This window comes from Corylus avellana, chromosome 10 (assembly GCF_965113065.1).
Source record: "Corylus avellana chromosome 10, dhCorAvel1.hap1.2, whole genome shotgun sequence".
NCBI classification, from domain to species: Eukaryota; Viridiplantae; Streptophyta; class Magnoliopsida; order Fagales; family Betulaceae; genus Corylus; species Corylus avellana.
This window is the reverse complement of record NC_142499.1, coordinates 13,196,400-13,268,488: the sequence shown is the minus strand read 5'-3', so window position 1 is coordinate 13,268,488 and position 72,089 is coordinate 13,196,400. Positions and strand designations below refer to the sequence as shown.

The following is a 72,089-nucleotide window of genomic DNA, read 5'->3' as shown; positions in this document are numbered from 1 at the left end:
CGGATTTCGCCAACAAAACAACTCAGATTTCTTCCTGCTATCCATATGGATACCCGACAGAAGCATAGTTTGGCGCGCAAATGCAGATCGGCTGGGTATAAAGAGGATAACAATTTTTAATTTTTAACAATTTAGTTTGGTACAAGCGTTCAGCGCTCATACAAGCAAATATTTATAAAGAGAAGTGTTATCTACACCACACAAGCAAGTGAAAGATGTGTATGTGGGATTATATATTTGATAATGAATGGGTATTGAAAATTGAAAAGCATTTTTATTACTGTCTAAAAATGTAAATCTATATATTTTGGAATTCAAATTTTGGATGCTAAAATTCACCATCACTGAAACCCAAGGAAACAAAAATCAGTAAATTGCCACTCACATATACAGTATAACATTTGACCAATCCAAAACAATATAAACATACCCTTCGGTTTTTTTTTCCAACATATTCTCAGCAACCAAACAGAGAATACCAAAAATATCAAACACCCGGAAAGCAAAACGACCAATCACCAAAACGAGAAACGAGAAATACCCGTCAAAATCAAACCCAAAATAACCACAAATGCTCACATAACCATGCGAAAATTAAAAACCCAAAAACAGAGAGGAAGGGGTGGCTTCCTGGCCACCTCTTCAATTTTTTTTTTTTTTTTAGAATTAATTTTTAAATTAAATTAATAAAAAATTAATATGTTAGTGAGGAAAAATGGTTCCTTTTGATTAGGACTAACGGGCGTTACACAAATTTGAGAAAATTTAATTGTGGGGATTTATTTGGCATTTTGATTAAGCCATAGAGTAAAAACTCTAAAAAAAAAAAAAAAAATAGAGATTTTACAGTTTTTGCGGGTTGACTCAGTGATTTATAATATATTTATCTTTTTTTCAAACGAGCTTTAAGGGTGTTAAACGCACTTTTGAGGTCCTCAAACGCAATCTCAGACGTACCCTTAGTACGAAACCAGTGATATTTAGTTGATACTTGTTTGCTAACTTTTTCTTTCTTTCTTTTTTTTTTTTTTTTTCTTCTTTTTGGATGAATGAAAATAAATTAACAAACAAGTTGAAAAACTATGATTTGCATCCATGTATAAAGCTTGTCCCCATAAGTGTTAAAGTGCTAATTTAAATGATTAAATTTATCTCTTCCTATTAGATTAAACATTTGGGGTATGTGATGATTTAACATGATATCAAAGCTAAAAGTTTTGAGTTCGAACCTTGACTTCCTCAATTACCTCTCATTTCATTTAAATATTTTATGTATTGGGTCTCACATATTAAAAGGGAGTGGTCTGTTTAACTCCAAATTCTAACGAAAGGGGATAAATTACATCAAATTAAAAGTTCAAGGGGTAAAATTGAGAGTTTTTAAATTTTAAGGTCTTATTAAAAGAGGATAACTTCTATAAGGAGTTGGTGCAAACCAGCTTCTTTGTGCCCACCAATTAGAAATGGACAGTTAGGATTATCACACCAACTCAAATGAGATGGAAAACACCCGATTAAATCCACAAAAGCCTTCATTTTTTCCCTCTCCCTCTCCTCCCCCTCTCTCTCTCTCTCTCCCTCTCCTCCCTCTCTCTCTTCGGCGGCAACAGAGATCTTGCCGGAGCCCAGCCCACAGCTCACCGTTGAAGACGCCGGAGTCCAGCTTACAGTTTGCCGGAGAAGACGCCGGAGCCAAACCCGACGCCGGAGACCAAACCTCTCCGGTCCATCTCTCTCTCTTTCTCTCTCTCTCTCCGGCGACAGTTGAGATGCTGGTTTCTCTCTCTGGTGCTCCATCTCTCTCACTCTGGCGAAGCTAAGATGCCGGTTCCTCTATCCGGTGCTCCTCTCTCTCTCCGATGCTCCAGTTCTCCTTCTAACCAGGGATGAAAAAAAATCTTATTTTCTTACATTAATTGCTTAAATGTCTGATTTTTACTAGGGGTGGCAAAATGGGTACCTGACACGACCCGATTACGACCCGCGGGTACCCGTTACACGATTAGCCTATACCCAGACACGACCCGTTTAGCTAAACGGGTAATCGGGTTTGACACGATTATGACACGAAAATAGCCGAGTAACCCGACACGACCCGTTTAAAATAATCGGGTCTAATCGGGTAGATACGACCCGACCCGACACGACCCGATTACCCTAAACTATAAAATTAAAAAAATAAAAATAAAAAAAATCAAAATTGTAATAATAATACTAATACAATAATACATCAATATAGTCAACGCAAAAAATTGAGTTCCAAGAGATTAAAGGCTTTAATAAAGGATAAGAAAAAAATATATATATCGGAAAGTGACTGTAATTGACAAATTATATTCCAAAAGAAATTACTAAACTCATAATTTCACCTAAAGTTAAAAGTTAAAACAAGTAAATTCATTTATTATAAGTTCATTATTAAAATAGTCCACTTATTATTTAGTCCCACATATAACAAAAGTGTTAAAAAATTAATTTAAACAATGAAAATCACAGTTTTCTTGTTGGCTTTCTCTTTTGTTAGTAATTATGTATTAACTTATTTCTTGAAGCAGGCTTCCTTGTTCCCAAAGGCTGAAAATGGTAAAGTAAGTCTTAATTTCTTAAAGTTTGTACTTAAAAAAAAAAAAAAAAAATTCCTAAAGTCTGTAAGTTAGTTAACGTGAGGAGTCCGCAAGGCAAAAAAAAAAAAAAAAGTCTTAAAGTCTGTAAGTTAAGAAATAAAAAGTCTGTAAGTCTGTAAACGTGAGGTGAGGAGTCCGCAAGACCGCAAGGCAGAAAAAAATAAAAAAATCTGGGTCTGGCGGGTCGCAAGGCAAAAAAAACAAAAATAAAAAAATAAAAGAGAAAAATAAAATAAAATAAAAAATCTGGGTCTGACGGGTCGACCCGCCAACCCGCCAGACCCGGATACTGTGCGGGTCTGACGGGTCGACCCGCCAGACCCGCACAATAATCGTGTCTAGCGGGTCGACCCGCCAGACACGAAATTTTCGGGTCTTAATCGGGTAGACCCGATTACGACCCGAACCCGATTAGCCCAAACTCAATACCTGTTTTTTCGTGTCGTGTTCGTGTCGGGTTCGCGGGTCGTGTCAAAATTGCTGGCCCTAGTTTTTACTTACATTATAAACCTACTGGCTAAAAAAAAAGTAACATTACCATAAACTATGCAATGGATTAGATAGAATGAGGTTGTTTCCATTTGTACACTTGATGAATGATCTTCTTGTTAACAAAAAGAAATATGCGGCAGCAATTTTCAGATGCTCCTCAACCCAAATATTCGGAAAATCTTCGGGTGTTCTTTTACTCAAATATTTCTGATAACCTAGCTCGTTTTAAAAGCACATGAATTGATGTGTTTGGTGAGTTGTGGGTCACAGCCCGTCTGTTAGCCTAGTGACATGATTGTATTGTGCTCACCTTCATCTTATTGAAATTTCTCTGTTAACCTAAGTGGATTATTACAAGAATTGGACAAATATCTCTGAATTCCCGTTCATGATAAAACTGAAGTGGGCACGGAAAAAGAAGCAACAGAATTGGACAGCAAAGAGGGAAAAGTGAGCACTGGGCAGCAGAGAATTTTTTTCATCTTCTTCCGGTCAAAGAGAGAGACAGAGAGGGTGCACTAGAGAGGTCTGGGTTGGGGTTGGGCTCTGGTGTCTTCTCCTGCACACTTCGAGCTGTGCTCCAGCGTCGTCTCCGGCAATCTATGGGCTGGGATGCACGCCGCCGCTAGAGAGTGGAGAGGGAGAGAAAGAGAGAGGGAGGGAGGGAGGGAGGGAGAGCACGTCGCCGCTGGAGAGAGAAAGAGAGAGACGAAGGTAGAGGGAAAAAAATGAGGGTTTTTGTGGATTTAATCGGGTGTTTTTCATCTCATTTGAGTTGGTGTGATAATCCTAGCTGTCCATTTCTAATTGGTGGGCACAAAGGAGTTGGTTGACACCACCTCCTTATAGAAGTTATCCTCCTTATTAAAATGGGTGGAAGTTCATGGGGTCTTTATGAAGTTAACCCTTATTTTAATTTCCAGAAATTAAATAATTTTACCATAATTAGGTCTTTAATTAGAGAGCTCTGACAAACATTTTTCAATAATTGGAGTCTTATTCTATCTTTGCAATTTCTTGTTTTTCTCTCTTTCTGCCTTTTGAATTATTTTCATCTTTGCAATTGATAATCTCTTTTAATTATATTTGGGGTCTTAATTAGAGAGCAATGACTAACCTCTTTTTTATACCATAACGAAGGCCACTTTCTCTCTATGAGTTCTATTAAATCACCACTTATCCCAAAATTTTAAGTTGATAGGAAGAACTAAATTTAATCACTTAATTAATACTTAACACTCATCCTCACATGTGGACTCAAACTCTTTTTTAATATGTGAAACCTAAGATGTGTAATTTTTTTTTTTTGGAAGTATTTTCCACTATTTTCATCTTTTATGAAAAATTAAGCAAGCCCAACTCTCTCAATTGTTTTGCTTTGTTTACATTCCATTAATTGCACCAAAAATAACTCTAAAACCTATAACTAACAACCGGTCCATACCAAACACACTTCAGTGGTCTTTGTTTATGATTTGCTGGTGGCTATAATACCAATAGAGATTTCAATCCACCTTGAAATCATATATATATATATATATATATATATAATCTACTAATGGACATATATATAATCAGATTATTTTAAAGATCATTAACGCACGATTTGCCCCAGTGGTGACTATTTCTTTCATCATTGACCGATTGCCCAAAAATATATAAAAGTAAAAACTCTCCCGCTAATTGATTACCTTGTTGGACCATGTTGTGCACGCACGAAGACTAACCAATTAATAGTCATCAACCCACAAATGTCCGTCCACTTTCAAAAGCAAATCAATTTGCAAGGAACATGATTAATTAATTCCTTGGAAATCTAATTCCATCATTTGACCGATTTGCACAAATTTGGAAGATGATTAGTTATGTGTGAAATGCATTACGCATTTAGATTTCCACGGAATCAAATTCCTTGTAAATTGATTTCCTTTTGAAAGTGGACATTAATTTCGCCATTGCCTTTGTTGTAATGTAAGACTAAGAGTGGTTGTTCCATTTCAACTCATTACTCATTTGGAAGATATTATTGAAAATATATCAAAAATGAAGCACGCTATATATTAGAACATAGTTCTTAGATTTCCACGCTATTATAACTCCTATATATATATATATATATATATATATATATATATATATATATATATATATACTTGAAGTGGACAAGTTTGTAACGTATAAGAACTAATGAGTTTACTTGAGATTTATTATAAATAGAAGACAATTTCTCCCATTGATCATTCATGGGAGTCCAAACTCAAAACCTTGTGTTCATAAAAATTGAATACACGCTACCATAGAGTTCATTTTTAATATTACATTATTTGAGTAGTCTTTATTATCATGCATTTGTCGTATCTCAATGGGAATAGGATCCTTTCGTGTCCATAATGGGTTGGAGAATATTCAGTTCATGGATGAGATCTCTTCTTAGAAATTCTACAGTCTCGAATAGAACACTTGTCCTACTACCAAAAAATAATAATAATAATAATAATAATAATAATAATAATAAAACAATATTTTAGATTAAAAAAATTAAAAATAAAAAATAAAATAATAAAAAAAAAATGGTGGCTGGCCACCGCATCTTAGCCATACGGGGTGGCCGAACCACCCCATTTTAACTGGGGGTGGCAAGAGAGCCACCCCAATGGCCAACCAGGGGTGGCTGGACCACCCCATGGCCCTTGGGGGTGGTCCGGCCACCCCCTAAACCCAAACTAAAAACAAAAAAAATAAAAAAATCGTTTGGCCCTTGGGCACCCCCATGCGCCATGGGGTGGCCGAAGCCACCCCCAGCCCCAATTGGGGTGGTTCGACCACCCCCAAATATCTTATAAAAATTATAATTTTTATAATTTTGTTTTAAAATTTTTTTAAAAAAATATATAATATTTTTTTTTTTATTAATGAGACAAATGTCTCATTTATGGCCTCGGGATCTCTTTATGAGATCCTGACTATTAACTGGATATTCTCCAGTCCAAAATGAGGATCCTGTTCCATCTCAATAAGGCCTAGTATTGAAGCCCAAGCAGGGCCACTGGTGCTCTTGTTCTCAGGCCGAGCCGAGCTTGATGGTAAAGCATGTAGCTCAAGCCTGACCCAACCATGATCATGCATTGGACTAGAATCAAACTAGTACTAAATTTTTAAGTTCGGTTTATTTAAGCTCACAATAACGTCCTTATCATTTCCCTATATCATTTAACTATTCTTTCAAATAAATGTTGAAAGAAATAGTAAGGGAAGAAAAAGAAAGGGATTAGGATCTCTTACAATTTTTTTAAAATTATAGATTCTCAAATTATATAATTTAGGTCATTTTTAGGAATTGAAACACTTAAAAATGCTACCTATTAAAAACGTGATCTATTATTTCTTTAAAATTTAAAGGGATCCTGATCATTTGACATAGTGGCAGCATTAATGGCGAAATTTTGTGCATGGGTGGGTCAAAATTTTGCTAAACCAAGTTTGCTGAAGGCGGAATCTACTTGGCTTGGATTGGCTTTGAAATGTAGCTGTGGTCTGCATTGTGGATTTTATTGGCAAGTTGGAGATTAATAGAGAGCATCCATATTTTTGTTCATTAACAAAATTGTTTTTTTTTTTTTTTTTCATGCTTGTATGGATGAAATAATACCGATTTTAGTATTTAATTATAACATTTGTTTAAGTGGGTATTTGGGTTTTAAATTGTTTTGACAATACTTTCGTACTTGGGTGCATATATCTTCAATAGATATATATTAAGAAATTTCATTAACAATGCGGTTAATGAAAAGTAGGTTAAAAAAGAACCAAAATTTATTCTACAAAATGGTTTTAGGATTGCTAAAACAAGGGTATTTTTTGTTGTAATTAACCGCCCGTCCACATAAGATAGAAATTAACCGCCGTTTAAATTTAATGATTTTTTCAATAACATCTGTTTTATTTTTCATAATTATTTTTTAATATTTTTTTGTTATTCTTTTCTAAAACACTTTCACAAAAAAATAAATAAATAAATTAAATTAAAATTAAATTATAATGAAAACATGCGCTAGAAATGAAATCACAAATAGGAGCCTTTGCCGCTTATACGTACCGGCCACTTTGATGTAACACTTATGAAAAACACAACAAGATGCAAGAAAACACAACACAACTGTATATGGAGTCTCACCAAGCTGTCAAAGATGTCTCATTCCCAAGGAATTTGGGATAAACTGAATAATTCTCAAAGATCCCAATAAGTTCAAATTACACCACTTCATAACATTCTACCGTGCATTTATTTGATCAGAGATAAGAGATAACAAAAACAGATGATAACAATGACACGCCAAACATCAACTATCTATGGGGTGCATGCCTAGGATATATAAGATAAACCTGAACCGAACCTACTGAACATGCACATGCCTTATAACGACCTACAAGATATATATTGTCATCAATTGGTATGCCCACAGGACTTCGGGAAAATGCGTCTCTAATTGCCCTCATTTCGTTGACGACATCATTTGTGGGCAAACGCTTATGAGGTGATGTTGAAGAGCACAACAATCCAATCTGCAACACCGAGATCAAGCAACCCACAACTCTACTTCTAGGATTGAAATGATGATCAACTTCTTCAATTATTGCGCTTTCTTCAATATCAACGTTATTTGTCTCATCATCATCTTCATTTTCTTCAAAGGGCATTGACAAGTCCACTATATCCATGACACGTTCCGGCAAAGCCATTGCAGTAAACTTTTGAATGCTCAAACCTTCTTTGAACATGTCATCGGTAGGTTTTTTCCCAGTGAACATCTCCAGCAATAGTACACCATAGCTATAAATATCTCCAAGTATAGAAATTTGGCCACCCATCCCATACTCTGCAATTTATTAATACATTAGTACATGATCACTAGATATTATAGATCTATACTTAAGAATTTATAGTTATATATTTATATATATATAAGACCCAAGAATTAGACATCCTTGAAAAAAAAAAAAAAAAAAAAAAAAAAAGACCTAAGAATTAGACTTGGACCTATCAAAAATAGGTTTGAACTTTCGTTCATAATTTAGCCAGAATCGAATTATTGGTTGAAAACAAACCTGGAGGAATGTACCCGATGGAACCCTTCAACGCAATTGAAAAGTCTAACATACTTTGATTTTTGGAGGGATTATTTGATGCGTCAATGACGAACTTTGCTAATCCAAAGTCACCAACATGGGCCACCATATCTTCATTGAGGAGGACATTGCTTGGCTTTAAGTCACAGTGAACAATCGGTGTTTGGCAATGGAGATGAAGATATTGTAATGCATAAGCAACATCCATGGCTATATTCAGTCTCTGAATAAAGCTCAATCTCTTGCATTGATGTTGCTCATCCTCTATAGGATGCAGCCACTGGTCTAAGCTTCCATTACACATGAACTCAAAAACTAGACTCTTAAAGTCGTTCCCTTGATGATCAATACTTGAGCAAGCAGTGATAACCTTAAGGAGATTACGATGTCGTAAACTTCTCAAAACATTGCATTCATTAACGAAACTCTTGGAACCTCCTCGTTGTTGAAGGTTTAACACTTTAACTGCAATAACTGCTCCATTGCTAGAAAGAACTCCTTTGTATACAAAACCAAAACTACCAGAACCGATCAAATTGTCCACAGAGAAACCATTAGTTGATGCTGAGAGTTCTGCATAAGATATACAAGCCAATCGCCTATTCATTAAGGAAGATGCAGCCAAAGGTCTCTTTCTCCATTTTTTAACATTACAACATGTGATGAAAAAACATAGCAGAACAAGTCCCAATATGATAGGAATTACTACTTTGAGTGCAAGGCGTTTCACGGATGCACGTGTACTACTTCTATAGCATGTTGGCAAATGTAATTCTGGGACACCACCACATAGTTTGTAATTTCCAAAGATTGAAATTGCGCTTACAGTCAAAAAAATCCCTTCACTTGGCACTTTCCCAAAGAGATCATTATCAGAAAGATTGAGATGCTTAAGTGACAAAAACTTGCTAAGAAATTCAGGAATCTGCCCTGACAAGTTATTGAGCGAAAGATCAATTTCTTCTAAACCTCGTAGTGTCTTCAAGGATGGAGGAATTGCTCCTTCAAATGAATTACCCTCCAAATGCAAACTCACCAAACTAGTACAGCTGCCAAGGGAAGTTGGAATTTCACCAGATAATTTATTATCTGAGAGATCTAACTTCCAAAGATTTTTTAAGTTACCTACTTCAAATGGTAGTGTACCTGTCAACGAATTATGAGACAAGACCAAATAAATTGAAAGGGATGAAAGACCAATAACTTGTTTTGGTATGGCACCATTGAGATTGTTAGTAGAAAGGTTTAGTTCAAGCAAATTTTGGCAGTTTCCTAGGCTTGGGGGTATACTTCCCTCAAATTTGTTCTCATCCATGAGGAGCTTTATCAATCTAGTTAAGTTACCTAAAGAGGATGGGATTGACCCAAAAAATTTGTTATTGTTCAAATATAGTACCTGTAACTGCTGGAGCTTCCCAAGTTCCTCGGGGAGAGGACCACCCAAATTGTTACCATGTAATTCCAGATCAGTCAAGTTAACAAGGTCGCCAATCCCAATGGGAATGCCTCCATGTATCTTATTTCCACCTAGAGCAAGCCACCACAGCTGGGAGGAAAGGTTGGCTATAGAGTTGGGCAGTAGACCACCAAATTGATTGAATTCGAGAGTCAAGGTCTCTAAACTTGTACAATTAGCCAAAAAATCCAGAAAATTCAGGTCACCAACTTTCCCATTTCCAAGTCTATTTTCTCCGAAACCCAGATAAACCAAGCCACGCAAACCTCCTAGATTTTGAGGCACCGTCCCAGTGAGACCATTTTCACTAAAGTCAAGCATGTGAAGTCTAGACGCATTTGACAATGACACGGGAATATGTCCTGTGAAACTATTAAGACCGCTAAAAATTGTTTTTAGGTTAGGAAGAGTAAGGCCAACATCTGATGGAAGGCTTCCATGCAATTGGTTTCCAGCAACAGAGAAATGGTATATGGAAGAAATATTATAAATGAGAGGAGAGATAGTACCAGATAGATTATTCACAGCAAGACTGAAAAATCCCAAGACTGATAGACGACCAAGCACACTAGGTATGCGCCCATTTAGATTGTTCTCGTAAAGGGAAAGAACAAACAAAGAAGAAAAGTTTCCTATCCACGCTGGGATACTTCCTGTAAGGTTGTTCACAGCAAGTTGCAGGAAAACCAACTTTGACAATGTACTGAACTGCTCTGGAATCTGCCCAACAAGCTTGTTGTGAACAACATCAAGCACTCTAAGTTGTGTACAATGACTTAGATTACTTGGAAGGTTCCCACCAAAGGAATTGAAACTCAAGTTGAGATGCTGCAGGCGCCCTAGTCTTCCCACTTCTTGAGGAATTTCACCATAGATGCTATTGTTTCTCAGGTTGATTCCAGTAAGGTGAGTAAGATTTCCAATAGAAGGTGTTAAGGTGCCACTCAATCTTTGAACTTGTAAGTTGAGAATCATGACTCTTTTACTGGAGGGGGTGCATGTAACACCGAACCAGTTGCAGAAGTGGGTGGAGTCATTCCACAAGCTCATGATTTGAAGTGGGTCTCCACTAATCTGATTCTTGAAGGCAAGCAACGCCAGTCGATCGGACTCATCTGCAAAAGTTGGAATTCTTGCAGATTTCAAAGTTGGGCTCATAAACAAGAGAAGAATTCCGTGAAAGAATATGAAGAAAATCAACTTGGAATGCAGACAAGAGTGCTTCATCTGGTTGGGAATATAATTTATCAAGACTAAGGTCCAAGTCGAGTTTGTTTGATATGAAAATATCAAAAATTTCCAATGAGAGTCAAAAGGAAACACATTTTAGTGGGTCAAGCGATTGGGATAATATAGATGGCGAGGCCTAGCATCTTTTAAGTAGAGTGTTGTGACGCATGCAATTCAAACTTCATTTTGATAGTTGTTGGCCCACCTATAGGTAATGAAATTCGTCCGACGACTCTTTAACATCTATTCAATTTCATTGCTTTGTTTGCTGCAATCTTTGTCGTCCCTAATTTGAACCTAGTTAAGGAAATATGAAGTAAAATTTTTTATGATGAACTTTATTCTAGTAGCATTTTTTCAACAACTTATTTAACACTTGTACCAAAAGCTTAAATTGATAGGTAGAGGTAAATTTATTCACTTAATCATTATTTTGACATTTAACTTCACGTGTGCGCTCAAACTCCTGGAGGTGAGTTAACGAAGTTAAGGTTCGATCTCATGACGTTTGGGATTGCGCTTGAAAAAAAGAGCTTTTAAGTAAACGCTTTTTCGCAAAAGCTTCATTTCTAAGCTTTTACTAAAAGTATGTTTTGATCATTTTTACGTTTTTTGACCTTCGAAAGCGCTTTCAATTTTTTTTGACCAAACCGATTTTTTTCTTTTTTTTTTTTTTTTCAAACGAGCTTTTAGGGTGTTAAATGCACTTTTGAGGTCCTCAAACGCAACCCCAAACATGCCCTTAGTTGGAAACCCGTGATATTTAGTTGATACTTGTTTGCTCACTTCTTCTTCTTCCCTTTTTTTTCTTTTTTTTTTTTTTTTTTTTTTCTTCTTCTTATTGGATGAATGAAAATAAATTAACAAACAAGCTGAAAAACTATGATTTACAAACGTCACAATTGCTGAAAAACTATGAGGAAATCAGAGGCTACTCCTACATCCATCTATAAAGCTTGTTTCAATAAGTGTTAAAGTGTTGATTTAAATGATTAAATTTAGGGTTAAATACTCTTTTGCCCCCTAGGGTTTCAACACTTTATTTTTTTCTTCTTCTGGTTTCATTTTTATCACTGGAGGTAACTGTGGTTTTGATAAAGACAAAGATGATACATCCGTTAAAATTATGTCCAAAACTTAACGAAACATCACGTTTGCACCAATCTAATGTTGCCAAGTGTCGTATAATTAATTTTTAAAAATAAAAAATAAAAAGATTATATATATTAAAAAAAAAAAATTAGGGGTGGCTTTGGCTAGTTTGGAGGTGGCCTGCCACCCCATCTTGCCGGTTTGGCCACCCCCTTAGGCTCCCACCCCCATCCGGCCGTTGATAGAGCTTATTTCCACATCTACATTTCCAGGAGAAGAGATAGCCATCATCTTCTCCATGAGATGATATTATTGCACTGAAAGCCTTCCTTTTTTTCGTGAGAAGGAATGACAAGAGTGGCAATGCAAGGCTTGCAATTTAAGCACCTGTTCTCGCAGCCAGGAGGCTTTTTATCCCAACACCATTTCCCTCACTGTACCCTAAGGATGATATGCCAAAGTAGGAAATAATTAATTAGTAAGAAACAAAAACTACAGTGTATATATTTGACCGAGCGAACAATGAAGAAATTATGAAAAGACTTTTCCATGGAGACTAGGAAAACACCCCGATGGGTCTACAGCGAAAGAGAAATCACCCAGATCGGAAAACGCCGTGCCCAAACCGGCCAGATGGGTGTGGCCCGGCCACCCCCATTCGGTCGTGGGGGTGGGGCTGACTCGCAACCCCCAAACCGGCCAGTTGGTGGTGGCCAGCCCCCAGTGGCAGATATAGAAATTTGTATTAGGAGGGGCGGGAGAAGGAGGAGTATAGGCTAGGAAAAAAAAACTAAAAAAAATTACCTTAAATTTTTTTAAAAAAAAAAACAAAAAAAAGATTTGGGGGGGCATGCGCCCCTTTGCATTCGCCATTGCAGCCACCCCCCAAACCGGCCAAGAGCCTCCCCCAATTTTTTGTTTTTTTTTTTTTCAAAAATATATTTTTTAATCTTTTTAATATATTTTTTTAAAATAAAATTATCTGACACGTGACGACATTTGATTGGTGCTGAAGTTGCATTCCGTTCAGTTTTGGATGGAATTTTAACTAATGCATCATCTTGGTCTTTATGAAAATCACAAGTACATCCTGCGATAAACATGAAACCATAAGAGGAAAAAAATAAAGTGTTGAAACCCTAGGGGGCAAAAGAGTATTTAACCCTTAAATTTATCTCTTCCTATTAGTTTAAGCTTTTGAGATAAGTGATGATTTAACATTATATTAGAGCCAAAGGTTTTGAGCTCCAACATTGACTCTATCATGTACCTCCAATTTCAATTAAATATTTAATGTGTTGGGCCTCACATATTAAAAGGGAGTGATTTGTTTAACGCCAAATTCTAACGAAATGGGATAAATTGCATCAAATTATAAATTCGATGGGTGAAATTGAGAGTTTTGAATTTTGGGGTCTTATCAAAACAGGTAAAAGTTCATGTGGTCTTTATGAAGTTAACCTTATTTTAATTTCCTGAAATTAAATAATTTTACATAATTAGGTCTTTAATTAGAGGGCTATGACAAACATTTTTCAATAATTGGGGTCCTATTCTATCTTTGCGATTCCTCGTTTTTCTCTCTTTCTGCCTATTGAATTATTTTCATCTTTGCAATTGATAATCTCTTTTAATTATATTTGTGGTCCTTTTTTTTTTTTTTTTTTTTTTGAAGAATTATATTTGGGGTCTTAATTAGAGAGCAATGACTAACTTTTTTTTATACCATAATTAAGGCCATTTTCTCTCTATGACTTTCCATCTTTCTCTTTTTCTGTTAAATCACCACTTATTCCAAAATTTTAAGTTGATAGGAACTAAATTTAATTACTTAATTAATACTTAACACTCACCCTCGTACCAAAAAAAAAAAAAAACAACTTACCCTCGTATGTGGACTCAAACTCTTTTTTATTATGTGAAACCTAACGTGTAAAATATATTTTTGGGAAAGTATTTTCCACTATTTTCATCTTGTATGAAAAATTGAGGTGGCCCAACTCTCTCAAGTAGCTAGAATTAATTGTTTTGCTTTGTTTTCTAGAATTAATTGTTTTGCTTTGTTTACATTCCAATTTCACCAAAAATAACTGTAAAACCTATAACTAACAACCGGTCCATACCAAACATACTTCAGTGGTCTTTGTTTATGATTTACTGGTGGCTATGATACTAATAGAGATTTCAACATTGACCGATTGCACAAAAATATATAAAAATAAAAATTCTCCCCGCTAATTGATTACTTCGTTTCGTTGGATCATGTTGTGCGCGGGCGAAGACTAGACTAAAGGTCCGTTTGGGATTGCCATTTCAATAAGTGAAATTTTAAAATTTGTGTTTTTAAAAATTAAGTTTTTGAAATCGCAATTTTTTTAAATTGTAAAAACGTTTGGTAAAAATTGTAAAAAATTTTAAAATTGAAAGTTCGCTACTTTTAAAAATTGTAAAAATTGCGTTTTTGAAATTCACCAACAAATGTCGGTCCACTTTCAAAAGCAAATCAATTTGCAAGGAATATGATTAATTCCATGGAAATTTTGTCTATCTATGTATTTTATGGACAATCATACACTGAAGTGGGATAGGACTCTATGTACTATATGAAGTAAAATGTTTTATTATGATCTTATATTCTAGTAGCGTTTTTCCAACAACCTATTTAATACTTGTTCTAAAAGCTTAAGCTGATAGAAAGAGGTAAATTTAATCACTTAATCATTACTTTAAGATTCAACTTCACGTGTGGGTTCAAACTCGTGGGAGGTGAATTGACGAAGTCAAGGTTCGATCGCAGGACGTTTGAGCTTGTGTTTGAGAAGTAGCGTTTTAAAGTAAAAAATGGTTTTTTTGCAAAAACTTCATTTTTACGCTTTTGCCAAAAGTACGTTTTGGTCATTTTTTGGCTTTCTGACCTTCAAAAGAGCTTTGAATTTTTTTACCAAACTGGTTTTTTTTTTTTTTTTCTTTTTTCAAGGCTAAATATATTATAAATCCGTGTGTTAACCCGCTAAAACTGTAAAATCCTTAAGTTTTTTTTTTTTAATTTTTAATTTTTTTTTTTAGAGTTTTTACTCGTTGGGTTAATTGAAATGTCAAATAAATCCCCACCATAAAATTTTCTCAAATTTGTGTAACACCGGTTAGTGCCACTCAAAACGCATCATTTTGCCAGGTAAGCGTATTAATTTTTTATTAGCTTGAAAGCCACCCCTTCCTCTCTGTTTTTGGGTTTTCAATTTCCGCATGGTTATGTGTGCATTTGTGGTCGTTTTGGTTTTAATTTGACGGGTATTTCTCGTTTTGGTGATTGGTCGATTTGCTTTTTGGTTGTTTGATATTTTTGGTATTCTCTATTTGGTTGCTGAGAATATGTTCATGTCAAAGAGGCCAAAGCGTATGTTTATGTTGTTTTGGATTGGTCAAATGTTATACTGTATATCTGAGTGGCAATTTACTGATTTTTGTTTCCTTGGGTTTCAGTGATGGGGAATTTTAGCGTCCAAAATTTGAATTCCCTGATCGGGAATTTTAGCATCCAAAATTTGGCCCAGCTTAACCAAGAATCAATGCATTTTGCATGATTTTGAATTATGCATACTTTTTTGCTTGATTTTGAATTATGCAGACTTTTTGGCGATCCATCTTAATTAACCCACTTGTAATTGTATGAACCCAATTGCTTCTGGCAATGGCTTTTGCTCTCACTCAAACTTTCTTTACCTTGCTACTTCTTCTGTTACCGATTCCTGCCATTTGCTCAAAACTAATGCCAACATTAATGTGGGAGATTCTCTCTCTGCAGCTGATAACTCTTCATGGGTTTCTCCTTCCGGTGATTTTGCCTTCGGATTTCGGAAACAAAACAACTCAGATTTCTTCTTGCTATCCATATGGTATGACAGGATACCTGACAGAAGCATAGTTTGGCGCGCAAATGCAGATCAGCTGGGTATAAAGAGAATAACAATTTTTAATTTTTAACAATTTAGTTTGGTACAAGCAAATACTTATAAAGAGAAGTGTTATCTACACCACACAAACAAGTGAAAGATGTGTATGTCGGATTATATATTTGATAATCAATGGCTACTGAAAATTGAAAAGCATTTTTATTACTGTCTAAAAATGTAAATCTATATATTTTGGAAATCAAATTTTGGATGCTAAAATTCACCATCACTGAAACCCAAGGAAACAAAAATCAGTAAATTGCCACTCACATATACAGTATAACATTTGACCAATCCAAAACAATATAAACATACCCTTCGGTCTTTTTCCCAACATATTCTCAGCAACCAAACAGAGAATACCAAAAATATCAAACACCCGGAAAGCAAAACGACCAATCACCAAAACGAGAAACGAGAAATACCCGTCAAAATCAAACCCAAAATAACCACAAATGCTCACATAACCATGCGAAAATTAAAAACCCAAAAACAGAGAGGAAGGGGTGGCTTTCTGGCCATTTGTTCAATTTTTTTTTTTTTTTTTTTTTTTTTTTAGAATTAATTTTTAAATTAAATTAATAAAAAAATTAATATGTTGATGTGGAAAAATGGTGCATTTTGATTGGGACTAACGGGCGTTACACAAATTTGAGAAAATTTAATGGTGGGGATTTATTTGGCATTTTAATTAACCCATGGAGTAAAAACCCTAAAAACACAAAAATAAAGAAATAGAGATTTTACAGTTTTTGCAGGTTGACTCAGGAATTTATAATATATTTATCTTTTTTTCAAACAAGTTTTAAGGGTGTTAAACGCACTTTTGGGGTCTTCAAACACAATCTCAAACATGCGCTTAGTTGGAAACCCATGATATTTAGTTGATACTTGTTTGCTAACTTTTTCTTTTTCTTTTTCTTTCTTTTTTTTTTTTGGATGAATGAAAATAAATTAACAAACAAGTTGAAAAACTATGATTTACATCCATCTATAAAGCTTGTCCCCATAAGTGTTAAAGTGCTGATTTAAATGATTAAATTTATCTTTTCCTATTAGATTAAACATTTCAAGTATGTGATGATTTAACATGGTAGCAGAGCCAAAAGTTTTGAGTTCGAACCTTGACTTCGTCAATTACCTCCCATTTCATTTAAATATTTTATGTGTTGGGTTTCACGTATTAAAAGTGAGTGATCTGTTTAACTTCAAATTCTAACGAAATGGGATAAATTGCATCAAATTAAAAATTCGGGGGGTAAAATTGAGAGTTTTTGAATTTTGAAGTCTTATTAAAATGGGTGGAAGTTCATGAGGTCTTTGTGAAGTTAACCCTTATTTTAATTTCCAGAAATTAAATAATTTTACCATAATTATGTCTTTAATTAGAGAGCTCCCACAAACATTTTTCAATAATTGGAGTCTTATTCTATCTTTGCAATTTCTTGTTTTTCTCTCTTTCTGCCTTTTGAATTACTTTCATCTTTGCAATTGATAATCTCTTTTAATTATATTTGGGGTCTTAATTAGAGAGCAATGACTAACCTCTTTTTTATACCATAACGAAGGCCACTTTCTCTCTATGAGTTCTATTAAATCACCACTTATCCCAAAATTTTAAGTTGATAGGAAGAACTAAATTTAATCACTTAATTAATACTTAACACTCATCCTCACATGTGGACTCAAACTCTTTTTTAATATGTGAAACCTAAGATGTGTAATTTTTTTTTTTTGGAAGTATTTTCCACTATTTTCATCTTTTATGAAAAATTAAGCAAGCCCAACTCTCTCAATTGTTTTGCTTTGTTTACATTCCATTAATTGCACCAAAAATAACTCTAAAACCTATAACTAACAACCGGTCCATACCAAACACACTTCAGTGGTCTTTGTTTATGATTTACTGGTGGCTATAATACCAATAGAGATTTCAATCCACCTTGAAATCATATATATATATATATATATATATATATATATATATATATATATATATAATCTACTAATGGACATATATATAATCAGATTATTTTAAAGATCATTAACGCACGATTTGCCCCAGTGGTGACTATTTCTTTCATCATTGACCGATTGCCCAAAAATATATAAAAGTAAAAACTCTCCCGCTAATTGATTACCTTGTTGGACCATGTTGTGCACGCACGAAGACTAACCAATTAATAGTCATCAACCCACAAATGTCCGTCCACTTTCAAAAGCAAATCAATTTGCAAGGAACATGATTAATTAATTCCTTGGAAATCTAATTCCATCATTTGACCGATTTGCACAAATTTGGAAGATGATTACTTATGTGTGAAATGCATTACGCATTTAGATTTCCACGGAATCAAATTCCTTGTAAATTGATTTCCTTTTGAAAGTGGACATTAATTTCGCCATTGCCTTTGTTGTAATGTAAGACTAAGAGTGGTTGTTCCATTTCAACTCATTACTCATTTGGAAGATATTATTGAAAATATATCAAAAATGAAGCACGCTATATATTAGAACATAGTTCTTAGATTTCCACGCTATTATAACTCATATATATATATATATATATATATACTTGAAGTGGACAAGTTTGTAACGTATAAGAACTAATGAGTTTACTTGAGATTTATTATAAATAGAAGACAATTTCTCCCATTGATCATTCATGGGAGTCAAAACTCAAAACCTTGTGTTCATAAAAATTTAATACACGGTACCATAGAGTTCATTTTTAATATTGCATTATCTGAGTAGTCTTTATTATCATGCCTTTGTCGTATCTCAATGGGAATAGGACCCTCTCGTGTCCATAATGGATTGGAGAATATCCAGTTCGTGGATAAGATTTCTTCTTAGAAATCCTACAGCCACAAATAGGACACTTGTTCTACTACTACAAAAATAATAATAATAATAATAATAATAATAATACAATATTTTAGATTAAAAAATAAATAATAAAATAAAATAAAAAGGGTGGCTGGCCACTGCATCCTAGCCATAGGGGGTGGCCAAACCACCCCATTTTAGCTGGGGGTGGCTTCAGAGCCACCCCAATGGCCGGCCAAGGGTGGCCGGACCACCCCATGGCCTTGGGGGTGTTCCGGCCACCCCCTAAACCCAAACTAAAAACAAAAAAAATAAAAAAATCGTTTGGCCCTTGGGCACTCCCATGGGCCATGGGGTGGCTTCGGCCACCCCAGATCGGATCTGGGGTGACTCCAGCCCCAACTAGGGTGGTCCGGCCACCCACAAATGTCTTATAAAAATTATAATTTTTATAATTTTTTAAAAAATATATATAATTTTTTTTTTATTAATGAGACAAATGTCTTATTTATGGCCTCAGGATCTCTTTAAAAGATCCTGACCATTAACTGGATATTCTCCAGTCTAAAATAGACTAAAGAGGATCCTATTCCATCTCAATAAGGCCTAGTATTGAAGCCCAAGCAGGGCCACTGGTGCTCTTGTTCCCAGGCCGAGCTGAGCTTGACGGTAAAGCATGTAGCTCGAGCCTGACCCAACCATGATCATGCATTGGACTAGAATCAAACTAGTACTAACTTTTTAAGTTTTGCTTGTTTAAGCTCACAATAACCTCCTTATCATTTCCCTATACCATTTAACTATTCTTTCAAATAAATGTTCAAAGAAAAAGTAAGGGAAGAAAAAGAAAGGGATTCGGATCTCTTACAATTTCTTATTTTAAATTATAGATTCTCAAATTATATAATTTAGGTCGTTTTTAGGAATTCAAACACTTAAAAATGTTACCTATTAAAAACGCGATCTATTATTTCTTTAAAATTTTAAGGAATCCTGATCATTTGACATAGTAGCAGCATTAATGGCAAAATTTTGTGCATGGGTGGGTCAAAATTAAGCTAAAACAAGTTTGCTGAAGGCAGAATCTACTTGACTTGGATTGGCTTTGAAATGTTGTTGCGGTCTTCTTATTGGATTTTATTGGCAAGTTGGAGATTAATAGAGAGCATCCATATTTTTGTTCATTAACAAAATTGTTTTTTTTTTTTTTTTTTTTCATGCTTGTATGGATGAAATAATACCGATTTTAGTATTTAATTATAACGTTTGTTTAAGTGAGTATTTGGCTTTTAAATTGTTTTGACAATACTTTCATACTTGGGTGCATATATCTTCAATAGATATATATTAAGAAATTTCATTAACAATGCGGTTAATGAAAAGTAGGTTAAAAAAGAACCAAAATTGTACAAAATGGTTTTAGGATTGCTAAAACAAGAGTATGTTTTGTTGTAATTAACCGCCGGTCCTCATAAGATAGAAATTAACCGCCGTTTAAATTTAATGATTTTTTCAATAACATCTGTTTTATTTTTCATTATTATTTTTTAATATTTTTTTGTTATTCTTTTCTAAAACACTTTCACCAAAAAATAAAATTAAATAAAATTAAAAATAAAAAAAAATATTAAAATTATAATGAAAACATGCGCTAGAAATGAAATCACAAATAGGAGCCTTTGCCGCTTATACGTACCGGCCACTTTGATGTAACACTTATGAAAAACACAACAGGATGCAAGAAAACACAACACAACTGTATATGGAGTCTCACCAAGCTGTCAAAGACGTCTCATTCCCAAGGAATTTGGGATAAACTGAATAATTCTCATAGATCCCAATAAGTTCAAATTACACCACTGCATAACATTCTACCGTGCACTTATTTGTTCAGAGATAAGAGATAACAAAAACAGATGATAACAATGACACGCCAAACATCAACTATCTATGGGGTGCATGCCTAGGATATATAAGATAAACCTGAACCGAACCCACTGAACATGCACATGCCTTATAACGACCTACAAGATATATATTGTCATCAATTCGTGATGCCCACGGGACTTCGGGAAAATGTGTCTCTAATTGCCCTCATTTTGTTAACGACATCATTTGTGGTCAAACGCTCATGAGGTGATGTTGAAGAGCACAACAATCCAATCTGCAACACCGAGATCATGCAATCCACAACTCTACTTCTAGGATTGAAATGATGATCAACTTCTTCGATTATTGCGCTTTCTTCTATATCAACGTTATTTGTCTCATCATCATCTTCATTTTCTTCAAAGGGCATTGACAAGTCCACTATGTCCATGACACGTTCCGGCAAAGCCATTGCAGTAAACTTTTGAATGCTCAAACCTTCTTTGAACATGTCATCGGTAGGTTTTTTCCCAGTGAACATCTCCAGCAATAGTACACCATAGCTATAAATATCTCCAAGTATAGAAATTTGGCCACCCATCCCATACTCTACAATTTATTAATACATTAGTACATGATCACTAGATATTATAGATCTATACTTAAGAATTTATAGTTATATATTTATATATATAAGACCTAAGAATTAGACATATTAGAAAGAAAAAAAAAAAAAAAAAAAAAACGACCTACGAATTTGACTTGGACCTATCAAAGTTAGGTTTGAACTTTCGTTCATACTTTAGCCTGAATCAAATTATTGGTTGAAAACAAACCTGGAGGAATGTACCCGATGGAACCCTTCAGTGCAACTGAAAAGTCTGACATACTTTGATTTTTGGAGGGATCATGTGATGCGTCAATGAAGAACTTTGCTAATCCAAAGTCACCAACATGGGCCACCATATCTTCATTGAGGAGGACATTGCTTGGCTTTAAATCACAGTGAACAATCGGTGTTTGGCAATGGAGATGAAGATATTGTAATGCATAAGCAACATCCATGGCTATGTTCAATCTCTGAATAAAGCTCAATCTCTTGCATTGATGTTGCTCATCCTCTATAGGATGCAGCCACTGGTCTAAGCTCCCATTACACATGAACTCAAAAACTAGACCCTTAAAGTCGTTCCCTTGATGATCAATACTTGAGCAAGCAGTGATAACCTTAAGGAGATTACGATGTCGTAAACTTCGCAAAACATTGCATTCATTAACGAAACTCTTGGAACCTCCTTGTTGTTGAAGGTTTAACACTTTAACTGCAATAACTGCTCCATTGCTAGAAAGAATTCCTTTGTATACAAAACCAAAACTACCAGAACCGATCAAATTGTCCACAGAGAAACCATTAGTTGATGCTGAGAGTTCTACATAAGATATACAAGCCAATCGCCTATTCATTAAGGAAGATGCAGCCAAAGGTCTCTTTCTCCATTTTTTAACATTACAACATGTGATGAAAAAACATAGTAGAACAAGTCCCAATATGATAGGAATTACTACTTTGAGTGCAAGGCGTTTCACGGATGCACGTGTACTACTTCTGTAGCATGTTGGCAAATGTAATTCTGGGACACCACCACATAGTTTGTAATTTCCAAAGATTGAAATTGCACTTACATTCGAAAAAATCCCTTCACTTGGCACTTTCCCAAAGAGATCATTATCTGAAAGATTGAGATGCTTAAGTGACAAAAACTTGCTAAGAAATTCAGGAATCTGCCCTGACAAGTTATTGCGCGAAAGATCAATTTCTTCTAAACCTCTTAGTGTCTTCAAAGATGGAGGAATTGCTCCTTCAAATGAATTACCCTCCAAATGCAAACTCACCAAACTAGTACAGCTACCAAAGGAAGTTGGAATTTCACCAGATAATTTATTATCTGAGACATCTAACTTGCAAAGATTTTTTAAGTTACCTACTTCAAATGGTAGTGTACCTGTCAACGAATTATGAGACATGACCAAATAAATCGAAAGGGATGAAAGACCAATAACTTGTTTTGGTATGGAACCATTGAGATTGTTTGTAGAAAGGTTTAGTTCAAGCAAATTTTGGCAGTTTCCTAGGCTTGGGGGTATACTTCCCTCAAATTTGTTCTCATCCACGAGGAGCTCTATCAATTTAGTTAAGTTACCTAAAGAGGATGGGATCGACCCTGAAAATTTGTTATTGTTCAAATATAGTACATGTAACTTCTGGAGCTTCCCAAGTGCATCGGGGAGAGGACCACCCAAATTGCTACCTTGTAATTCCAGATAGGTCAAGTTAACAAGATTGCCAATCCCAATGGGAATGCCTCCATGTATCTTATTTCCACCTAGAGCAAGCCACCACAGCTGGGAGGAAAGGTTGGCTATAGAGTTGGGCAGTACACCACCAAATTGATTCAAATTGAGAGTCAAGACCTCCAAACTTGTACAATTAGCCAAAAAATCCAGAAAATTCAGGTCACCAACTTTCCCATTTCCAAGTCTATTTGCTTCGAAACCCAGATAAACCAAGCCACGCAAACTTCCTAGATTTTGAGGCACCGTCCCAGTGAAACCATTTTCACTAAAGCCAAGCTTTTCAAGTCTAGATGCATTTGATAATGACACGGGAATATGTCCTGTGAAACTATTAAGACCGCTAAGAAATATTTTTAGGTTAGGAAGAGTAAGGCCAACATCTGATGGAAGGCTTCCATGCAATTGGTTTCCAGTAACAGAGAAATGGTATATGGAAGATATATTATAAATGAGAGGAGAGATAGTACCAGATAGATTATTCATAGCAAGACTAAAAAATCCCAAGACTGATAGACGACCAAGCGCAGTAGGTATGCTCCCATTTAGATTGTTCTCGTAAAGGGAAAGAACAAACAAAGAAGAAAAGTTTCCTATCCACACTGGGATACTTCCTGTAAGATTGTTCGCAGCAAGTTGCAGGAAAACCAACTTTGACAATGTACTGAACTGCTCTGGAATCCGCCCAACAAGCTTGTTGTAAACAACATCAAGCACTCTAAGTTGTGTACAATGACTTAGATTACTTGGAATGTTCCCACCAAAGGAATTGAAACTCAAGTTGAGATGCTGCAGGCGCCCTAGTCTTCCCACTTCTTGAGGAATTTCACCATAGATGCTATTGTTTCTCAGGTTGATTCCAGTAAGGTGAGTAAGATTTCCAATAGAAGGTGTTAAGGTGCCACTCAATCTTTGAACTTGTAAGTTGAGAATCATGACTCTTTTACTGGAGGGGGTGCATGTAACACCGAACCAGTTGCAGAAGTGGGTGGAGTCATTCCACAAGCTCATGATTTGAAGTGGGTCTCCACTAATCTGATTCTTGAAGGCAAGCAACGCCAGTCGATCGGACTCATCTGCAAAAGTTGGAATTCTTGCAGATTTCAAAGTTGGGCTCATAAACAAGAGAAGAATTCCGTGAAAGAATATGAAGAAAATCAACTTGGAATGCAGACAAGAGTGCTTCATCTGGTTGGGAATATAATTATCAAGAGTAGGGTGCAAGTCAAGTTTGTTTGACGTGAAAATATCAAAAATTTCCACTGAGAGTCAAAAGGAAACAAATTTTAGTGGGTCAAGCGATTGGGATAATATAGATGGCGAGGCCTAGCATCTGTTTAGTAGAGTGTAGTGACGCATGCAATTCAAACTTCATTTTGATAGATGTTGGCCCACTTATAGGTAATGAAATTCGTCCGACGACTCTTTAACATCTATTCAATTTCATTGCTTTGTTTGCCGCAACCTTTGTGGTCCCAAATTTGAACCTAGTTATGGAAATATGAAGTAAAATGTTTTATGATGAACTTTATTCTAGTAGCGTTTTTTCAACAACTTATTTAACACTTGTTTCAAAAGCTTAAACAGATAGGTAGAGGTAAATTTATTCACTTAATCATTACTTTAACATTTCGCTTGACGTGTGCGCTCAAACTCCTGGAGGTGAGTTAACGGAGTTAAGGTTCGATCCCATGACGTTTGGGATTGCGTTTGAGAAACAAAGCTTTTAAGTAAACGCTTTTTCATAAAAGTTTCATTTCTAAGCTTTTACCAAAAGTACGTTTTGGTAATTTTTAGGCTTTTTGACCTTCGAAAGCGCTTTCAATTTTTTTTACCAAACCGATTTTTTTTTGTTTTTGTCAAACGAGCTTTTAGGGTATTAAATGCACTTTTGAGGTCCTTAAACGCAACTCCAAACATTCCCTTAGTTGGAAACCCGTGATATTTAGTTAATACTTGTTTGCTCACTTCTTCTTCTTCCCTTTTTTTTTTTCCTTTTTTTTTTTCCTTTTTTTTTTCTTCTTCTTATTGGATGAATGAAAATAAATTAACAAACAAGCTGAAAAACTATGATTTACAAACGTCACAATTGCTGAAAAACTATGAGGAAATCAGATGCTACTGCTACATCCATCTATAAAGCTTTTTTCCGTAAGTGTTAAAGTGTTGATTTAAATGATTAAATGTAGGGTTAAATACTCTTTTGACCCTTAGGGTTTCAACACTTTATTTTTTTCCTCTTTCGGTTTCATTTTTATCACTGGAGGTAACTGTAGTTTTGATAAAGACTAAGATGATACCTCCGTTAAAATTCCGTCCAAAACTTAATGGAACGTCACGTCTGCACCAATCTAATGTCGCCAAGTGTCATATAATTAATTTTTTAAAATAAAATTAAAAAGATTATATATATTAAAAAAAAACAAATGAGGGGTGGCTTTGGCCAGTTTGGAGGTGGCCTGGCCACCCCATCTCTCTAGTTTGGCCACCCCCTTAGGCTCCTACCCCCATCCGGCCGTTGATAGAGCTTATTTCCACATCTACATTTCTAGGAGAGGGGATAGCCATCATCTTCTCCATGAGATGATATTATTGCACTGAAACCCTTCCTTTTTTTCGTGAGAAGGAATGACAAGAGTGGCAATGCAAGGCTTGCAATTTAAGCACCTGTTCTTGCAGCCAGGAGGCTTTGATCCCAACACCATTTCCCTCAGTGTACCCTGAGGATGATATGCCAGAGTAAGAAATAATTAATCAACAAGAAACACAAACTACAGTGTATATATTTGACCGAGCAAACAATGAGGAAATTATGAAAAGACTTTTCCATGGAGAATAGGAAAACACCCGGATGGGTCTACGACGAAAGAGAAATCACCCAGATCGGAAAACAATATGCCCAAACGGGCCAAATGGGGGTGGCCGGGCCACCCCCATCCAGCCGTCGGGGTGGTGGTGACTTGCCACCCCCAAACCGGCCAGTTGGGGGTGGCCAGCCCCCCAGTGGCGGATATAGAAATTTGTATTAGGCGGGGCGGGAGAATGAGTATGGGCTAGGAAAAAAAAAACTTCAAAAAATTACCTTAAATTTTTTTTTTTTTTTTTTTTTTTAAAAAAAAAATTTTGGGGGGCATGCGCCCCTTTGCATCCGCCATTGCAGCCACCCCCAATTTTTTGTTTTTTTTTTTTTTTCAAAAATATATATTTTAATCTTTTCAATATATTTTTTAAAAATAAAATTATCTTACGCGTGACGACATTTGATTGTGCTGACGTTGCATTCCGTTAAGTTTTGGACGGAATTTTAACAAAGGTATCATCTTGATCTTTATGAAAACCACAAGTACCTCCTGCGATAAAAATGAAATCCTAAAAGGAAAAAAATAAAGTGTTGAAACCCTATGGGGCAAAAGAGTATTTAACACTTAAATTTATTTCTTCCTATTAGTTTAAGCTTTAAAGATAAGTGATGATTTAATATTGTATTAGAGCCAAAGGTTTTGAGTTCCAACATTAAATCTGTCATGTACCTCCAATTTCAATTAAATATTTAATGTGTTGGGCCTAACATATTAAAAGATAGTGATTTTTTTAACGCCAAATTCTAACGAAATGGGATAAATTGCATCAAATTAGAAATTCGAGGGGTGAAATTAAGAGTTTTTGAATTTTGGGGTCTTATCAAAACAGGTAAAAGTTCATGTGGTCTTTATGAAGTTAACCTTATTTGAATTTCCTGAAATTAAATAATTTTACATAATTAGGTCTTTAATTAGTGGGCTATGACAAACATTTTTCAATAATTGGGGTCTTATTCTATCTTTGCGATTTCTCGTTTTTCTCTCTTTCTGCCTATTGAATTATTTTCATCTTTGCAATTGATAATCTCTTTTAATTATATTTGTGGTCTTTTTCTTTTTTTTTTTTTTTTTTTTGGAAGAATTATATTTGGGTCTTAATTAGAGAGCAATGACTAACTTTTTTTATACCATAATAAAGGCCACTTTCTCTCTATGACTTTCCATCTTTCTCTTTTTTTTTTTTTTTTTTTTGTTAAATCACCACTTATTCCAAAATATTAAGTTGATAGGAACTAAATTTAATCACTTAATTAATACTTAATACTCACCCTCATACCAAAAAAAAAAAAAAACTCACCCTCGTATGTGGACTCAAACTCTTTTTTAATAGGTGAAACCTAACATGGGAAATATATTTTTTTGGGAAAGTATTTTCCACTATTTTCATCTTGTATGAAAAATTGACGTCGCCCAACTCTCTCAAGTAGCTAGAATTAATTGTTTTGCTTTGTTTACATTCCAATTTCACCAAAACTAGCTGTAAAACCTATAACTAACAACCGGTCCATACCAAACATACTTCAGTGGTCTTTGTTTACGATTTACTGGTGGCTATGATACCAATAGAGATTTCAACATTGACCGATTGCACAAAAATATATAAAAATAAAAATTCTCCCCGCTAATTGATTACTTCGTTGGATCATGTTGTGCGCGCGCGAAGACTAGACTAAAGGTCCGTTTGGGTTTGCGATTTCAAGAAGTGAAATTTTAAAAATTGTGTTTTAAAAAATTAAGTTTTTAAAATCGCAACTTTTTTAAATTGTAAAAACATTTGGTAAAAATTGTAAAAAAAATTTAAATTGAAAGTTCGCTACTTTTTAAAATTGTAAAAATTGTGTTTTTAAAATTCACCCACAAATGTCGGTCCACTTTCAAAAGCAAATCAATTTGCAAGCAATATGATTAATTCCATGGAAATTTTGTCTATCTATGTATTTTATGGACAATCATACACTGAATTGGGATAGGACTTTATGTACTATATGAAGTAAAATGTTTTATTATGATCTTATATTCTAGTAGCGTTTTTCCAACAACTTATTTAACACTTGTTTCAAAAGCTTAAACTGATAGGAAGAAGTAAATTTAATTACTTAATCATTACTTTAAGATTCAACTTCACGTGTGGGTTTAAACTCGTGGAGGGTGAATTGACGGAGTCAAGGTTCGATCCCAAGACGTTTAAGATTGTGTTTGAGAAGTAGCTTTTTAAAGTAAAAAATGTTTTTTTGGCAAAAACTCAATTTTTAAGCTTTTGCCAAAAGTGCGTTTTGGTCATTTTTAAGCTTTCTGACCTTCAAAAGCGCTTTGAATTTTTTTACCAAATTGGTTTTTTTTTTTTTTTTTTTTTTTCAAGGCTAAATATATTATAAATCCGTGAGTCAACCCGCTAAAACTATAATATCCTTAAGTTTTTTTTTTAATTATTTAATTAATTATTATTATTATTATTATTATTATTATTATTTTGAGTTTTTACTCGCTGGGTTAATCGAAATATCAAATAAATCCCCACCATAAAATTTTCTCAAATTTATGTAACACCCGTTAGTTCCACTCAAAACGCACTGTTTCTGTTTTGAGGTTTTTAATTTCCGCATGGTTATGTGAGCATTTGTGGTCGTTTTGGTTTTATTTTGACGGGTATTTCTCGTTTTGGTGATTGGTCGATTTGCTTTCTGGGTGTTTGACATTTTTGGTATTCTCTATTTGGTTGCTGAGAATATGTTCATGTCAAAGAGGCCATAGCGTATGTTTATGTTGTTTTGGATTGGTCAAATGTTCTACTGTATATTTGAGTGGCAATTTACTGATTTTTGTTTCCTTGGGTTTCCGTGATTGGTCAAAAGTATGCATAATTCAAAATCATGCAAAATGCATTGATTCTTGGTTAAGCTGGGCCAAATTTTGGATGCTAAAATTCCCCATCAGGGAATTCAAATTTTGGACGCTAAAATTCCCCATCACTGAAACCCAAGGAAACAAAAATCAGTAAATTGTCACTCAGATATACAGTATAACAGTTGACCAATCCAAAACAACATAAACATTCGCTATGGTCTCTTTGATATGAACATTTTCTCAGCAACCAAATAGAGAATACCAAATATATCAAACACCCAGAAAGCAAATCGACCAATCACCAAAACGAGAAATACCCGTCAAAATAAAACCAAAACGACCACAAATGCTCACACAACCATGCGGAAATTAAAAACCCAAAAACAGAGAGGAAGGGGTGGCTTTTGGCCACCTGTTCAATTTTTTTTTTTTTAGGTTTAATTTTTAAATTAAATTAATAAAAAATTAATATATTGACATAGAAAAATGGTGCATTTTGATTGGGACTAACGGGCGTTACACAAATTTGAGAAAATTTAATGGTGGGGATTTATTTGGCATTTTGGATTAACCCATGGAGTAAAAACTCTAAAAATAAAAATAAAAAAAATAGAGATTTTACAGTTTTTGCGAGTTAACTCAGAGATTTATAATATATTTATCTTTTTCTCAAACGAGCTTTAAGGGTGTTAAATGCACTTTTGAGGTCTTCAAACATGCCCTTAGTAGGAAACCGGTGATATTTAGTTGATACTTGTTTGCTAACTTTTTCTTTTTCTTTTTTCTTTTTTTTTTCTTTTTTCCTTCTTCTTTTTGGGTGAATGAAAATAAATTAACAAACAAGTTGAAAAACTATGATTTACATCCATCTATAAAGCTTGTCCCATAAGTGTTAAAGTGCTGATTTAAATGATTAAATTTATCTCTTCCTATTAACTTAAACATTTGAGGTATGTGATGATTTAACATGGTATCAGAGCCAAAAGGTTTTGAGTTCGAACCTTGACTTCATCAATTACCTCCCATTTCATTTAAATATTTTATGTGTTGGATCTCACATATTAAAAGTGAGTGATGTGTTTAACTCCAAATTCTAACGAAATGGGATAAATTGCATCAAATTAGAAGTTCATGGGGTGAAATTGAGAGTTTTTGAATTTTGAAGTCTTATTAAAATGGGTGGAAGTTCATGGGGTCTTTATGAAGTTAACCTTTATTTTAATTTCCAGAAATTAAATAATTTTACCATAATTAGGTCTTTAATTAGAGAGCTCTGACAAACATTTTTCAATAATTGGAGTCTTATTCTATCTTTGCAATTTCTTGTTTTTCTCTCTTTCTGCCTATTGAATTGTTTTCATCTTTGCAATTGATAATCTCTTTTAATTATATTTGGGGTCTTAATTAGATAGCAATGACTAACCTCTTTTTTATACCATAACGAAGGCCACTTTCTCTCTATGAGTTCTGTTAAATCACCATTTTTCTCAAAATTTTAAGTTGATAGAAAGAACTAAATTTAATCACTTAATTAATACTTAATACTCACCATCACATGTGGACTCAAACTCTTTTTTAATAGATGAAACCTAAGATGTGTAATTTTTTTTTTTTTTTTGGGAAGTATTTTCCACTATTTTCATCTTGTATGAAAAATTAAGGGAGGCCCAACTCTATCATTTGTTTTGCTTTGTTTACATTCCATTAATTGCACCAAAAATAACTCTAAAACCTATAACTAACAACTGGTCCATACCAAACACACTTTAGTGGTCTTTGTTTATGATTTACTGGTGGCTATGATACCAATAGAGATTTCAATCCACCTTGAAATCATATATATATATATATATATATATATATATATATATATACTAATGGACATATTTAATTAGATTATTTTAAAGATCATTAACGCACGATTTGCCCCAGTGGTGACTATTTCTTTCATCATTGACTGATTGCCCAAAAATATATAAAAGTAAAAACTCTCCCGCTAATTGATTAATTACCTTGTTGGACCATGTTGTGCACGTGCGAAGACTAACCAATTAATAGTCATCCACCCACAAATGTCCGTCCACTTTCAAAAGCAAATCAATTTGCAAGGAATATGATTAATTAATTCCATGGAAATCTAATTCCATCATTTGACCGATTTGCACAAATTTGGAAGATGATTAGTTATGTGTGAAATGCATTAATTGCACCAAAAATAACTCTAAAACCTATAACTAACAACCTGTCCATACCAAACACACTTCAGTGGTCTTTGTTTATGATTTACTGGTAGCTATGATGCCAATAGAGATTTCAATCCACCTTGAAATCATATATATATAAAATCTATTAATGGACATATATAATTAAATTATTTTAAAGATCATTAACACACGATTTGCTCCAGTGGTCACTATTTCTTTCATCATTAACCAATTGCACAAAATTAAAAAGAAAAACTCTCCCGCTAATTGATTACCTCGTTGGACCATGTTGTGCACGCGCAAAGACTAGATCGAGTAATATCCATCCACTTTCAAAAGCAAATCAATTTTCAAGGAATATGATTAATTAATTCCATGGAAATCTAATTCCACCATTTGACCGATTTGCACAAATTTGGAAGATGATTAGTTAAGGGTACTTCTGGACCACATTCTATTAGGAAAAAAAAAATGAACTAAATTTTTGAATATAGTTAGATGGCGTGGCAAACTTCTGGACCAGATTTTCAATGATAAATTTAAATAATGAAACATGGTGAGAAGATCTGGTACATTTAAATAATGTACCAGTAGAAAATTAAGAACAAAGAATCTGGTCATTCAGATTTATTGCGTGATCATTTTGATTTGATTTTGATTTGTTTATATATACATCATTTTCATTCTGTTGTTATGAAAAGACATTTGGTTGCTATTTCATACAATAGTTGTTGGGTGGTCTATTTGCAAGCAATAGATTATAGATCTGAATGACCTTTAACTTTGAAAATAATGTGTAACATACACATGTAGCAGCGGTAAAATCGAATCTTACCATGAAATGGTTTTATGGTTTTTCTTAGTTTTATTTGAAACTAAGGTTATGTTGGTTTCGACCAAAAATGTTTTCAACAAAATAATATTTTTATATTTGGCACATACCAAAAATCATGATCGGTCCCTGTGAGTCATAATGGGTCCTAGCGGGGTTTCGACCAGGTCCTGCTAGGTTTGGACCAAGTCCTAACGGTGGCCTGATGAAGTCCCTACGACGTTCTTGCTGGATTCGTTGATATGAGAATTATAAGCTCAAACTCAAAAAATAGTTTGCGATTTAAAAAAAGGGAAATCATTTTACCGAAATTAAAGAAGTTAGTTTTTTTTGTCAAACCGAAAATATTTTTCGTAGACTATTATTTTTGTCACACAAAGCACGAAAAAATATTTATAATATTTTTTTAAAATCATTTTATGCCAAAACAAACATAGCCTAAATGAAGAGCTTCTCAAGAAAATCTCGAAGCTATTGACATAAAAAAATTTTAGGTATGATAAATTCTAGTGTAAGTTATGGTTACAGTTGAAAACAACCATGGAAATTTTACGCAAAATGATCAGTTAAATTGTTGTATCCAAGAAGAACGAGCAACTTTCCAAGGATGAAATTGCTTCACATGTTATTTGCTATGAGCGCTTTTTTCTTTCATGGCATTTAGAATGTGGAATAGTATTAACTGAGGATTATAATCTTTCAACCATGTCTTTTAGAGCAAGCTACAAGTTACTCTTGTGTTATTTTTGTGTCCTTTTAAGAATGATGTGGCTTTTACAATCACCATTGAGCATGTAATTGATCATTATTTAATTTTGATCAAATGGTAATTTTAAGAGCAACATTATTCTTGAAGGGACACAAAAATGACATAATAGGTACTTCTAAAATTACTCTGTCTTTTATGATTACACTGCCTCTATAACCTAGGACTGTGCAATGAATGTTGTTGGAAGCAACACATAATGATAAATAAACACATTTTTGTATATTCTCGTTATGTCCGGAGTTCCAATTTCCGCTTTGTTGGAACAGCTTTTGTCGTTTACCTGCAAAATGCAAAATAGAAAAAGTAAACACAAAAGCTTGTTGGGATGTGCCGACACGGATATACACTCCTCGGAATTCTTGGAAGTAGGATATGGGAGTTCATTGCTATCTGCTAGAGGTCTTGTGAACTTTTAATTTGATTGTCCTGCATCTCTACCCATGTGTATTGGGAAAATGATAGGCTTAGAAACACATTTTATAAAAAAGCTTTTACAAATTGATGTGGCATAACATGATTGGATATGAGATAAATTCAAATTTTGAGAAACCCAATTATGTTGTGCCACATCAGTTTGTAAATTTTTTTTTTTGTAAAATGTGTTTGTAAACCTAGTATTCCTCATGTGTATTGATGATAAATATTCCTTAACGTTATATTGGGCTTCTATAATTCTATTGCCTCTCAAGCCCATACCAATAGTTCGGCAGGCTGTGTCATTCAAGCAGCCCAAATTCTCAACAAGCTTCATGAGTTGGGCTGCTTGAATGACAAAGGATGCAAAGAGTTGGGCTGCTTGAATGACAGAGTTGGGCTTCTTATTGTGATTTTGTGAATAAATGCAAATGATGCTTTATTCATGAAATTGTCTCTTCTTTTAGAGTAATGCTACAAGTATCTCTTGTATCCCTTTTGAGCCTTTCCAAGAATAATGTGATTATTAAAATCATCATTAGACTTATGATTGATCATTATTGAATTTTGATCAAAGAGTAATCTTAATAGCCACATCATTGTTGAAGGGACTTAAAAGGAACACAAGAGGGACTTTTAGAATTACTCATTCATTTTTTTTTTTTTTTTTTTTGCTTTAACCGGTGATTGCAAATGGTCCAATAGATACATGCTTGGATTGTATTGACAACAGCAAAATATAAAAATGTTGGCAATTTTATCCCCCCTTCTCTTTCTCATATATATATAGAGAGAGAGGGAGAGAGAAAGGTCTAAAAGCAATTATAATATTAGTATAGTTCCACCCACAAAAATTTATATCCTTTTTTAAGTCTTTTACAGTTTTGAGGTTAAATTTTTATGCTTTTCTATATTCAGCATATAAATACAAGTACAGAGCAGCTCATAAATTTGAAATGGGGAAGCAAGATTTATTCAACAAAAGGAACACCCCCTCAACGGGCTAAATAGGAAATGGGAGAAGTAGTTGGATAAGTGGGCATTTTTCCAATGAATAATTTTCCTTTCATAGATTTTGTTATTGAAAAAGTCACTTTTCTATGTAAGCAGTCGTCATTTAATAGATGTAAGACAGTTTTCTATTTGTCATAGTTTTGGACATTGGGTAGCAATTAATATATGTTGTCTCTTTACCTCATTTCAAGTCTGGGTTTGAATAGCTTCAAATAACTCGTGGGTTAATTAAGGAACATCCAGAGTAAATACCTTGACCTTTTTTCTAGACATAATGAAACAAATTATCACTTATGTATACATAATTTCTGGACAAACATATAACTTCTTTACTAGTAGAATTATAGACTAAAAGTATCATGATAGTGTGTTAAGGACATCTATATAAATTGAAACATAAACTCCTGAAAGCTTTTTACTGCACCATCTTTGAGGATATAGTGGCTGTTAATGGGTATAGATGACCCTTTTTAAGTTGACAACAGCTAACTATAAAGATAATTGGAAAACTTATACATTTTCAGTCAAAATCCCTTTAAACAACTAAAGGATCACATAAGGACTTGCTATAGCATCCTAAATATAAAGATAATTGTGCATTTCTCCATGAAATAAATCTGCATTTAAAACCATTAAATTGATCATTCGGTGCAACAAAAAAAATATATATATATCATGTTGCATCAAGAAAAGCTTAATAGGATTTTATCCCAAGAACTCAGTCAAGATGTATTATTCCTCCTTTAAAAATGTTAGTCACTTAAGTAACAAGGACATTGCTAAAAAGGAGCCATATCATAGTTAAAAATAACACCCTTTTATATAAGACATCTAAAGACATGTAAAAAAAAAAAAAAAACACGAGATTATATATACTATTTCATAAAACAAAAACAATGGACACACCAATCTGGTCCTACAAGATACACATCCAATTTTTGGTTCCTCTTGGTTAAGGTTTATTACTCACAACATAGTGGACACTGGACATACCTTGTGGATCGAATTTGAAGATCAAGTTCAGCTCACAGACATGCAAAGCATGAGTAAATTACAATGATGTCCATCCTTTTATCACAGCCAAATGAAAAGGAAAAAAAGTACTCATATGAATGAGTCACTAATAGTATTGCCAAAATAGTGATAAACTGTCAATGCAATTAATGCAGAAATACAGACTAGCATACCTGCACAAACACAATATTGGAACCAGCTCAAAGTTCATGTTAAAGATGGCCAAAAATATTCCTTAGGAAAGAGATTCTCACTATGTCACATTCGTATATTTTCTTTTATAAACAACTTTCTATCCTCTCTATTCAACAAAATTACAGAGTTTGAACCCTGAACTAGATAAAGCCACTGAATGTCTCCTACCAGATTTCCGCTCCATTGCTCTCCTTGTTCTAGCTGCAACAAAGCAACCAAGAATACACCTTATATACACCCAGCAATGAAAAACTAATATTACATTCATTGTGAATTCATAGAGGACCAAAATAACTGATGGAAATTGTAATATCAACAAATTAAGGTTAACGAAACAAACAGATACCAATTGGTTTAAATTACTCACCTTATAAAGTCATACCACTTATGCAATAAGAAATAAAAGTAAGAAAAGTAGAAGATAAAACACAAATGATAACAACGCATTTGGGTGGACGTTATCTTATTGGAGTGTGGTGTTGTTGGTAGTTATGTTTGCCCTTGGTGATGTACAGTGGCGGAACCAGCTATTTTTATATTGAAGGTGTCGCTAAAAATTTTTTGGCGTCCTAAAAATTTGGTAATTCACACAATATATGCATCACAAAAAATATCTATAAAAATTCATAAATATGTGCTAAAATTGATATGTTAGAAATGTAACATGTTAACACTATATCAAAAAAAAAAAAAAAAAAAAGTGTCTAAAACTGCACTTTACGGTCTTTGGCCATAATCACTCCAAGAAAAATAAGGGAAATTTGACCAACTACACATCATTGAGATATTACATCAAACATGTGATGCGTGTTAAGTTTGAGCAAGGCCAAAAAAGGAAACATATGCTTATATCCCTCACAATCAAAGCTTAAACCATAATGACAATAAACAAGAGCAATTCAAGTCATGAATCAAGGTAAGTGGCTCAAGAATGTCACTTAGGCATTTTGTCAAACATGTGGTGTGCACAAATATTTAGTCATGTGCAAAGAACTCACGGATAATAGAAAATCATACCTAAATACATCACAAACAATGAGTATAATACAACCACAACCAGAATCAAGCATAACAATTAACAAGAAATGAGACAAGATTAAATCATGGGAATCATACCTAACATGTGCAATTTCAACAGAACATTGAGAAGAAATTCACAGAAAAATAAGGCCAATTAAATATACTACAAGTCTATAATGTGAAAATAAAACAAAATAAAAGATTCAAAGAAAACAAGCTACACCTACAACCAATTGTTGCCTGTTGGAGTTTCCACCTAAAAGAATTATATATACATCCACCTCTATTCGGTTGCTGAGAAACTTGAAGAAAGTGAAAGAAAATAAAAATGTTAAGCACTAAGTTTATCCATTTTGCTTTCATGGTTACCTGTAGGCTGTAGCTAGAAATTTGACTAAAATCTGTAGCCGGCTTGTTTGGCCGTCGATTTGCTAGATATTGAGGCCTAATGAAGCACCAAAGCGGTGAGAAACTGAGAAAGGGAACGGTTTTTTTCTCGGTGGGACTAATTTATTTGCTGTTAACAGATTGGGTTGAATGGGGATGGGGGTGCGCCGTGCGGGAGAAGGGGTGGGGGTGCCAGGGTGCGGGAGATTGGGTAATGTTGTAATGGGTAGGGTAGGTAAAATTGTAAAAAGATTTTTTTTTTTTTTTTTTTTTAGGGTGCCGAGGGTTAAAAAAATAAAATAAAATTTTAAAATCCTTGGGGGTGCCGTGGCACCCCAAGGTACCACGTGGCTCCGCCACTGGTGATGTACGCTGGACAACATCAAAACCCATGTGTCTCTAATTGCCCTCAATTTGTTGAAAACATCATTTGTGGGCAACCTCTCTTGAGGTGATGTTGCAGAGCACAAGAGTCCAATCTGCAACACTGAGACCAAGCAATCCTCCACTCTGCTTCTTGCACTGAAATGACGACCAACTTCTTCAATTCTTGCGCTTTCTTCAATGTCATTGTTATTTGTCTCATCATTGGCACTTTCTGCAAAAGGCATTGACAAGTCCACTATATCCATGGCACATTCCGGCAAAGCCATTGTAATGAAATTGTGAATGCTAAGGCCATCTTTGAATATATTGTCGGTAGGTCTTTTTCCAGCGAACATTTCCAGCAAGAGTACTTGTTGTAATATTTGTTACAAACATTCATTTTTTAGTCATTTGAAAATGTTTTATCATTTGATATTATCTTCATGAGTTTTTATGAGAAATAAAAATCATCTTTAACCATTTTGGTTTATAACCATTTGTATTTATTACTTGGTTATAAGATATAACTTTTATGACCGTTAGCATTTATTACTTGGTTATGAGATATAACTTTTATGACCGTTTGTATTTATTACTTGGCTATGAGTTATTAAATAAAAATTAGTTTTAATTGATTTTTACCGTTTTGACCGTTAGTCTTTAACAAGTTTTATTGTAGTTTGACTATTTTATTATTAACAAATGTTTTACCGTTTTTGGTGTTATGACCATTTGGACATTATAAAAAAGAAAGAAAACATCCACAATCTCAGGGTAGAGTGAGTTTGCAACAAGAAAGAAAGAAAGACAAACTCATTTTCTTTATAAAAGTGTTTTGTCCTATTTTAGAAGACCAATTGCATAGAATTCTATTCTATTCAATTTCTATTTTCTCTTTGCGATTTTTTTTATCAAGAAGATCAAAGGGTTGTTCTACTAGTCTTCGTTATTGGAAGTGCGTCCTTAACGAAGGTAGACGCTATAGTCTAATCCTAAGAGGTTGTGTGTCAAAGGATCCGATCGCACAGAGTTATACACTCCGGGAGTCACGAATCAACCTTTAAGGACAACGCTCTTGCATGATGCTATAGCATTGTGAGATCTTTTCATACTCTATTTTCATCTCTTGTATTTTATTTATTTTATTGTTAATATTCATATTGTAATTATTTTATATCAATGAGAATTTGTGTACCATCCAAAATTATTTCCAACACCCCAAAGCTAGAAATATCTCCAAGTACAAAAACTTGGCCACCCATCCCATACCCTGCAATTTTTTAATACATGATCACTATGATACTATAGTCTTCCAAACTTAAAAAAATCACCTAGTAATGCATATTTACTACTATTTAACAATTTTGTATATTTTTTTATGAAAGATAAAGAAGCATTTATTTTCCAATGGCCCCCAATATTGAAATTTTTCCTTAATATTTATTAGACTTTTTAAATAAACTTGATCCCCTTAAAATTAGGCTTGAATTCTCATCCATGTTTGCTGTGTCAAACTTGAGCCTAGTTACTATAAGTTGAAAACATACCTGGAGGAATGTACCCAACAGAACCCTTCAGAGCAATTGACAAAGCAGTCTGACATGGTTTCATTTTTTTAGGGACTATGTGTTGCTTCAAAGACGAGCTTCGCTATTCCAAAGTCTCCAACATGGGCTACCATATCTTCATTGAGGAGAACATTGCTTGGCTTTACATCATAGTAAACAATCGGTGTTTCACAATGGAGATGAAGATATTCCAATGCATAAGCAATATCTGTGGCTATGTTTAGTCTATGAATAAAACTCAATCTCTTGCATCGATGTTGCTCATCCTTTGTAGGATGCAGCCATTGGTCTAGGCTTCCATTAAACATGAACTCTAAAAACTAGACTCTTAAATGTGTTCACTTGATGATCAATGCTTAAGCAAGCAGTGATAATCTTAAGGAGATTACGATGGCGTAAACTTCTCAAAGCATTGCATTCTTCAATGAAACTCTTGGAAGCTCCTCGCAGTTTAAGGTTTAACACTTTAACTACAACAATTGCTCCATTAATAGAAAGAACTCCTTTGTATACAGAACCAAAACTACCCGAACCGATCAAATTGTCCACAGAAAAACCATTAGTTGATGCTTGGAGTTCTGCGTAAGATATAGATGCCAATCGCCAATCCTTTAAGGAAGATGTGGCCAAAGGCCGCTTTCTCCATTTTTTAACCATACAACATGTGAGAAAAAAACACAATAGAGCAAGTACCAATATGACAAGAATTACTACTTTGAGTGCAAGGTGTTTCACGGATGAGTGTGGACTCTTTGTATTGCATTTTGGTAAAAGTAATTATGGGACACCACCACACAACTTATCATTTCCAAAGATTGAAATAGCACTTACATTTGAAAAAATCCCTTCACTTGGCACTTTTCCCTCGAGATTATTATGAGAAAGATTGAGATGCTTAAGTGACAATAACTTGCCGAGAAATTTAGGAATCTGTCCTCACAAGTTATTGTGAGAAAGATCAATTTCTTCTAAACCTCTTAGTGTTTTTAAAGATGTAGGAATTACTCCTTCAAATGAATTATCCTCCAAATGCAAACTCACCAAACTAGTACAACTACCAAGGGAAGTAGGAATTTCACCAGTTAATCTATTCTTTGAGAGATCTAACTTCGCAAGATTTTTTGAGTTACTCACTTCAAATGGTAGTGTTCTTGTCAAAAAATTATGAGACATGTTCAAATAAATCGAAAGGGAAGATAGACCAATAACCTCTTTTGGTATGGTACCATTGAGATTGTTACTAAAAAGGGTTAGATGAAGCAAATTTCGACAGTTTCCTAGGCTTGGGGGTATACTTCCTTCAAATCTGTTCTCATGCATAAAAAGCACTGTCAATTTAGTTAAGCTACCTAAGGAGGAAGGGATTGGCCCTAAAAAATTGTTATTGTTCAAACCTAGTATCCCTAACTACAGGAGCTTTCCAAGAGCATCCGAGAGATGACTACCCAAATAGTTATTTTCTAATCCTAGAGCATCCAAGTTAACAAGGTTCCCAATCCCAATGGGTATTCCTCCATGTATCATATTTCCAACCAAAGTAAGACTATTCAGCTGGGAGGAAAGGTTGGCTATGGAGTTGGATAGTACTCCACCAAATTGATTATAACCAAGAGCCAAAACCTATAAACTAGTATAGTTAGCCAAAAAAATCGAGAAAATTCAGGCCACCAACTTTCCCATTTCCAAGTCTATTGCCTTGGAAATTAAGTCCAACCAAGTGACGTAATCTTCCTAGATTTTGAGGCACTGTCCTAGTGAGATCATTATGACCGAATTTAAGGGACCGAAGTCTAGAAGCATTTGACAATGACACGGGAATAGGTCCTGTGAAACTATTAAGACCACCGACAAATGTTTCAAGGTTAGGAAGAGTAAAGCCAACATCTGGTGGAAGGCTTCCATGCAGCCGGTTTTGAGTAACAGAGAACAAGTATATGGAAGATATATTATAAATCTGAGGAGGGATAGTACCAGATAGATTATTCGCTCCAATGTGAAAAAATTCCAGGCTTGATAGATGGCCAAGCTCACTAGGTATAGACCCTTGTAGATTGTTCCGAAGAAGGGAAAGAACATGCAACAAAGAAAAGTTTCCTATCCACGCTAGGATACTTCCTGTAAGGTTGTTCACAGCAAGTTGCAGGAAAATCAACTTTGACAATGAACTAAACTGCTCTGGAATCTGCCCAACTAGTTTGTTGTCAACAACATCAAGCACTCTATGTTGTGTACAATGACTTAGATTAATTGGAAGGTTCCCACCAAAGGAATTATGACTCAAGTTGAGATCCTGCAGGTGCCGTAGTTTTCCCATTTCTTGAGGAATTTTCCCATAAATATTGTTGTTTCCCAGAATGATTCCAGTAAGGTAAGTAAGATTTCCAATAGAAGACGTTATGGAGCCAGCCAATCTTTGAGCTTCCAGGTTCAAAACCATGACTCTTTTATAGGATTGGGTGCATGTAAAACTGAACCAGCTGTAGAAATGGGTGGAGTCATTCCACAAGCTCATGATTTGAAGTGGAGGTTCACAAGTAAAAACTAAAACTTGAAAACTCACAAAAGGGACCAAAAATAAATTTCGCAAAGTTTTCAGCTACTGCCAGTCTGTTGGTACTGCCCATTGCGTTGGTGTGCTCGAAAGCAAGCTGGGTGGAATCGAGCGTAGGAGCGCTTATCCTTCAATGATCCTGCCTACAGTGCTGGTGCGCTCGAGTTGATGCGGGAGCTGGTCATGCACAGGTGCGCGCAAAGGAACTAGTGGCTGCCTTGAGCATGAGTGCGCTCAAGCGCAGTGTTGATTGGATCGAGTGCAGGTGCACTGATTCGTCAGTGGTGCTTCTTACTGCGCTCGTGCGTCTTGCTTGGTGTTGCCTTGTGCACTAGTGTGTTTGAATGTGATGCAATTGCGCTCAATCGCACTCGAGTCAGTGTGCGGATGATGATTGGCAAAAGTTGCAAAACAGGCCAAAAACAAAGAGAAAAGAAAAAAAAAAAAAAAAATCTTATTAGTGGCAAGAATAAATTAAAAAAAAAAACAAAAAAAAAAAACCAAATTGCAAAATTGAAAAATCTAAACTATAACTAAGAGAAAGATAAAATCAATCTAGACATAAATTGTTTCACAAATCAATCAATTTCCCGACAACAGTGCCAAAAACTTCTTGTGAAAATTTTAATTATTCGCAAGTGCACGAATCGTTTGCAATAAATGGTTGCAAGTGCGAGGTCGATCCCACAGGAAATTGTGTTGATGAAAACAAAATTTATATTTAAACAAATTAAATCCTAACCAGTTCCCAAAAAAAAAAAAAAAAAAATGATCTTAGGTTTTGAAAATAAAACATAAACTAAATAAGATAAAATTTATCAACTAAGAAAGCACTAAAGGTTTTGTAATCCACACTCACCAAATCATAGCAACACATTTTATGTTTATCAATATCATCCAAAGTTCTCACAATAAAAATCTTATGTAAGTTCTACTATGCTTTAAAGATCAATTAAATCATTCAATGAATCTGTTCTTGGCACAAATCACAAAAGATTTCCGGTTTAAATTAAATCATCAAATGTATCTATAAATCACGAAATATATCCAATTTAAACCAAATCATCAAATGTATCCGTAAAACAAAACACAACAAATATCCAATGTTTTGATAAAAGAAAACCCAAGCAATCAACTAAGTGAAACTATCTCAAATCTTTAAATGTATCCATAAATCACAAAAGATATCCAAGAATCATCCCACTAATTGAATTGAAGTAGAACAATTTAAATATGAAAACCCATAAATTCAGATAATATCAACTTACATGAAAGTATTGTTGCTCTTCATTGGTGAGGCTTCATCATCAATCTTAATTGAGAAATTAGCTACACATAACTATGAAAATAAATACTAAACTTAAAGAAAAACTAAGCTAAAGGGGAGAAGAGATGTGAAATTTTGGACTCCCATCCTCCTCTCATGTCTTTCCTATTTATAGGGTTTTTTTCTATGGATTTAACCTAAAAAACGGCGGCTAGGTTTGATAAATGGTCCGTCCAGACAGGCCTTTTCACCGGCCAGACGGGTACATCACCTGAGTGCACTCGAGCCCTTGAATGGTGCGCTCGAGCTCATGTCCATTCGGATGGAGCCTTAACCATTTGGACGGGGACTTCACCGTGCGAACGGCTTGTGAACGGAGACTCTTTTGACCTAGTAAAAATCGGAATTAGCAAACTCTAGTGAAACATGACTTTGTAAATCTTTGAGTTAGCTTTCCAATGCCGCCACAAAGCTCGCTCCAATCCAAGTTTTGAAACATTAGATATGGTCTTTTTAGTAGGACTTGTCAGGTGCGAATCATCACTCGATCCAAATTTGCTGTCAATGCTCCTCAAAGTGTCTTAAGCCCCATAATTAATGGAATTAGTTGCATTTTTCCTTCGAAACCTGAAAGCACTAAAACAGAACAACATCAAACAAATAACAATAACATATACAAATTAAGAGGCTCAAATATGCAACATTTGGCATTCATCGTAGGGATAAATGCAAAATATTATATATAGGGATAAATGCAAAATTGGGTCCCTATGAATGGCTTAAATTACAAATCACTCACTCCATGTGTATGTGATATAACGAATAATTTATAGGTCTATGTAGTTGACATAAATTATAAATCACTTCATGTGGTATAAAAAATAATTGAAAAAATTACACTTTACCCCCCAAAGTTTGAGTTGATTTTTAGTTTGACCTCCAATGCCATCAAAGTTTCAAAAAATTTCAATGTGGCCTCTTCGTTAACAGTTTCCGTCCAATTTAACCGAAAATTGGTCACGTGTATTTTTTTGTCTTAAATTTTTAAAATTGTCCTCATATATTTTAACAAATTCTAAAATGCCCCCAAGTCAAACCAAAATAATAATAATAATAATAATAATAATAATAATAATAATAATTGTGTGCCCATTTGGGGGTGGTTAGGCCCCCACCCCCCCTCGGTGGCCATGAGCCACCCCCATCCCAAGGGGTCAAATGGGGGTGGTTTCGACCAAACGACTAGATTAGGGGTGGCACGACCCATGGGGGTTGGCCGACCACCCCATTTAGGCCCATGGGGGTGGTCGACCACCCCCTATGGGTTGTGGAAGTGGCTGAGCCACCCCTTGGCCATTTGGGGGTGGTCGAAGCCACCCCCATTTGGCCCATTAGGGGTGGTCGGCCACCAGCCATGAGCCATGGGGGTGGTGTGTCCAATCATATAGGGGTGTGGCCACCCTCATGGCCAAAGCCACCTCCCAAAATGGCCAAAGGCCCCCCCCCACCCCTTTTTTTTTTTTTTTTTTTTAATAAAAAATAAAATTGTAAAGGCAATTTAGTATTTTTCGTTAGAGCAAATGGAAATGGTTAACGGATGGGTCACACTGAAAAAAATTTTAATTTTAGTGGGGTGCATTGTAAAAATTGAAACATTGGATGTCAAATTGAAAATCGACTCAAACTTTAGAGGGGTAAAGTGTATTTAACTCAAAATAATTTATAGGTCCCTAGGGTAGGCCAAAATAACCGTCTACTCCCTAAAATCAATTTCCATTAAGTAACTTAATAGAATCCATTACTTTGTCATGTCATATTGTTATAGTAAATTAACATAATCTCTTATATTTCCAAAATTTTACTCTGTGTAACCCTTCCTCATTTTTGTCTTCTTCGCCACGATTTTGGAGTATTTTACGAGAATTTGAGAGTCGCATTTTGTGAAGCGACTAACGATGATGAAGATAAGGAAAAGTTACGTACGGGGTAAAATTTTGGAGATATAACATATTAGGTTAATTTACTGTAGTCGTATGATGTGAAGTGAGGGTTGATGTATAATCTTAACTGGTGTCGTAAAATGATATAAAAAATCTTAATTGCATTATTGTAAGTCATAAATTAATAACATGTGTTACGTTTTTATTGGTTATGATATGGCAAAGTGACATATTTTGTTAAGTTACTTAAAGAAAATTGATTTCATAGAGTAAACTTTCATTTTAGTATATCTTGATGACCTATAAATTTATACCACATACAGTGATTTGTAATTTAGGCCAATTACATGGATCTATAATTTATTTTTTATACACCCCCCCTCCTCCCCCCCCACACACATATAACGGGCTAGTTTTTTTTTTTGTTTTTTTTTTTTTTAAAAAAAAAAAACTAGCCGTTGAATGACAGAATAAATGGAAAAAGAAAATCAAAAATCAATCGAGCCTTTCTCTGGATCTATCAAGATGGTTAATTTTTTTTTTTTACATGTCTGCACAAGAGGGGGGAGGGTCATTCAAACTAGTGACCTCCGCTTCATTAGGCGTGGTTCTAGCCGATTGATCTACCTCTTGGGGACATCAAGATGGTCAATTTTGAAAACAAGGTTGACTCAAAATTATCACTTTTTTTAAATTAAAAAAAAAAATGGACAATTTTGAAAGTAAGGTTTTTAAAAAATTGACCATCTTGATAGATCCAGATAAAGGGTCGATTGATATTTTGATTTTGGATTTTCTTTTTCCATTTATTTTGTCATTCAATGCTAGTTTTCAAAAAAATAAATAAATAAATAAGTGATTTCTCGAAAATTTCGGCTAACCGTTACAGAAGCTTGGTCCGCAAGTTCGGATTGGAATCTCTTTCCCATAATGCCACTTTACCGTTACAGAAGCTTGGTCCGCAAGTTCGGATTGGAATCTCTTTCCCATAATGCCACTTTACCGTTACAGAAGCTTGGTCCGCAAGTTCGGATTGGAATCTCTTTCCCATAATACCACTTTACCGTTACAGAAGCTTGGTCCGCAAGTTCGGATTGGAATCTCTTTCTCATAATACTCCTCTACCCTTTTTATATACCTCCTATTGCTACCCAAACTCCAACCCTTCTTATTGTTATTGAAGATCTCTCTCTCTCCTTCTCTCTCTCTCTGCTCACTGAAAACACGCTCTCTTTGGTGCGTCGGCCTCTCTCGCTCTCTCAGTGCGCGGCTCCTCTCACTGTCTCAGGTTTGCTTGACCGCCTATGGAACTCCAAGTTTTGCTAGGGTTTTATTTGCTTAGGTTTTTACATTTAGGGTTTGCTTGTCCTGTGATATTTTCTATCTGCAATAAACTTGCTGAAACGCCGAACCTCTTGAGGATTTCGATCAAGTCTAAGCCCCATGATTGTGCGCCGTTAACAGATCTCCGGCTGAATTTTGGGTTTTCTTCTCGGGTTTCCACAATGTTCTTGGGTTAGATCTGAATTTAGGGAAAAATTAGTCAGTTATTATCGATTAAATTCAGGGTATACTTTTATGGGGTTTGGGGTTTTCTAGATTGTAAGGTTTACGCTGTCTGTTTGATCGGAGCTTCGAAATTTTTGATGAAGGGTTTGATGACATCTGGGAAATTAAGCCCTAAAACTTGAAATGGATCAATTAGGGCTTTATCTTTGATTGGACTTTGGAGAAAATTTTCAGCTCAAGGATTTGTTTAAGCTCGGGATATCAAACCCTAAGCGTGAAATTATGAAGGATATTGGGTTTAATTTCTTCAATAATATCTTTAGAGTTTGCTTAATTTGGTGAATGCGGATTTGAAGAGTTTTACCGAACTTAAGGCTGCTGATTGTTTTTGATCTTCTGCGGAGGACTTCTATTTGAATCAGTTTGCTCAGCCTGCTGATTGTATTGGATCTTCTGCCATGGAAGAGACATATTTGTTTTGTTTTGAATCGCAACTATGTGGATCAGTTTGTTCATTCTTTCGTTTCATGTATTTTTGTTTCATAGATGGACGTCAAGACAGCTAGAAAGCCTTCTGTTTTTGATCGCCTGGGAAGAAGACCTTCAGATATTTCTCACTACAAATCTGTTTGCATCTTCTGGCGTAATGGTAAATGCCTCAGGAACCCATGTAGGTTCCTTCACAGTGAACGACCAGTCACATGTGCAAAGAAAGGGTCCTACACGGAGTCATCTAATCAGCAGAATCTCCCTACGAAGAACTCCAATTATATTAGGACCAAGAACAAAAGGGTTTTGAAAAGGTCCTTGGAAACTACTGTTGAAAATTCCGGAGAAGATGCTGGTTCTAAAGACTGCAAAAGGGGAACTTCTAAGAACTTAGCTTTGAAGAATGAGGAGAGTGGTTCCAGCAGTACAGAAGGTGTTATGAAATCTGAAGATGTTTGTAAGCAAAATGTTTGTCAATCCTGGGTGCATGGCAACCGCATTGATGGCGATAAGTGTCAGTCTCTGCATTCCTGGTTTCATGCGGATGGGTTATCAATCTTGGCTCGGCTTCAAGGGCACACAAAGGTAGCACTGTGTTAATTGTTCCTTTTCCTTGTGTATTATGCTTTGTTTTAGAGAAACATTCAAAAATTAAAGATTTTTAATATTTTACAATAAATTATCCGAATTTTTAATCTGCAATTTCTACGTTATGATTATGCTTAGTGATATGTGTTTGTTCTAGTATTTGAATGTTACAATGACCAAAAATTGTATAAGGAATTTTAGTTTATGTGAAAAAAACAGAAGGTTATATTGCTTTTACTTGCATATTTGACTTTCAAATTTCCAGTTGACTTAACATCTTAGTTGAATCATTAGAGGGTTGTTAATCTTAGAAGCCCAAATTGGGAAGATGGCTTGAAATATCCACAATTTGGGCTGTTGTGGGGCTATGTGAAATAGTAGTAGCATTCGAAAGCAGAATTTTTTCATCTTAAACACCGTAGGAGGCATAAAAACAAGTATGGTTGTACTGTCTACATGATTGCTGTAGTTAGAAGAGCATGCATTCGAAAAAAAAGGCAAGCCAGAGAAGAAATAAAAAGGATAAAGAAGATGTGATAAAATATGGAAGAAACATTCTAGGCATATAACAAAAAGTTCTAATGCGCTCTTAATGCTTGTTAATGTTCTTTGACTTATATTTGATATTCTTGAATGATGTTTACTGGACTTATCAAAAATAGAAATAGAAAAGAAAAGAAAAGAAAAAGTACTCTTTAATATTATAGTATAATGTTGAAGAAGATAAAATACTCCATAAAATGGAGAGATTATTCTATGGATGAATTTTGGTACATTGCTTGGGTAAAAATCGGATTTAAGTATTTGTAATCTATTTATTGACGTAAAATCATTACCTTTTTCAAGACTTTTATTAATAACTAATTCTCATGACTGTAAGGCTGTGTTAGAATTATGTTTCTTGTGTGTTCTATTGAAATGCCGGGGATAGCTGGTCTAACTATAAAAAACATTCCATGCGATTTTTTTTCACTTTCTTTTGTATCTTTTCTCCACAAATATAGTATATGTAATCTGTATATTTGTTTGGTTTTTATTGAATATGTTGTAGAATCCTTATTTATGACTTTTATGATAATAGGCTGTCACAGGGATTGCACTTCCTGAAAAAAGCAACAAGCTTTACACAGGTAGCAGTGACAGAACAGTTCGGATTTGGGATTGTCATACAGGACAGTGTGCTCGAGTCATTGAACTTGGTGCCGACATAGGATCAATGATTAGTAAAGCTATTTGGGTGTTCATTGGCATGCCAAATGTTGTTAAGGTAAGCTCTACCCTCATTATGTTTCGCTTTGTTATTGTTTTAATTTTCTTATAGTTGTTAATATTTTGTATGATTGCTCGATATGTATGCTGAACATTTTTGATGATGTTGCAGGCACTGAACACTGAGTCAGGTGCCGAATACGATTTCAATGGACCGATTGGTCAAGTCTACGCCATGGCAACAACTGATGATATTATGCTTTTTGCTGGAGGCCAGGTAATCACTATGTTAACATTTGCTTTCTTAAAATTCTCAATTAGATTTGATTTTGTTAGTGGTTTTGACTTCTTTTTTTTTGGGATTAATTTTTTTTTATTATAAATTTTAAATCTATTTTGTTGTTTGAGAAACAACGTAGCTCATGTTATACAAAGCAATTTCATAAATCACCTATTATCATGATAATGCTCAAAACCAAATTGATTTTGGAGTTTCAGTCCCTTGGTTGTATTCTCTGTAGTGCCTAGATATTCATGCAAGATTGACCACCTTATTTATCGTCTCTTACTTTTCACACTATTCTTCTGCAGCATTTTTCATATTTGTATTATTGAATTCTGAAAGGGTTCATTATTTCTTGTAACCACAGGATGGTGTTATTTTAGCGTGGAAGTGCACTACTGAAACTAATTCCCCTTTCCAACCCATCGCATCTCTTAAAGGACACACATCAGACGTAGTATCTTTAACTATTGGATGCAAGTGGTTGTATTCAGGTTCTAAGGGCCACACAATAAGGGTAAGTTTGTACGTGATGAAGATAAATAATTGCGCTTATAACTTTTGTTCTCATTAGTAGTGATTTGATGAGACACTTTTGATTTTTATTAAAAAAATGATGGTATTTTGCTTCTTTCTCTTCTCTTATGGTAGCTGCAAATTGAACTACTTTTTAGTTGTTCTAGATGCTTCAAGCATAATAGCCGGATTTACTTCTAACTGAGTGTTCTTGGTGCTGACCTTGTGTCTTTTTATTTATTTATTAATTGTATGTTATTTTATTACTTTTATCTTCTTTGCAACATAGATAGTGTAAGCAATTATATCATTCCATTATTTTTTGGACTTGAAGCAATTGAAACTATCGTGATTGTGTTCCTTCACTTGATTAATTGAGGTTCACTATGTAAACATTTGCAAAATATTTTGATAAAGCTATTTGACTTAATGTTGATATAAGTAGTTGCTTGACTGTTTCTTTTATCACTCTTCATATTATCTCTATTTCATGTTAATAGGTTTGGGATCATAAAACTTTAGAGTGTGTTATGACACTGGATGGTCATACTGATACTGTGACGTCTCTTATTTGCTGGGATAATTATTTGTTATCCGGTTCCTTGGACTGCACAATAAAAGCTTGGGCTCTAAATGAAAGGGGTCACTTGGAAGCAATCTATACACACAGTGAAGAACACGTAAGTTATTCAAGCACCACAATCCTTAAATTGCATATTTACGCGCATTTGTTGCTTGCCCCCATTTTTTCTTTTGATAGTAGTTGAAGTATGCTACATAGACCTATTCTAACGGACCCAATTTCATAATTTGTGTAATAGGGTGTTGTTGCTTTCTGCGGGATGAAGGATGGGAATGACAAACCAATCTTGTATTGCTCTTGCAATAACAATTCTGTCCAGTTGTATGAAATGCCATCGTGAGTACACTAAACCCTCTTTCATTCATGAATCAAAATCTCTCTTCTTTTTGCCAGTTGGCCGTGAGTAATATTTATTATTATTGTTGTTGTTGTTGTTGTTATAGATTCAATGATGGGGGCAGATTATTTGCAAAACAAGAAGTTAAAGTTATTCTACAAGGTCCAAAGGGACTCGGACTTCTTTTTACTGGGGATCAAACTGGTTTGGTAACGGCGTGGAGGTGGTTACCAAAATCCAAGGCATCATCACCCCCTGAAGGAGTAGCAGATGCACAAAGTTAAATGTACATTTGCTTTGTCTTTTTGTTTGAACAGTTACTCATTAGTTGATTAAATGTACAAAATTTTGTAATAACTCTTTTACGATGTATTATATAATAGAAAAGAATGATTCACATGAGGAATATAATATAATAGAATTGTATTTTTCTTCTATTTAGTTGTTCAGTTTATTATCCATTTAAGTTATTTAACCATGAATGCACGCGAGGGAGGATACTGTACTCTCTCTCTTCTTCGGATGGCAATAATACAATAAATCTTATTCTATGAAAATCCTCTGTCAATTAATTGCATCTAATTTTTCCCCATAAAAACATTGATGGGGAAAAATTGTGTACCTCATAATCTAAAAAAATCCCCATAAAACATTCAAATGAATTAAAACAAATGAATCTAATTTTTCCCTGCAATCGGTTTCGCATCCAGCAACCCAACTCTCTAGTTTTTCCTCAAGCATCAATTACTAAAATCATCAAGCGGAACATGAAATGGGCTCAAGGGTTTCAACCGCACAAAGAACTGAAGAAGAGGGGAGATATCTGAAAGAGAAAAACAAAGGGAAAAAATGTCTCTCTCTCTCTCTCTCTCTCTCTCTCGCATCGACAGACAAAGGAGGTTGGGTTTGTGGTATTGTGGATCCAGCTCCTTCTCTCGTTTTCTCCGGTGATGCAAAAACAGTAAACAACCACAAAGTGACCGTTGAGAATCATTATTTTATTGATCTTGTGTCATTTTGCCTAGTCCATTTTGCCAGCTGGTCTGTAGATAATCTGTTAAGCTTGGAGAGCAAAAACTCCTTATATTAGTTTAATATAGTTAATATGAGGAGTTTAGCTATACTATTGGAGATGCTAATATCCCAATAGTTTTTGACTAAAAAAAAAGCTATTAATAAATACATTATTAATATTTATTTTAGAAAAATTATAAATTATTTATCTTATTATACATTATTGGAGATTAATATCATATGGGTTGTGGTAAGATTTTTCCAAAAAACCCTAGCCTCTCTCTAGTCCCTCTCCGGTGAGACCTTGAAAGGGGGGGATGAAAATCTTTCCATCCCTCTCCTCCCCCTTTTTTTGGTTCATTCTTTGCTTTCTTTGCTATGGTTTGATTTTGGAACCAAGTAGCAGCGTCCAAATTCAGCAACAGCAGCAGCCGTCCCTTCTTTTGGCTTCTCATCGCGCTTAATTGGGTTTCATCGATATTTTGTTGGGAAACTTAGATCGGCTCCTTGTGTTGCCGATCTACTCTTTTGCCGCTGGACCAAGCCCATACACGCCACTACTACACGCTTTTCCCCAGTGCCACTGTGCTCTATAGACACGAACTTTTTCTCTCTTCTTTTTGGCACGCGCTGGATGTGGTTCGTGTGAGCCGGAGTGTGGATCTCATGCGCCAAGTTTCCTCTGCCATTTTCTTGCTGGATCTTGCCATTGGTGCTGGTTTTATTTGTTTGTTATTGTTTTGTTGTGTTATCCTAGCCTTTGAGCTGAGAATGGATAGTTTCGGTGTGAGCGGTTTGTCTCATGGCTAGGTCAATAAAGCTTGTGCCAGATTGTGAATGCCGAGCGAAAGAGAGAGAGAGAGATCAATCAAGACATGAAGAAGAGAAAAGACGAAGTGCGGCCACGCTCAAAAACTCACCGACGTCTTCGGAGCTCCTGTCAACTCCAGGCTGGGAGGCCAATTTTTGAAAGCTATTATTTTGTTTTTCTAGGGTTTTAATTTCTTCAATGTGTGAATCTGTATCATGTATATAGCATTGACGCCTATGGAACTCCAAGTTTTGCTAGGGTTTTATTTTCTTAGGTTTTTATATTTAGGGTTTGCTTGTTTTGTTGAAAACATTTTAAAATAAATTATCCAAATTTTTAATTTGCAATTTCTACGCTATGATCATACTTAGTGATACGTATTTGTTCTAGTATTTGAATGTTATACAAGGACCTCAAATTGTATAAGGAATTTCAGTTTATGTGGAAAATAACAGAAGGTTATATATATTGCTATTACTTGCATATATATTTGACTTTCAAATTTCCAGTTGACTTAACATCTTAGTTGTATCATTAGAGGGTTGTTAATCTTAGAAGCGCAAATTGGGAAGATAGCTTGAAATAGCCCCAATTTGGGCTGTGGGGCTGTGTGAAATAGGATATATAGTAGCATTCGAAAACAGAATTTTTTAATCTTAAACACCATCTGAGGTATAAAAACAAGTATGGTTGTACTGTCAACATGATTGCTGTAGTTAGTAAAGCATGCATTCTAAAAAAATGCCAGAGAAGAAATAAAATGGATAAAGTAGATGTGATCATAAAATATGGAAGAAACATTCTAGACATATAACAAGAAGTTCCAATGCACTATTGATGCTTGATAATAATGTTCTTTGACTTATATTTGATATTTGTGAATGATGCTTACTGGACTTATCAAAAAAAAAAAAAATAGAAAAGAAAAAGTACCCTTCGAATTAGCTAGAAATTATAGTATAATGTTGCAGAAGACAAAATACTGCATAAAATGGAGAGATTATTCTATGGATGAATTTTGGTACAGTGCTTGAGTAAAAATCAGATTTAAGTATTTGTAATCTATTTATTGATGTAAAATCAGTATCTTTTTCAAGACTTTTATTAATAGCTAGTTCTCATGAATGTAATGCTGTGTTAATATTGTGTTTCTTGTATGTTCTATTGAAATACCAGGAATAGCTGGTCTAACTACAGAAAGCATCCCATGCAATTTTTATTTATTTATTTATTTTACTATCTTTTGTATCTTTTCTCCACAAATAGAGTATATGTAATGTGTATACTGATGTTTGTTTGGTTTTTATTGAATATCTTGAAGAATCCTTATTTAAGACTTTTATGATAACAGGCTATCACAGGGATTGCACTTCCTGAATAAAAGAAAAAAAATGGCTTTACACAGGCAGCAGTGACAAAACAGTTTGGATTTGAGATTGTCATACAGGACAGTGTGCTCGTGTCATTGAACTTGGTGCCGATAAAGATCAATGATTAGTGAAGCTGTTTGGGTGTTCATTGGCATGCCAAATGTTGTTAAGGTAAGCTCTACCCTCAGTATGTTTTGCTTTGTTATTGTTTTAACTTTCTTATCGTTGTTGTTGTTAATATTCTGTATGATTGTTCGATATGTATGCTCAATCTAGCATTGTTGATGATGTTGCAGGCATTGAACACAGAGTCAGATGCTGAATATGATCTCAATGGACTGATTGGCCTAGTCTATGCCATGGCAACAACTGATGAGATGCTTTTTGCTGGAGGCCAGGCAATGACTCTTCCACTATTAAACCGAGTCTTGTCGTTCTCTTTTACGGAAAAGCCATCGTATACACACGAAACACTAACCTTATCTCGAAGAAAAAAGGGCTTTCCTTCTATCAATCCCTATTCATGACTAAAGATAGGGAGAATAGAATAGGCCAGGTACGACCTAGCTAATTCTAATTACTTACAATATTTCTTTCTTTGTTGTTCAATGAATTCATGTCAATCAAATTTGATTTTGTTAGTGGTTTTGACTTTGTGTTTGTGGGATTTTTTATTATTGAATTCTAAAAGGGTTCATTATTACTTGCACTTATATATTTTTTTTCTCGTTAGTAGTGAATTGATGAAACACGTTTGATTTTTATTTTTTAAAAAATGATGGTATTTTGCTTCTTTCTCTTCTCTTATGGTAGCTGCAAATTGAACTACTTTTTCGTTGTTCTGGATGCTTCAAGCATAAAAGTCAGATTTACTTCTAACTGCGTTTTCTTGCTGCTGACCTTTTGTCTTATTTTTTTATTATTAATTGGATGTTATTTGATTACTTTTATCCTCTTTGCAACATATAGGTAGTGTTTATGCCCTTGTTTATCTTAAGCAATTATGTCATTCCATTATTTTTCAGATTTAAAGCAATTGAGACTATCATGATTGTGTTTCTTCACTTGATTAATTGAGTTTATAAACTATGTAAATATTTTGCAAAATATTTTGATAAAGCTAGCTATTTGACTTAATGTTGATATTAGTAGTTGCTTGACTGTTTCTTTTATCACTCTTCATATTATCTCTATTACGTGTTACAAGTTTGGGATCATAAAACTTTTGAGTGTATTATGACACTGGATGGTCATGCTAATACTGTACGTGACGTCTCTTATCTACTGGGACGAGTGTTTGTTATCTAGTTCTTTGGACTGCACAATATAGGCTTGGGCTCTGAGTGAAGGGGGTAACTTGGAAGTAATCTATACATACAATGAAGAAGACGTAAGTTATTTAAGGATTGTGGTGCTTGAATAACTTGCCTGATCTTCACTGTGTGTATAGATTGCTTCCAAGTGACCTCCTTCATTCAAAGCCCAAGCTTTTATTGTGCGGTCCAAAGAACCGGATAACAAAAATTAAACTCGTTCCAACAGATAAGAGACGTCAAAGTATAAGCATGACCATCCAGAGTCATAACACATGTCTCAGCATAAATATTATTCACTGCCAATTGAAAAAAAGAAGAAAGGTGATGTACATTTGCTGTGTCTTTCTTGTTTGAGCAGTTAGTCATTAGTGAATTAAATGTACAATTCATTTACGATAACGTAACAAATTTTGTAATAACCCTTTTACGATGTATTTCTTCGTTAATAAAATTATATAATAGAAAAGAATGATTCACAGGAATAATATAATTACATGATTTAACTCCTGTATTTTTCTTCTTCTATTTAGTCATTCAGTTTATTTATTATCCATTTAACCATGAATGCACGTGAGGGAGGGAGGATATATATATATATATATATGTTGGCCTGACCAAACCAAATAGAGTTCCGTCAAACATAATTACCTTTTAGCTCGTCGCTTATTTTATTTTATTTTATTTTATTTTTTCAGCATAATATTAAACACTATGTTTTTAAACAATGTATCCACTAACAATTTATTTATAAATTATTTTCAACGTACAACTCGGGAACGCATTATCTATTATCGCTCTTATCTACATCATGCATAGTGTAAGCATCCATGATACTTGAGCCTCCTCCAGGCCTTTGAGATAAAAAGGTTTCGTGTTAAGAGTGCATAATATCCCGATAGCTGTTGCCTTAAAAATTATTTTTTTTTTTAACTTTAGCTATTCATTTTTTCATACACACTCTAGCAGATTCTTTATCGTACTATCTATTTTCTTTAAATATTATTTTGTGTAGAAAATTAAGAGTGTGGAAGAAAGATGATGAGAGAGAGAGAGTGGAAGGAAGAAAATGAGACAAAAATAATAATAAACAAAGTTTATAGTGTGAATAGTGAATAAGCTAATCAGCCTATTTATTATTCATACTAAAAAGAAAAACTGCAAAAACACTATTTTACTAAAGAGGAAAAAAGGTTAATAATAGTCATATATGACCATTACGAATGATTTGCCTCTTCTCTTGGAGATGTTCTAAGGCATGGCCACTTTGTATACTTGCTCCTAAAAGGAATATTTCGGATGTGCCCCGTGCAAAGCGTCCACTGGCACGGATCGGGTAAGACTTGGCTTTGCCGCAAACATGGCTCCAAAGAATTGTTTGCACTCGAGATGATTCAAACTTTAGATATAATGAGGATGTCACCAAGTTCTAAGGCCTTCACCACTTGAATCATCCTATGGGGTTAATTTTTAATATTTATGTTAGAAAAATTATGCATTATTGAAAATTGATATTAAGACGACCTTATTTATCTTATTAAATAAGTAATATTTATAAGACAAATAAACAGACCTAATAAGGGTATGATCATTCTTTATATATATATATATAGAGAGAGAGAGAGAGAGAGAGAGAGAATGCTGAGTGGGTCACACATGGCAACGGTCCGGTAAGCGGTCAAGGTGTGGCCAATTTTTCCCATGGTGTCGAACTAGTGCTTGGTCATGAGAGAAATCGTCCTAATTCAAGAATAGATGTATAATAAGATGATAAAAGAAATGGAAAAGAAAAGTTAGACAAGCTAGAGAGAAAAATGTTCTTAATAAAAGAAAATGGAGGAAACTCCATTTAATCACCCAAAATTTTTAGCGATTGTGCAATCATTCCCTAATCTTCGAAAACTTTCAATTTAGTGTATTCAACTATTAAAAGTTTGCAATGTCACTAATTTATTAGAATTTTCTATTAAATCCTAAAAAAAATAAAAAATAATAAAAAAATGATAAAAACACACAAAAAAGCGAGTTGATGCTGGGCTGATCTGGGTTCCATTTTTTTTCTCAGAATATTTAATTATTTAAAAATAATTTTTAAATACAATGGTATAAGGGGCAATTTACCTATACTGTCTGATTTAACCCCAAATCCTAATGGTATGGGTGAAATTGCAAAAATTTCTTAAAAATTTGAATATACTAAATTAAGAATTTTTAAAGTTTAGGGAGTAATTGTAAAATTTGAAGGGGTTAAATGAAGTTTCTCCAAGTGTATATATATATGTATACTTGAGTTCACCAGGGTCAGCTCAATGTATTTTGAGGCCTTAGGCAAAACTTTGAAATTGGGCCTTATTTAAAAATTAATATTAATATTATATTTTTATTTAAAAAACATTCTTCTCGCTTTTTGAGATGCAAAATTACTGATTAAGTTTTTATATTCAAGATTTTCTAACATTTTTCTTTCAATTGATAATATGGTTAATCCATTTAATCTCTCTTGTGACATTGTTGATCTTAGGTAGGATTTTATCAATTTTAATTTTGAAAAAATTCTATAAGCGATATATGCATTTGGAAAAGAATCAAATCTTTTTATATAATTTAATATGTCAATTGGTGAAGAGGGACAGAGAGTTGTATTTAAAATGCTCCCTGTTAGCCAGCATTATATTCTATGGAGTCTATGTTTTTTGCCGTTGCCTAGCTATCCCTAGATAATAAAATAGGAAATAAATCAATAATATTTTATTTGTAATGATGAGAATTTCTTACCAAATTCTCATCATTTATAATAATTAATAAATCAGTTTTTTTTTTCTTTTTTTTTTTCTTGAATTATTTCTAGAATTTATAATGGGCTTATTAATTGGGGCCTTATTAAATTGAAGCCTTAAATTTTGATGAAATTTTTTTTTAGGTCTTATTAAAAAAAAAAAAAAAATTGAGCTTAAATTTTTTTGAATTTTTTTTTTTTTTTTTTTTGGCATTTTTAAAGTGAGGCCTTATTTATATTACTTACTTATCATGATTAAAAGCCTTAAGTTTTTATGGAAAAAAAAAAAAAAAAAAAAAAAAATTTGGGCCTTAAATTTGTTTTGTCCAAATTTTTTTTTAGGCCTTATTAAATTGGGGGCCTCGCCCTCCCCTAGGGCTTGAGCCAACCCTAGAGTTCGCAAAGCATGTTTTGTTTTAAATATGTTGCCTGCTGTTATTATTTGCTAGTAAATGAAATGTACGGTATTTTAAGAAATTGAGCATCTATCTTAAGGAAAGGTTTGCCTCGATTTAACTCTCAATTTTGTATTTATATTTTCAATAAAACAAAAGAGAAAGGTTTTTTAAGAACAAGATGACTCACATCATACACAATTTCATTGGAGGTTTTCGCTCATTGAGTCGTGGATTTGCAATTTCACTTGTAAAATTGTTGAATTTTACAGCAATAGCCGCATAGGAGGAAGATGAACCAGAAGGGTACTTGCAAATCTAGTTGACTTGTAGGCCATTTTAATGAAATATAGTTTTGAGACTTATAAACAGTAGTAAGTTGTATTAATTGAATTTTTAACTACATGTAAAAAAATCAAACAATTTTCTCTCTAGAAACCTACGAGAGAAGGATAAGTTTTCCATGTCTCCTTGAGGCGGTGGAAGGTGAACATGAAATTGAGAGAGATCATGAACATGGCAGACGACTTGTCAAAGATGTGGATGAATCTTTCCTTGACAGAGGAAGAAAGTGTGGAATTGGATACACCGGATGAGGAGTTGAAGGAAGTGGTAACGCGGGGACAATCATGCGTGCTGGGGAAACTGATTGCAGATCGAATGGTGAGTAAGGAGATGATCAAAACAACCCTAATGCATTGGTGGAAACTATTGGGGATACTTTCTTTCCAAGTACTGGGGAAAATTTGTTCTTGGTGGAATTTACTAACACGTGGGATAAACAGAGGATTTTGGAAGGAAGGCCTTGGGTGTTTGAAGGGAGCCTCCTTCTCATTGAGGACTTTGATGGTTTGACTCCACCAAACCAATCTAAGTTCACTTTTGACAGAGCAGCTTTTTGGGTGAGAATGGTGAATCTACCTTTGGCATGCATGAACCAGGTCACTGGGTGGAAGATTGGTTCCTCAGTAGAGGTGGTGGAGGTGGTTGATATTGGTGCAGATGGCATTAGATGGGATGAATTTTTACGTGTCAAAATTATGGTGGATTTGGCAAAACCTCTTGTCAGGGGGAGGATGCTCAAACTACAAGGAAACCCGATTTGGATTGCAGTCCAATATGAACGTCTTCCAAAATTATGTTTTTACTGTGTAGTAATCAACCATGGGAATCTAGGATGCCCACTCAGAAGCAAGATGTGTCACTAGGAGAGTGTTATTGAGTTCGGGCCATGGTTGAGGGCGTCTTCACTGGGCGGAGGATACTGGGGGAGAATATGAGTGACCATAACGGAAACAATTTGCTACAGGAATCGTTGAAGGAAACCATGGTAAACGCGAAAGTTTTTGGGGGGACAAAATCTTCTAGTCAAGCCGAGGAGAATCTGCAAAAAGTCAAGGCACATGAGGGGGAGGGATTCGGTGGGAACATAAATGATATTTTGAATGAGTTGGCGAGTCCTAAAGTATCCGTTGCTGAACATGTGCATCAGGGATAGAGCTAGCTTTGAGTTTGGGAGTATCAAGGGCCAAAATTTTTTTGGGGAGAGACCAATTGACAAAAAATACCTTAAATTATTATTACTTTTTTACTTCTTTTTTTTGCCTTAAAATTTTTTTTCCTTGTAATTTTGGGGGGTGGGGGTGTGGAGGTATGGCGCCACTGGTCCCCTAAATCCGTCCCTGCATGAGGGGATGCATGTTGATGATTTTATCCCACTAAGCAAAGACATGGGCAAGGGACCAACCACTAAGCCACCTTCGTTGGGGCCCACAATGAAGGGTAATTTTTTTACTATGGCTGACATGGAAAAAAAGATGCAAGGAGCAAATGTGGGGGAGGGATCAACAAGGAGACGTGCCAGTGATACTACATGGAAGCGTAGAGCAAGGTTGGAACAGGTAGGGTCACATGTGAGTAATAGCGTGGAATCCCTAGGTAAACGCAAGATGGGAGACATCAAAGATGGAGGAGAGGAGATACTCAAGAAAGGACGTACAAAAGGAGGACATTTTCAAAAGCCTAGTGCGGAGGTGATATGGGAGGATGGATATGGATCGGGAATGGCGATGGCTGTAACACAGTCCCACCGACCGCAATGAGTATTATAAGTTAGAATTGTCGAGAGCTTGAACATCCTCGAACAGTTTGAAAACTTCGCCGGATGGTGAAGCAAAATAAGCTCGAGATGGTTTTCCTTATAAAAACCAAGTTGCATATTGTTAACATGGAGCGGGTGCGGGTTCAACTGGGTTTTGACAATATGTTTGTGATGGATTGTGTGAGACATAGTGGGGGGCTGGCTTTATTATGGATGACACACATTGGGGTGGAAAAAAAAAAAATCAGGAATCAGCACATTGATGCAACGGTTTGCTCCCCTACAATAGACTTACCCCGGAAGGTCATTTTGAAAAAGTTCAGCCAGCATGTAAGGCCGAAAATTTTCAAGATAGGTCTTTGGTTCTCTCAATAGATGACTTCTAATTGACGGTGGCTGTAACCCTTGCCTTGTGGAAATTCTGACACTTACAATGCATCATTTCATGATATTATTAAGAGAATATTACAAATTGTTCCATACAAAACCAAAATATCTGTTCCATATTAACAATAGATATTACATGGCTGACTTAATATACAATATCAATCTGGGAAGACTCTCAAGAGCCAGTGTGAATATTGCACCAAGCACAAAAATCAAAATGAAAGCTAATATTATTCTTCCAATGTACACAAAACTGATTTCTGGTTTTGAATCCTCACCCTTAGCAGGAAGTGAGCCACCAGTGCTCTACAAAAAGTCAACAAATGAAAAGTATATCAGCAAATGAATTCAGTTTTCAAGAAAATGTTTTCTGCTGAAAACATTTTCTAAATGGAAAACATGTTACGTCGAAGCAAACGGAGCCTTAAATGAAACAATCAACTTATAAAGCAAATGATGCAAAAGACTGTCAGATTTGATCATAGATGGAAGTCTAAAAGAACGGAGAGAGATGTCTGAAATACATTCTTCAAATGCAGTCAACCAAAAGAGCCAATCTTGAACGCACGCCCATCATCTTAAATCACCAGATAAGAAATTTTGCTTTATTATTTTTATCAACAAGAGAATTCATAACATCATCATTATGCTATGCCCACAGGAAGGTCATATATTGCAACCATCGACGAACAAATCTTCTCTATTGATCTCAATATCACAAAATAGTAAATAAGATTAGAAAGAGTCAAAAAAGGAGGATGACTTATTGCAGAAGTATTTTTGGGCACGTGTGCACTAGCCGTACAAGGAAGTGAAGGATAAAAAGAGATCATGGAGATGCGATGGAAGTTCATAAAAATGTCCAACAATACAGAATGTTGCTATAGCATGAATCGAACAAAGTGGGCACATGTCAATATGCTGTTTTAAAGTCCATAAAAGTGTCCAACCTCACAGAACATTGCTCTAGAGTGAATCTAACCTTTGTTTTTTTTTTTTAAATAAGTAATTGAGAAATTATTAAAAACGTAAGGCGCTCCCCAAGCACACAGGAAGTATACAAGAGAAATTACCTAACTAGAAAGAGAAAAAAAAGAAAGAAAAGGAAATCATAAAAAGTAAGCACCAAAGGGGATACACATGCAGCTGTCCAAGATAAAGAGTATTGAAAAAAAAAATACTCCAATGTCTACTCGCTGGCCTCAAAATTTTTATAATTTATTTCCCTCCAAAAACACCACAAACTCCAAGTGCTACCAACAATCCACCAACAAGCAAAAAAATTAACTACTCATCTAGGTATAACTCAAGATACCAAGCAACTAAAAAAATATATATAAACATTCCGTAAGGCACAAGCTGCCTCACATGGGAGAAGAAGATGGTCAACGGATTTCCCATTACTCTTACACATAAATCACCTTTCAACCACAACACAATGACCTACCGTTCCTAAGATTGTCCATGATAAGGATCTTTCCTAGTGCTGCGGACCAAGTAAAAAAAGCTACCCTCAAAGGAATCTTATTCCGCCAAATACTCTTCTGAAGGAAAACAAAGCCTGGACCACAAATCAGGATGCTGTATAAGAATCTAACATCGAGCAATCCTCTTTTGGAGGGGGCCCACCAAAGCTTGTCTTCACCTTCCCATCTTACTTGAACTAAATACAATAAATTAAAAAACGAGGGCAAAGATATCCACCACCCAATCATGAGTCGCTCTGCCATACAACCTTGCTTCCCATTGTAATCGCCATTGTAGCACTTACTTTCCACTCACTAGATCCACAAGAAAGCTCCAAGTGAGCCGCTATGAAAGTTTGTGTTGGCGTGCCACGTGATAAGAAAAAGATGCAGGGGTAACAATTCCAACAATTGAACAGTAAATGGATCGAACAATACCCCTGCATCTTTCAAGAATCCGAACCATAGAAAAACTACCCTCCACCGCCAACTCAACTGCTTTGGATTCAATTGAACACCACCTTAACAACCCCATAACTCTTATCAACTCTCAAACTCAAATGCCTAATGCAGAATGAAAAAGAACGGAACTCTAACAACAAAAGTCAACGGACATGCCTACACGCACCACCGAGAACAAAAAAGGAAGAGAAGATCATATGCTTGAAAACCATACTGCAATATTTCTAACGAAGTGGACACAAGTCAATATGTCGTTTTAAGTTCATAAAAGTGTTCAACCTCACAGAACGCTACTATATAGTATGAAAGTAACAAATATGGCACATGTCCATATGCTGTTTTTCAATTTGGAAATTTGACCATACAGATCGAAGAGATGTCAAGTAAACAAGGATAAGAGAACATATATTGTATGATCTTCATATAAGATAAATTACCCTTTACTCCCACAAACTACCACCCTAATCTTACATGTACCTCCAAACTACAACTCAGTGCGCCAGTTCAAGGGCTTCGAGGGGTAAGAGTAGTTTCCGTTTTATTTTCTTAAAAAATGCATTCTTTAACCATCTCCGCTTTTAATATCACACAATGATATCTCTAAACCAAATGCTTTCCTAAACCAACCACTCAACAGAGTCGGGTGTTCGCAAAAATGTCTGGAAACAAAAAATTAAATTTATCAGCGCCCACCCTAACGATAGCAAAACCTCACACCTTCACGCTAACCCTTCCTTTATCAGATACACTACGCATCCATTTAACCCAAACAGATAATGAGGGGAAAAAAAACAAAGAGTTACCGGTACTGTAGAAAATCTGGTCGTCACCGGCCGGACCCCTTCCCCTTTTGAAACCCCTGAAAACAGTGTCAAATACATTCAACATCACCAAAAACAACAAAATGAATTATGAATCCTCATTTCCAAACACACATTAGAAGTAACAAATAAAATTGTGTGAAACCCACAAAACCCAATTACCAGCGTAATCAAAATCGAGCTCGATGACGGTCTGCAGCTTCCAGCCACGGCCGTAGTCGACGAGAGCGGAATTGGGCCCAAAAGCAATGGGTTCCTCTCCTTCTTTGAGAGCTTCGATATGCAAAGCAAGGGGTTTGCCCGTTTCCAATCTCCGATTTATTAGTGATAAAGCAAATCCCGCGTCTGTACCAACGGCAAAGCGCCTTGTCTTGCCAGAACTTTTGCATTTAACCTCCAAAAACTGTTTGATAGAATTAAAGAAAATAAAGGAATAGAAAACAAATTTGATCAGAGTTAGGTATGTATAAAGCCCATGCTAACAAAGAATAAAGCGAGACAGATTACAGTGGGACGAGGATGTGGAGCAGGTTCTTCTTCAGCCATTGTAGAGACACGGAGAGAGTGAAAGAGAGAAGAGAATAGAACATCAGTGTTGACTTTCTTTGGTTTTTATATTTTATCAAGTTTTGTAAATATTTTTTTGTTATGATTAATAAGAAGTTATTACTCAAGATTTTCTTTTTTTATTGTAAACTTTCTGGTAAATATTATCTTAAGAAAAATGCTAGATATATAATGTTTTCATAATTTTTAATACCTGTCAATATACAATTGGAGGTCGTTAAATGATTACAACTTTTGACTCTAATCAATTGCAAACAAGTGTAAAAAATTATAAAAGAATTACTCTTATCTTAATTGTGTTGGCTATGAAAATTGAAATAAGAATTTTTTTTATCCCAATTTATAATTTTCCAGAGCCTTTTAGCATATGAGAAATTATGAAACATATAATTTTTTTAATGGGATTATTAAAATAGTATACACTTCTCGCATGTTTAAAGAACTTGCGATAGTTTGAGATGAAATTGCAGCCTATTGTTTTGCGATATTGAATTTTTTTTTTTTGGTAAAATGCACTTTATTTGTTTTACCTCATTTCTAATTCAATTTCAAATGTTTAAAAATTGACAATAGACCCCAATAAAATATCAAAAATTTGCAATGTGACTCGTTCGTCAATAATTTCTGTTTTCTCTAACGAAAATTATTGAAAAGATCTAATTGCCTTTGTATTTTAAAAAAATAATAAAAAATAGCAACAAATAAAATCAAGAATGGCTACGGCCACTCCCTTTGGCCATGGCCACCCCCATCTAGCTGGATTGGGGGTGGCCAAAGAGTTTGAGGATGGTTTCGGTCACCCCCATTTGGCCCCTTGGGGATGGATTGCCACCCCCAATCTGGCCGTTTGGGGGTGGCTGAGGGTGGTTTCGGCCACTCCATGGCCAAAGGAGGTTGCCAGCCTCCCCCAATTTTTATTTTTATTTTTTAAAAATTAGGGCCATTTTTGAAATTCCATCAAAAAAATATAGGGCAATCTTGAAAATTAAAGAAAGAAAAAAAAATGAACAAATGCACCGCATGTGCGAAATTTTTGATTAAATTAGACGAAAATGATTAACGGATGGGTCACATTGTAGTTTTTTTATACTTTGTTGCAGTATATTGTTAATTTTTAAACATTGAAGGACAAATTGCAAATGAAGTAAAACATTATAGGGATAAAGTGTATTTTTCCCTGTGATTTTCAAGAACCTTTTGTTCGGTACTCGAAATTCTGGGTGAAGAGACTACCATAGGAAATAAGCCATCCACACGTTTAAATCTTTCCTTCAAACCAAAATCTTTCCCTCAAAATCTCAAATCTTTTCACGACTCAAAATAAAATAATTAAACGTGTATAGTGCCTTCTGCACTCCTTCCTCTATGGTATAAAGTATCCAAATGATTTGATTAATTGGTACTCGTCGCATCTACATTGAATTTAATATTTTCCATAAACCAAGACCAACCATTTGCTTGGAGAAAAAAAGAAATAATGAAATAGAAATTCAAGAGTAACTATTTGGTGCATGTGGTTCTATTTATACCAATATCATAGTCATGACTGCTTTATTTTGATTACGAGAATATCATATAATCTCATTGAAAAGAAGAAGAAGAAAACAATTAATTTAAAAATGACCAAAGAAAATGGCTGATTGAATCAATTTCTATACGTTTATTTGTTTTTTTGATACCTCCGCCGGTGGATATACAAATATAATTCGTGGGCTTCAGATCACACTCATTCTCATCCAAAGAAAAAAAAAAAACATATAAAGTTATTGAAAGGTAATAGGTATATCAACTTTTGTTTTAGAGATGTAGTTATCAATGAATTTGTTTGAGAACTCCGTTGGCGGCCACACAGAAACCCTGAAGCGTACGTAATTCATTTCCAAGAGCTGGAGAGAGTCTAAATTTCTGCAGCTGAGTGCTGCACTGCCGGGCAGCATTGACAGCAACTAACATCTGATTGCCAGCCACCGCATAACGTGCATTCTGAAAGCTCTTGAGTGCACCCGTTATCTGGTCATCCCCAGAACGAAGCTTCAACGCACAATCAATGTACGAATTCTTCATGGTCTTGTCTGTGGCATTGACCACAAATTTATCCACGAGACCCATCACAGTTATTGACTCGAGGCTAGCACAATCGAGGGATGTTCGGCCGAGGGCTTTGACAACCTCATGGGAGCTTCGGCTGTACATGTTGTAGCACTTGTGGCAATACACGGGGTCTCCAGTTTGGCGGCACACGTTGTTTATTAGTGCTGCATCTCCACTCACAAACGCAATGAGGCCAACAAGCATGGCCACAACAACGAGAACAAATTTGCAAGCGGAAGCCATTTGAGAATATATAGATATGTTTAATTCAAATTAATTAAGAACAAGTACAATGAATTAACTCAAGGATGTTATTATGAGTCATAAACTTGCCATTTTATAGCATACAAGGCTCCTCGAAGTCCCTCAATAAAGGGGGAAGTAGGCTATAATTAGGCCATTTGATATTGCTGCAAGGGTTGCTCACCTATGCAGGACGTTTTTGCCTTTTATTTTCTATTATTCTCAAAATAAAAATATTAACAAATAACCTAAAACACTCAAAAAAACGCTTCTTTTGTTTTATGTTCTAAAAAAAAAAAACACTAACAAACAATCTTTCGCGTTTAATTGATTAGTAGCTCCTTTTTCTAACCAATGAGAAATTGCCTAAAAATTCATTTTCTTGCAACAAATAAGGACCTCAATTTTATATATGAGTTTTGACTTCGTGGCAAAACGACATTTTGTCAATTTTTTCATTTAGGCTATGTTTCTTTCCATATAATACATATTTTTTTTGTTAGAAAATGTTTTTAGTGAAACCTTTTTTTGGCTGTTTGTTCGTACGGAAAATCAACAACGGTGGGTTATGGTTGACGACCTACGCTAGCAGATTTCAGCCAAATCCATCGGAAAATTTGGGCACCTTCCTGTGAGGCGGCTAGCGAACTCTGTCGGTGGATTCTTGCGAATTTCGACAGCAAAGTCTATCGAACTTCAACGATTGATTTCGGCGAACTCTGTAGGAGACCGATTGCCACCGGCGAACGATTCTCACAACTTCGGGTGAACTTCTACTATGGTAGAAAATAAACTACGGTTTAGAAAAAAGGAACCCACTTTATGGAAATTAAAGACAGATTTTCTAGTCAACCGAAAATGCTCCATTTATTTTGACGTAAAAGCTTTTACATATTTTTCAGTATTTGGTGCGATCAAAAATCTTGGTCAAATCAAAAACATTTTCGATTGTTTAAGGAAACCTCCTTTTAAGCCGCACAAAATGATTTAAATTTTTTTTTTTTTTTTTTTTTTTTTGAAAACCATTTTTGAGTTTGACCTTCTCCTTGTTGCACACAATCTTTCTCTCAACTCATTTTCTGACGCCGCCGAGGATTGATTGGACTAATGCACTAGAGGAGACGCCGCGTTGAATATGAGCCTATTTAAATTCAATTGAGGGTAAAATCAATCCTATAATACGTTATTCAAAAATGTATGAGTCTCATTACATAATCTTATTAAAAAAAGCATGTGATAGTCAATTATTATAACGACATATTTTTTTAACTCAGTTTACAAGTTACTTTATTAAATAGGATTTTAACTTTATTATGTTTTTTCAATCCAAAACCATTTAAGAAAAAATGTATTCAAAGGACATATTTTACTCTCAATATGAATGCATGCTTGTTTGTGATTATAAAATGTTATATATTCCCTCTCCTTTTCCAATTTCCGTGCCTTCTGCACTCCTTCCTCTATGGTATAAAGTATCCAAATGATTTGATTAATTGGTACTCGTCGCATCTACATTGAATTTAATATTTTCCATAAACCAAGACCAACCATTTGCTTGGAGAAAAAAAGAAATAATGAAATAGAAATTCAAGAGTGACTATTTGGTGCATGTGGTTCTATTTATACCAATATCATAGTCTTGACTACTTTATTTTGATTACGAGAATATCATCTAATCTCATTAAAAAGAAGAAGAAAAAAAAAACAATTAAAAAAAATTTAATAATGACCAAAGAAAATGGCTGATTGAATCAATTTCATAACGTTTATTTGTTTCTTTGATACCTCCGCCGGTCGATATACAAATATAATTCATGGGTTTAAGATCACACTCATCCTCGTCCAAAGAAAAAAAAAACATATAGAGTTACTGAAAGGTAGGTATATCAACTTTTGTTTTAGAGATGTAGTTATCAATGAATTTGTTTGAGAACTCCATTGGCGGCCGCACAGAAACCCTGAAGCGTACGTAATTCATTTCCAAGAGCTGGAGAGAGTCTAAATTTCTGCAACTGAGTGCTGCACTGCCGGGCAGCATTGACAGCAACTAACATCTGATTGCCAGCCACCGCATAACGTGCATTCTGAAAGCTCTTGAGTGCACCCGTTATTTGGTCATCCCCAGAACGAAGCTTCAACGCACAATCAATGTACGAATTCTTCATGGCCTTGTCTGTGGCATTGACCACAAATTTATCCACGAGACCCATCACAGTTATTGACTTGAGGCTAGCACAATCGAGGGATGTTCAGCCGAGGGCTTTAACATCCTCATGGGAGCTCCGGCTGTACATATTGTAGCACTTGTGGCAATACACAGGGTCTCCGGTTTGGCGGCATACGTTGTTTATTAGTGCTGCATCTCCACTCACAAACGCAATGAGGCCAACAAGCATGGCCACAACAACGAGAACAAATTTGCAAGCGGAAGTCATTTGAGAATATATAGATATGTTTAATTCAAATTAATTAAGAACAAGTACGATGAATTAATTCAAGGATGTTATTATGAGTCATGAACTTGCCATTTTATAGCATACAAGGCTCCTCGAAGTCCCTCAATAAAGGGGGAAGTAGGCTATAATTAGGCCATTTGGTATTGCTGCAAGGGTTGCTCACCTATGCAGGACGTTTTTGCCTTTTATTTTCTATTATTCTCAAAACAAAAATATTAACAAATAACCTAAAACACTAACAAAAACGCTTCTTTTGTTTTCTGTTCTAAAAAATAAAAAAACATTAACAAATAATCTTTCGCGTTTAATTGATTAGCAGCTCCTTTTTCTAACCAATGAGAAATTGCCTAAAAATTTATTTTCTTCTTGCAACAATTAAGGACCTCAATTTTATATATGAGTTTTGACTTCGTGGCAAAACGACATTTTGTTAAATTTTTCATTTAGGCTATGTTTCTTGCCATAGCAGAAATTCACCAGAAGTTGGAAAGAAACTCATTGAAGTGCCCCCATGCTTCAAAGAAAGGTCTCCATCTCTTTGTTGAAATGTTTGAATCTCCCTTCGAAGTTGCCTTGTCTTTTGAGCTGGGAAAAACTTCTTGAGGAATTTAGTGGCTAACTCTTCCCAAGTAGGAATGAAATTTGTAAGCAAGGAATTTAACCACAACTTAGCATTATCTTTCAAGGAAAAAGGGAAGAAAATTAACATGTCCTGGATGTTCTAAGCCTTGCAGAGATCAAAGAACTCCCTAAGGTGCAAGTGTGGATCCTCAGTAGCTGTGCCCTTGAAGTGAGTCAAAGTATTGAGTATGTAAGGTGACAGATTGAAGGTGCCTTGTACTTCTGGTTGATGGGCAATGCATGATGGCTGGTTGAGGTTTTGCGGGATGATCGAATGCTTCATAGGTCTCCGCATTGGCGGTGGGTTCACAAGTTGTTCTACCACCGGTTCCTCAACTTCGAGTTCTTCTTCTGTGTTGGAGTTGTCTCTAGGCCTTTGTTGAATGGTCCGCTCGGTTTCTGGATCGAGTGGAATGATGGTTCACTCCTGAGATCGATGACCTTGCATAGGAAGAAGGTCAGTTTCTGCAATTCCAGCCGCTTCTGGATGCTCTCTAGAAGTGCGCTCGATCACAGGAACAGAATGCAGGCTATTGCAGAACTGAAAAACCAAAAAAAAAAAAAAAAAAAAATTTAGATTTTGATAAAATTAAAAATAGAACTTGAATTAAAATTAAAAATTAAAATAACAAAACCAAGGGGAAAATAATTCTAAACAAAATTTAACGCAATCCCCTACAAAGGCGCCAAAAACTTGTGACAAATACTACCTAAATTAATAGATAATATTTGCTACGTTTTAACTCACAAGTGTACAAGATCAAAACAGTAATATAGGGTGCAAGTACGAGATCATTCCCACGAGAATTGGTAAATTTTGATTAAAATTAATTCCGCAATTAAAACAAGAGAAAAGATTGATTTTTTGATTCAATAAAGATAAAAGGTAGGGTTTTGATATCCACCACTAATCATACTCAATTAATATAACAATATGCCAATATGATAATCATATCGAGATTACTTAATGTTTGCCAACCTAAGGGCATGGGTGCATACTCCTTATGCTATTGATCTCCCTAAGCAACGAATTAGACATGGGTGTATACTCTAATTCTTTTCTTTCTCAAAGAATTTAGTACTAAGTTGTTCATTAAGAAAGCATAAATTCAATGGAAATCGACAAACACATGAAGCCTAGATCACGGGTGTATACTCCTGGTTTCCCATGTTGATTACCCCAAGAATCTGCAAAGATATCTTTTGTTACTATATTAAGCCCGGACTCAATCATCCAAATTGACTTAAGTAACTAATTCATACCACATGCATATGTTGGCCACACACATTCATATGAGGAATTCAATAAAGTAGGAAATAATCAAGTTAAGCATTACAATATGATTATCACAAAGGCACCAATATTGAAATATTAAAGAGATATGATTAGGGCTTCAATCTAGCCCTACTAAAGTATTTAGTTACACATAAGTTTGATGCTAATCATCTTCATAATAAAATAAAAAGGAAAAGAATAAACTCGAAAAACGCTTCCCTAAAGAGCCGTCAATCCTTCTCCTAGAGCTTCCTCTCTAAATTGTGTATCTAATTTGTGAGGCTTAGAAGTCTATTTCTAAGCTTAGGAAAGAACTAGAAACCCTAAAAATCCTAGTAAACTCGTAGGCTTAAAGTTCTACTTCAACTAGGATTTGGAAAACCTAGTTTGGGAGGAAAAAGGAGTCTTGCCGCGTGTCTGAATTTTCTCCAGCACCCGAGTGCGCCCAATCGCATGGGTGGTGCGCTCGATCGCACTTCTGCGATCTATCCTAGGCAAATTGTGCTCGAGCGCACAGCTTCATGGCTCAAGTCTAGACTTCTCATTTCCAGAATTTTCCAAAATTGCCCTTCAAGCTTGAATTTTCCAGAATGCTTCATTTTCCTCAAAAACATATAAAAAGACATAAAACACAAAAATGAAGTAAAATTGCACAAACTAACAAAACTAAGAGATTAACAAATATAAATTAAGGGGCTAAAATATGAATAATTAAGCACATAATAGGCAGCCGATCACTCCCTAATCCAGCAAATCCATAGCCACTTGATTGGACCCCCACTCAATGTGAGGGATTACGGTGTTGTGCAAATTTATTTAACTCGCAAGTGCACGAATTGATTGTAGTTTAATGGATTGCAAGTGCGAGGTCGAACCCACATAGAATTATATTTTTGAAAGAGCAATTTAAATATAAACTAATTAAATTCTAACCTAGTTCCAAAAAGGTTTTGAATTTTGATTTTTGAAATTAAAAGACAAACATAAACTAATTAAAATAAACTAAGAGATAAAAGACTAAGGTTTGGGAATTCACATTCATAGAATCATAACAACATACTTCCATGTTTATCAATATTAATTTAAAATTCTCACAATTAAAATCTTAGATATGTTTCACTATACTTCAACAGTTAATCAAAACCATCTCATGTATCCATTCATTGCACAAATCACAAAAGGAATCCAATACCAATTAAATCATCAGATGTATCCGTAAATCACAAAATATATCAAATCTTAATTGAAACACCAAATGTATCCGTAGAACAAATCACAAGGGATATCCAATTATTTAGGCAAATAAAATCAAGCAATCAATTATGTGAAATTATCTTAAATCATCAAGAGTATCGTTGAATCACAAAAGATATCAAAGAATCACTCCACACATTGAAAAGAAGTAAAACAATTGAAATATTAAACCCAATAAAATCAGATAAATAAAGACTTACATGAAAGTATTCATGTTCTTCATTGGTGAGGCTTCATCCCCAACCTTAGTTGGGAATTTAACTCCACATAAAAATAAAACTTAAATTTAAAGAAAAGCTAAAGTGAAAAGTGAAAAACTGTAGAATTTTGCTCTGTAATTCTATATATTTTCTTGAATGCAAAGAAGTCTATTTATAAGCTTAGGAAAGTCCTAGAAGCCCTATTAAACCTAAATAATTCGGAGGTCTGTCTTCCACTCAAAATAGAAGTCTGAAATCGGAATAAGATTCGTCCAAATTTGTGTCCTTTAATTTCAGGGTGATTTTGGCATAGTAACCTTCAGAATTAGGAAAATCCTATTTCAGAACGAATTGTAGTATTTTTAGTTAGCTTTCCAATGCCGCTTGAATCACTTCAATCCGATATTTGATCGAAAAGTTATGGTCAAAATATTGAGACATGTATAGAATCTGAATTTGAATCAAATCCGAAATTTTATCCAATCTAAACTTTAATCCAATCTGATCTTTAATCTGATTAAACCTTTTATTGGATTTGGTTAAACTTAACCACATTATCTAGGTCTTCTCAAATTATGCTTTCTTCCAAACTTTGCAATTTTCCTTTTAAAACTGTAGTTTTTCTTCAATGACCTACAAAATATTAAAAACACAAAACTAACACAAAACATTAAATAACGA

The 72,089-nt window shown here is 34.8% G+C and overlaps 3 protein-coding genes and 4 pseudogenes across 3 annotated transcripts; 2 read left to right on the top strand and 5 right to left on the bottom strand.

The window, feature by feature from the left end:
* Positions 1-7,460: 7,460 nt before the first annotated feature.
* On the bottom strand, positions 7,461-10,929 carry LOC148583370 (putative receptor-like protein kinase At3g47110 pseudogene; annotated as a pseudogene).
* Positions 10,930-20,847: 9,918 nt separating this feature from the next.
* On the bottom strand, positions 20,848-24,212 carry LOC148583369 (LRR receptor-like serine/threonine-protein kinase EFR pseudogene; annotated as a pseudogene).
* A 1,288-nt stretch (positions 24,213-25,500) lies between these two features.
* On the bottom strand, positions 25,501-25,729 carry LOC148583368 (EPIDERMAL PATTERNING FACTOR-like protein 8; annotated as a pseudogene).
* A 9,411-nt stretch (positions 25,730-35,140) lies between these two features.
* Positions 35,141-41,136, bottom strand: LOC132162327 (putative LRR receptor-like serine/threonine-protein kinase At3g47570; annotated as a pseudogene).
* Positions 41,137-45,167: 4,031 nt separating this feature from the next.
* On the top strand, positions 45,168-50,221 carry LOC132162564 (zinc finger CCCH domain-containing protein 48-like). The gene is made up of 7 exons (XM_059572811.2): positions 45,168-46,853; positions 47,938-48,123; positions 48,238-48,342; positions 48,716-48,865; positions 49,365-49,544; positions 49,686-49,783; positions 49,891-50,221. Exons 1-7 carry the CDS (start codon positions 46,326-46,328, stop codon positions 50,066-50,068), a joined length of 1,425 nt encoding a protein of 474 aa, XP_059428794.2. The 5' UTR covers positions 45,168-46,325; the 3' UTR covers positions 50,069-50,221.
* Positions 50,222-57,979: 7,758 nt separating this feature from the next.
* On the top strand, positions 57,980-58,671 carry LOC148583367 (uncharacterized protein At4g02000-like). Its single transcript, XM_088511383.1, has 2 exons — positions 57,980-58,126; positions 58,249-58,671. Exons 1-2 carry the CDS (start codon positions 57,980-57,982, stop codon positions 58,669-58,671), a joined length of 570 nt encoding a protein of 189 aa, XP_088367509.1.
* Positions 58,672-60,044: 1,373 nt separating this feature from the next.
* LOC132192339 (maltase-glucoamylase, intestinal protein) lies at positions 60,045-63,302 on the bottom strand. Its single transcript, XM_059607646.2, has 4 exons — positions 63,208-63,302; positions 62,863-63,103; positions 62,683-62,738; positions 60,045-60,257 (listed from the first exon to the last, which is right to left on the bottom strand). Exons 1-4 carry the CDS (start codon positions 63,244-63,246, stop codon positions 60,084-60,086), a joined length of 510 nt encoding a protein of 169 aa, XP_059463629.2. The 5' UTR covers positions 63,247-63,302; the 3' UTR covers positions 60,045-60,083.
* Positions 63,303-72,089: the final 8,787 nt, after the last annotated feature.

Bases quoted from the DNA above. Each gene is read 5' to 3' on its own strand.
- LOC132192339 (XM_059607646.2), bottom strand. From the start codon at position 63,246: ATGGCTGAAGAAGAACCTGCTCCACATCCTCGTCCCACT. The intron at 63,104-63,207 runs GTAATCTGTCTC...TCTATCAAACAG, and splicing joins CTCCACATCCTCGTCCCACT to TTTTTGGAGGTTAAATGCAA. The intron at 62,739-62,862 runs GTAATTGGGTTT...CACTGTTTTCAG, and splicing joins GCTCGATTTTGATTACGCTG to GGGTTTCAAAAGGGGAAGGG.
- LOC132162564 (XM_059572811.2), top strand. From the start codon at position 46,326: ATGGACGTCAAGACAGCTAGAAAGCCTTCTGTTTTTGATCGCCTGGGA. The intron at 46,854-47,937 runs GTAGCACTGTGT...TTATGATAATAG, and splicing joins GGCTTCAAGGGCACACAAAG to GCTGTCACAGGGATTGCACT. The intron at 48,866-49,364 runs GTAAGTTTGTAC...TCATGTTAATAG, and splicing joins CTAAGGGCCACACAATAAGG to GTTTGGGATCATAAAACTTT.
- LOC148583367 (XM_088511383.1), top strand. From the start codon at position 57,980: ATGGCAGACGACTTGTCAAAGATGTGGATGAATCTTTCCTTGACAGAG. The intron at 58,127-58,248 runs GTGAGTAAGGAG...TGGGATAAACAG, and splicing joins AACTGATTGCAGATCGAATG to AGGATTTTGGAAGGAAGGCC.